This window comes from Lutra lutra, chromosome X (assembly GCF_902655055.1).
Source record: "Lutra lutra chromosome X, mLutLut1.2, whole genome shotgun sequence".
Taxonomy (NCBI): domain Eukaryota; kingdom Metazoa; phylum Chordata; class Mammalia; order Carnivora; family Mustelidae; genus Lutra; species Lutra lutra.
In genome coordinates this window covers 2070415-2140363 of record NC_062296.1, presented here as the reverse complement: position 1 = coordinate 2140363, position 69949 = coordinate 2070415, and the positions used below count along the sequence as shown (strand labels likewise).

Sequence of the window (69949 nt, the reverse complement as noted above, 5' to 3'; positions counted from 1 at the left end):
ACTTGCTGAAATTTTTAAATGAAAGTTGTTGTTTACCATTTTTGCTGCTTATTAAGATGAACTGTGTTGATTAGTTGTGTCACACCCACTTCTGCATTTCCAGAGCGAGCCCTACACAGTCGCAGTGCTGGCATTCCATGGGCCCGGGGCTTCAGCATTGTCACATGCCCTGGGACCCTCACCCTGCACCCCAGGCCACATTCATTGAACCAGAACCAAACACTTGACTCAGGGCAGCAACCAGTCATCAGAGCTGTCTGGAGGTGACAGGCTGGGCCTTTGAGGTTCTCTGTCTGTGAAGTGCAAACAAGAGAAATGAGAGAGAAGTTTCTAGTTGGTGTTAGAAGAAAGTGGGAGCCACACGGTATTTAGAGGAGTTGACCCCATGGGTGGCATCATCTTGAAGATCTGTGGGCTCCTGCCAAGCACTCCAGAGCTGCCTCCACTCCAGCACCCTGCAGGAGTCTGGCCACATGTATTTGGATTTCTGGCAGCTGCCCCCATCAGTTCGTTTGTGTCCCCATCCTAGGCTCCCTTGACCTGAGGCAGCTTGAGTGGGTCTCTGCTTTCTGTCATCCGTCAAGAGTCAGTTGCCTTTGACCACTTGGCTGCTTCCTAAGAATCACGTGGCTGGTTTTCCTCCTGTTCTACCGGCTCGAGTTCCTGGCTCAAGTCCTACCTGACTGTCGTCAACACCTGTTTAAATGTGGTACTGTCTTCTGTTCACTCAGATGGGTAAAAATCTATGCCTTTTGGTCTCAGTGAGTTTGACCAATGCCTTTCTGTCCAGGCATCCGTACAGGATCCTGTTTGTCCCATGAAATGGGTTTAAGTCAACTTCCGGAGAACCTGTCAGATCGGGGATTTGAGAATTTCTCTATTACTAGTATACTTACATTCTGTACTTCTCATTGTATCAGTTTAGGTGTTTACCTTCAAAACTAAAAATGGTCTCTTTTAACTTGGCCTTCAGTGTTCTTTGCGTATCTAAGAATGGTAGCCACGTCTGCCCCAGTCCACATTTCAGTTGTTTGCGCTCTTCTCTCACTCCTGGTCTCCTTAACTTGTCTGTTTTATGGCACTTACTATAATCAGCCTTGCACTAGAGCTTCGCCCTCCCCACCTGCCCCCCTGCCTGTTAGATTGTGAGCTCTTATAAGACAGGGGTGACCCTTCATGTCTGATTCCCCTACCAGATCTAGCACAGTGCCTTGCATCGAGTAGATTTCAATAAATATATGTTAAATGGCATTGGTGTTCCTTGACTTATTTTGTCAAAGTTTTGGTTGACAGCTCTTCCCCTGCTCCTTTCTCTGGGCTCTGAAGTTCTTGCCCCCCCGGTGTTACCTTGTGCCCACCCCCCACCCCCTTACCAGATGCCTGGAGGGGACAGGAGGTGCCCTGATGAGAGAGGGCTGGCTTCCCTGGAAATTTGAGCTGCCCCTTGGCAAAAGAGTCCTGTCCTTCAGCCAAGTACCTTCTCCCACCCTGGCTAGGGCTCTCCCCCGAGTCTGAATTCCAGGTGGGAGCAGAACCAGCCTGCATTCTGGGCTAGGTGAGGGTGGGAGTGGGGAGGTCAGTCCTCTTGGCCAGTGGCTGGTCCTCTTTCTAATGATTGTTTTCTCAAAAAGGCAGGCAGTGAGGACAGATACAAGTGAGGACAGACAGATACAAACGAGGCTCAGCTGCTCATCCAGCTGCCCGGTCCCAGAAGGACAAGCCCAGAGGGTCCCCAGGCGTGTTGGGTTGGGACCCCACAGGCCACGATGTGCTACAACAGCGAGGAACAGGATTTTGGAAAGGCCTGTGTCGTCTTGGCTCCGGGGCCCCATCCTCATCAGTCTGCCTGTTATTTTGCAACCCCAGATGCAGCTTCTAAGCAGGCGGTGTGGGACCGCCCCACGCCACTGCCTGCCCGGCTGCCTGCTCGCAAGCCAGCTATGTGGAAAGAACCATTCGTTGGCTTTGGTGGTTTCATGATGTACTTGTCACTGAGAACTCCGCCCATTTTTCCATAAAACACGTGCAAGCTCTATTCGGGCAAGCTCCGGTTGTGCAAAGCCAAGGCCACGGGTCTGTTTTGACCTCTGATACTGGGCCCAGAGGGGAGGGGACAGCTGAGGGCTTCTCTCTAGGGGCCCTGTGGGCTTCTAGTAGGTGTTTGAAAATGTTCCTTTCTGCCCCTCTCTCTGGAGTCCTGTCGCTTTTCCCCCACCACCCTCCTCTGAGCGCCCCCAAGAAATCTTTTGTGTACCCAGGAGTTGACAGTCTCCAGACCCCCACCTCCCGGGCCAGCGTCTGGGCCTCCCTCATTGCCCTAGCCCAGGCTGCCGCCCACTTCTCTTCAGCTCGTGTCCCAACTGGGTGGGGGGTGGCCACTGACATTTTCCTAGTCTGTTCAGGTTGCTGTGACAACAGACAATACCTCACAGTTACAGAGGCTGGGAAGTCAAAGACGAGATGCTGGCCAAGCCGGCGTCCAGCAAGGACCCGCCTCTTGGTTCAGATGACAGCCAGGTTGCTGTGTCCTCACAGGATGGAAAGCTGAGAGATGTCTGGGGCCTCTTTTTGATAAGGGTGCTAATCCCACCCGTGGGGGCTCTGCCCTCACGACCTAATACCTCCTAAAGGCCCCACATCTTGGTTTCCTCATATTGGGGGTTAGGATTTTAATGTATGAATTTGGGGAGACACAGAGGTGAGGGTACCTGGACCTCTTGTGGATTTGTGCACTTACTAATGGGATTGATACACCAGTGAGCTCTTTGAATTTCTTCCCACAGAGCACTATCATTGCTTTGATTAAAAGATCTGTAAAACAGGGGCGCCTGGGTGGCTCAGTGGGTTAAAGCCTCTGCCTTCGGCTTGGGTCATGGTCCCAGGGTCCTGGGATCGAGCCCCGCGTCGGGCTCTCTGCTCAGCGGGGAGCCTGCTTCCTCCTCTCTCTCTCTCTGCCTGCCTCTCTGCCTGCTTGTGATCTCTGTCTGTCAAATAAATAAATAAAATCTTTGGAAAAAAAAGAAAAAAAAAAGATCTGTAAAACAGATAATAAAAAACACGGTCCCCAGTTTTTCTTTTCAGGAAAGACAGATCAGAAAATCCTTGCACTGCCTCACCCCTTTTCTGACCTTCATTCAACAAACATTTATTGACCACCTGTGTACCAAGCTCCAAAGGCAACTGAAATGCCCCTCACCCTCACGAACAGACACGTAGTCAGAATGTTACAAGTGGGACCTACACTCACCAAGCCGGGCTCCTAGGATCTGCATATTTTCGGGACACAGGTTACACTTCAGTTAAAAAAATGACAAAGCTAAACACACAAGCTCAATATTAGCAAATCAACCCCCTCCCCTGTCTGCAGGTACTGTTGATTTCATACCTCAACCTCCACACCTGCCCCCGCCAAAAGGGAGCTCTCCCTCCTCCCTGGAGCCCCTTGGGCTCTCGGACCCAACCTCACTGCCTGGGAGTGGCCCGCACCCACAAACTGGGAGATACCCCCCCCACCCCGAGGCAGGGTGAGGCAGATCTACACTGGCCCCCAGCCCCCAACCCAGGCCTGGGGCCCAGAGTAGGCCCTTGGTGAAGGGGTCCTAGGAGCAGGCGGGAGGACAAGGCTCTCCAACCCCAGGTCAGACCACACGAGATGTCGCCTCGGCCCTGGCCTCCCCTCGCCTCCCTTCTCCCCACCCAGAAGGAAGCGGTGGAGATGATGGAGCAGATCGCGTGCTGGGTGCGGGAGGACCCGTCGGGGCTGGGCCGTCCGCACCTCCCCGGAGCCCCGGCCTCCGAGTCCATGGCGGTGCCCATGATGCTGCTCAACCTCGTGGACCAGCTCGGGGAGGCGGACGAGGAGCTGGCAGGCAACTACGCGGAGCTGGGGGACTGGTGTGTCCAGAGGATTCTGCAGCACGTCCAGGTGGCGGGCGGGGGGGACGCCCAGGGAAGAGGAGGCTGACCCTCACCTGCCAGATGGGCCCTGGGAGCCGGGGAGTAGGGTGACCCTCACTCCCCAGGCCCTGGGGCACCTCCATAGCCTACACACGCACACTCCCGGCTGGGCCTTGGTGGCCCCCTTTACAGGCGGGAAGACCCGGTGGGGGCGGGGAGCTCGGCTGGGGCCCAGAAGCCCACACCCCTGGGAAAGGTAGAGGGCCCAGGGGAGCCCAGTGGGGCCAAGGGCAGGAGGGAAGGGGCCGGGGGCTCTGGCGTGTTCAAGAGCAGGAGACCCAGGCAGACCCAAGTTCTTCTGGGCCTCTGTGTGTTCCAGGACAGCCACTTGGGTGGTGGTGGTGGGACTCCTGGTTGGAGAGGGCAGGAGATGGCAGGTGCCTAGAGGATGAACTTCAAGAAGTCTCACAGCACCAATCTGGCTACGGAATGATGTGGAAGATGTATTTGCCCAATTCTCACTCTCGGAATGAGCTTCTGAAGTGCAGTAAGAATTCTGAAGTCTCTCCCGATGCACCTGTTAGTATAATTTCCTTATCCACTCTCACCCCCCAGTTTCCAGGGTGCACCCACTGCTGCAGGAGCTACTCGGGTTCCCACACTGTACCTACGATTAACAGTCTGGTCAAATCTAAACAAACAAGCTGCGTTTAGTTGCTCTAGCCATCCTTGTGACAAAGATTTCTTTTAAAATTTTCCCTCAAGCATTTTATAAAGTCGTGTTTGAAGTTTGGTTGAAATCAAATGTTTTAAGAACCTCGCTTTTTCTCTAAAACTTGGTTCTTTTCTTCTGTGTTCACATTTATTATTTCAAGATCAGAGATGACGGACCAAAGACACGCTTGTAAAGTAGCTTGGGAGGTTATCCCGCACGGAGGTTCCGCAAAATGAGATCCGCGCAGGCACTTCCTGCACGTTCGGATCCACACACACTGGAGAGTTTCTCCTACTCCATGTCGATTCTGCAACGGGCTCTCTTCGCATCAGTCAGTGCGCCTGGGGAAGAGGCTTTAATTACAGCTACATTTGCTCCCTGCTTCCTCTCCTTGGTGCGCATCTGGGCGTCCGGCAGGTTTCACTCGAGGAAACAGTACTGCGTGGACACTCTTGCCCCATCACGCAGCCACGAGCCCTGCTGTGGAACGGCGCTGAGTCACGGAGGGGTAGTTGGCTTCGATCAAGAGACCAGCAATAACACAGCCGGTGGCTTAGAGAAGACTGAAGGTCGCTCACAGAAGTCTGAGCTGAGCGTCCAGGCGGAAGGGCCAGCTCCATGCCACACTCACTCAGAGACCCCAGCTCCTCACATCTTGGCTCTCCTCTCTCCCCTAGTGCGGTGCCTCGCACACCGTTTGTGGTGAAAGACCAGTTTATATCCACCCCCCCAATCCATCTCGGACTAAGGCTTTTGCGAAATGCAATAAAGAGATAATTGGTGCCTGGGTGGCTCGGTCAGTTGAGCAACCGACTCTTGATTTTGGCTCAGGTCATGATCTCAGGGTCTTGAGATCAAGACCCCTGGCGGGCTGTGTGCTCTGTGCAGAGTCAGCTTCTCTCCCTCGCCCTCTGCCCCTCCCCCCACTCACACATGCCTCCCCGTGCGTCCCCTCTCTATATATAAAGTGAAGAAATAAATCTTTTTTTTAAAGGTATCGTGGTGACGTTGAATTGCTATACAAGCTTCACAGCTCTTCCTTTGCTTTCTGCATTAGCCTCGTCGTGGACCACTAAGGGCGGCGTGCGGCTGAGCGGTGGTCCAGGAACCATGCCCAGGAGCTCAGCTCGAGGGCATTACCTTGTCTTCAGGGTAAGCTCCCACACAGGCATTTCTGTGCTCTGGGTCCTGTGAAATGCAGGGAGGAGAACGGTGCACACCCGAGGTGAGCACTTGCGTTTTGAGCAGGTGAGGCAGAAGTTGGACCCATCACCACTCTTGCATCCCATTGGTGAACTCTTACTCACATGACCACCACACCTACCTCCCAGGGTAGGCTCGGAAATGGTCTAGCCGAGCCCCCCAGCACCCAAAAAGAACAGCCCTGGGCCAAGACAAAGAACAGTCTCCCCAACAGATACCCAGAAGTGGGTTTGAAGAGTACAGGCATTTAAAAAAATACTGCCAAATTCACTCCAAGAGAGTCTGTACCAAGTAGGTACAAGAGTTCCCGTTGTCCCCCACCCTAGGCAAAACTGATGGGCAAAAATGGTATCTCCTTGTTATCACTAGTATTTTTCATGATTACTGGTGTAGTCAGGTTGAGTATCTTTTCACATTGACACTTCCGCAAACTACTTGTTCTTATTCTTTGCCATTTTTCCTGTTGACTTGTAGGGTGTTTTATATGCTTGACATTAATCCTTCAGCTGTAATACATGTTGTATATGCTTTCTTCCACTTATTTTTAACTTAATTATGGTGATGCAGAAGTTGCATCTTTCCTCTTTATGCTGTAAAATGTATTGTGTTTTTCTTTTATGGTGTATGCATTTTGTGCCTTACTTAATGGCATCTTCTATCTAAACAATAGGAAGATACACTTCTCTAGTTTCCTTTCCATAAATTAGTTTTTATAGTTTATTCTTCATAGCTTTTTTCATGTTTAGATTTTTCTAATCAGTTAAGCCTCTCTTTTCATCTATGATATCTGTTTAAAATCTATCGCTCTCGGGGCGCCTGGGTGGCTCACTGGGTTAAAGCCTCTGCCTTCGGCTCAAGTCATGATCTCAGGGTTCTGGGATCGAGCCCCGCATCGGGCTCTCTGCTCCACAGGGAGCCTGCTTCCTCCTCTCTCTCTGCCTGCCTCTCTGCTTACTTGTAATCTCTCTCTCTGTCAAATAAATAAATAAAATCTTTAAAAAAAATAAAAAATAAAAAAAAATAAAACCTATCGCTCTCTTTTCCTTATGTGGATTGCCAGTTGTCCCAACACCATCCTTTCCCCTATTAACTGAAATGCTAAATTCATTATGTAGAATGTAAACTCCACATTTCCATGAGAACAGAGGCTTTTTTTTTTTAACTCACCCCTGAAACAGTATCTGATGCATCGTAGACAATCACTGTCAAATGAATGAAGGGGTGGATGGATGGATGGATGGATGGTTACTAAATTGCCAAATTTTCTTCAGTGTGTTTCTAGAATTTCTGTTATTCCACCAATTGGTATGCTGATTCTGGCATCAGTACTGTTTCAATTACTATAACATTATAATATATTCTGATATCTAGTGGGTTCTGTCTTTTAATTTTTTTGGCCTATCTTGTGCATTTCTCTTCAGAATGGATTTATAAACTCGCTTGTCAGTCTCCTTTGAAATCTCCTTGGTATTTTTATTGGGATTGTATCAAAGTCATAGATTAATTTCAGGGGAACTGATATCTCTCAAAGTTGAGTCTTTCTCTCCAAGAAGATGATATATGTCATCTTTTATTCAGGCCTGCTTTTATGTCCTATAGTGAGTTTTTATATTGTTCTTCACATTAGTCTTACACATTTTAATAATTTTCTGTCCAAAGCATTCAATAGTGTTGCTCGTCAGATCAGGAATATTTTATATAGCATATTAGTTAATTGCTAATTGTTGGGAAAGTGGAGATTGTGAAAAGCTCCCATATGAGCTCTAATGATTTGTCAGGTCCTTCTTTTAGATTCTCTAGACAAATGAGCATATTGTCTCTAAATAATTAGGGTTTTTTCCTCTTCCAATATATTTATCTTGTACTTCTCTCTTGTTTCACATTGATCAGGATCATCCTGAGTGGGAAGGATAGCGTGAATTGGTGTTGGATTTCATCAAGTGCTGTTCCTGCATCAATTGAGACAATACATTCATGTTTCCTCTTTAACCAGTAATAAGGCGAATTACATTAATAACTGTCAACATTGGGGCACCTGGGTGGCTCAGTCATTAAGCGTCTGCCTTCAGCTCAGGTCATGATCCCAGGGTCCTGGGATCGAGCCCCACATCCGGGTCCCTACTCAGCGGGATGCCTGCTTCTCCTCTTCCACTCTCCCTGCTTGTGTTCCCTCTCCCACTGTGTCTTCTATCAAATAAATTTTTTAAAAAACTATCAAAAAATAACTATCAATATTAATTTATCATTGCATTCTGGGGAAAACCCTATTTCGACATGATAAAGGATATGATTTAGTGTCTTTCTATAAGAAAGATTGGTCTACACAGGGCTTTTACTATGCTATCTTAGTCCAATTTGGTAATCAGGATTATAATAGCCTCAAAAATATGTTTGGATGCTTTCCATATTTTCCAATGCAGAGAACGGTTTGGACAGTATGATTACCTATTTCTTTTTAGGTGTAGTAGAATTTATCCATAAGACCACGTGGGCCTGATGCAGTTTCGAAGGATAGATCTTTGACTACCTTTACATTTCTTCTATGGATATTGGTTTTTATTGATCTTACACCTCTGGGCCAATTATTATGATTTATATTTTCTTTTTTTTTTTTTAAAGATTTTATTTATTTATTTGACAGAGAGAGATCACAAGTAGATGGAGAGGCAGGCAGAGAGAGAGAGAGAGGGAAGCAGGCTCCCTGCTGAGCAGAGAGCCCGATGCAGGGCTCGATCCCAGGACCCTGAGATCATGACCTGAGCCGAAGGCAGCGGCTTAACCCACTGAGCCACCCAGGCGCCCTGATTTATATTTTCCTAGAAAGTTACCAATTTTATCTACGCTTTCCAATGAATTCATACAACGCTGTATGTATATTGTGTTCTCTTACAATTTTTAGAAAAATTGTATCTGCGTCTGAAATTACAACCCACCTTGTTTCTTATGATATTTTTTCATTTTTTCACATTCTTTTCTCTTAACCAAAATTACTATGAGTTCTTGCAATTTTTTTATCCTGGTTATTCAACTATTGTGGGCTTTTTGCTCTTTATTCATTTCATTAGTCATTATTTTCAGTGTCAGGGGCTTTCCTTTGGTTAGTAACTTCTAATTTTAATGTTTCAGACTCAATGAATATGATTTCTGCTTTTGAACTTGTTGGGATTTTCTTTGTGACCAAATACATAATCACTTCTGGATAATGTTTCACACACATCTGAGAAGAAGCTGTATTTTCTGATTGTAAGGCGCAGTTACATGGAGCTCATGACTTGTGTTACTCAAATCCTCCATATTCTTACTTTTCTCTTTGGAAGTTTTTGCTTTGGGTTCTATTTTACATAAGAGTAGTATTGCTCGGGACGCCTGGGTGGCTCAGTTGGTTAAGCAGCTGCCTTCGGCTCAGGTCATGATCCCGGCATCCTGGGATCGAGTCCCACATCGGGCTCCTTGCTTGGCAGGGAGCCTGCTTCTCCCTCTGCCTCTGCCTGCCACTCTGTCTGCCTGTGCTCACTCTCGCTTCTCTCTCTATGACAAATAAATAAATAAAATCTTTAAAAAAAAAAAAGAGTAGTATTGCTCTACCTGCTTTTTTCTGTTAGTATTTTTCTAGCATTTTTCTTATCCATTTATTTTGACCTGTCTCATGATTTCTCTTATACCAAGGCTCTGAGTTTGTTGGGGGTAGCAATGTGCCAGTTTCAAAACTACATTTCCCAGCCTCCCTTGCACATAGGAGTGGCCAATGAAATGAGAGTGGATGTCATTGGGTGAGGCTTCTGGAAAGTTCTTTACAGAGAGCTGAGCTAGTGGGAGCCTCCCCCTTTTGGTCCTCTTCTGCCCCATTTTCTTTCTCCCAGCCTGTAACACATATTTGATGGCTGGAGCTTCAGCAATTATCTTGGTATAGTAAGGAAAATACCAAGAAAATCATAAAGACCTTTCTTTTGACACCTTTCAGCAACTAACCAAAACCAGTCTACTTTCAAACATCTTTGTGTTTAAACAACCATCGTTGCATCTCTGTTACTCCTTCAAACACTCTTCCTATGTTTTAATGCCTTCAGAGGTAACCAGTGTTATCAGTTTCTCGTGTAGCCCCTCCAGAGATATTCTTTTTATTTTTGTTATTCTTAGTATATTTTTTACTTTCTATTATGGAAATTTTCAGACATACACAAAAACAGCAAATAGTATAATTAACTTCTGTGCACCCATCACCCAACTTCAACAACTATCCATCAATATTCTATGCATATACACATACACACAAGTGTGTTGCACACGTTTTCTCTCTCTCTCTCTCTCTCTCTCTCTCTCTCTCTCTCGTTTGACACAAACGCCAGCATACCATTCATTTTCTCCACTGCCTGCCTTTTGAAAATTACCAGTGTATAGTGGAGATGGTTCCATATCAGCAGTTTCTTCATGTTCTTTAATGTCTATCAGTATTTCTTTATCATTTCACATGTGTACAACTGTATCTGTAGGATAAACTCCTAGATGTGGAGGAGCTGGGGCAAAAGGTATATGGATTTGTAATTTTGATAGATGTCACCAAAGTAGCTGTGTGCAAGCTCCGACTCCAATCAGCAATGCAAATGAGTGTATTTTTGCCCAACCTATGCCAATAATGTGTGCTGGCAAACTGTTCTACTTTTGCCAACCTGATAAATGAAAAAATTAAAAAAGGTAACTCATTATGTTTTAATTTTGATTTCTCTTATTTAGAAATCATTTGTATTTCTTTCCATGAACTGTATTCATAGCTTTTGCCCATTTTCCTATTGAGTTGTTGGCATTTTCTTACTCTTTTGTAGGAGCTATTTACATAATAGAAAAATTAGCCCCCCCTTGTCTCTGATATGAGTTGCAGATAATTCTCCTGATTAATCATTTTCCTTGGACTTTGTAACAGTAATTTCTATATCAAAAAACTTTTTGTTTTTAGGTATTAAATAAAATGAGCTTTGCTTTTTTGTCTTCTGAGGTCTAAATCATACTTTAAAAAGTCTTTCCTCCTCCAACATATTTTAAGTCTAACATGGTTTTTTCTAGTATTTTTATAGTTTCATTTTTTTTTAATCTTTAATTCTGGTCCATCTGAAATCTCATGTGCTGTATACTGTGAATAGGGATTCAGCTTTATACTTTTCTCAAGTGGCCACCTATGTGTCCCAATGCCATTTATTGAGAATCCATTTTTCCCCAGTGAACTTAAGGAACATTTTTATCATATGCTAATTTCCTGTTCGGATTTAGCTGTATTTTAGAGTGTTCCATCATTCTCTTCATATACCAGTACCACAGTGCTTTTTAATTATTGTCCTTTTATTATGTTTTAATATCTGATAGGACTAGTGCTTCTCTCATAGTCTTCCTTTAAGAATATCTCTGGCCATTTTCACTCTTTTAGTTTTCTATATTAATGTTACAATAATCTTGAAAAGTTCCAAAAAATTCTATTGTCATAAAGCATTTGATACCGTATACCATACCATATATCAATTTATAGATTGATGTAGATTTTGCTCCTTTATGAAGTCACATTTGCCTGAGAACACAGTAGACCTTTGCATTCATTCAAGTTTTTTAAATATCCCTGAGAAATATTTTAAAAATTCTTTACATACATCTTGCGTATTTCTTAAAATTTATTTCTACATATTTTATTTCTTTTTTTGTTAAATAGATGCTCTTCTTTCATTGTTACTTCTAATTTGTCATTCATCTAAATGATTTTGTACCAGCCGAATTACTGTATTCCTTTACTCCTTGTAACATTTTTAAGAGTAGATTTCTCTTAAATTTTCCAGATATAAGAGGCATATCATCGAAATAGCCCTCATTTTCATTCTGCTTCATAGTGTTTTAACTTTTCAAATTGTGAAGTACAGCACAGATGCAGAGAAAGGTGTAAATCATGTGTTTCACACACATTTCCTGCACTTTCTATAAAAGAACATACTCTTGTAACCATCCTGAGCTCAAGAGCCAGAGCCCCGCTGTCTAGCCCCAGCATGTCTCCCCACCATCAACTCCCAAACTTCTATGGTAATCATCAGAGTTTTGCCACCTAAACATCCATCCATTCATAAATAATATGGTTTGATTTTTCCCGTTTTTAAACTTTATATACATGCAATTCTTGCTTCTGTATCTTGCTTCTTTCACCCAACACTGTGTCTTTAAAATTTATCCATGGTGTACTAGTATATAGAGAATTTTTTCCGGGGAGGAGTCAAGACGGCGGAGAAGTAGCAGCTGAGACGACTTCAGGTAGCGGGAGATCAGCTAGATAGCTTATCTAAAGATTGCAAACACCTACAAATCCAACGGGAGATCGAAGAGATGAAGAACAGCAACTCTAGAAACAGAAAATCAACCACTATCTGAAAGGTAGGACTGGCGGAGAAGTGACTCCAAAGCGACGGGAAGATAGACCGCGGGGGGAGGGGCCGGCTCCCGGCGAGCAGCAGAGCACAAAATCGGGACTTTTATTTTTTTTTTAAAGATTTTATTTATTTATTTGACAGAGAGAGATCACAAGCAGGCAGAGAGGCATGCAGAGAGAGAGGAGGAAGCAGGTTCTCAGCTGAGCAGAGAGCCCAATGCGGGGCTCGATCCCAGGACCCTGAGATCATGACCTGAGCCGAAGGCAGCGGCTTAACCCGCTGAGCCACCCAGGCGCCCCAAATTGGGACTTTTAAAAGTCTGTTCCGCTGAGGGACATCGCTCCAGAGGCTTAACCAGGGTGAAGCCCAGGCGGGGTCAGCATGGCCTCAGGTCCCGCAGGGTCACAGAAGGATCGGGGGTGTCTGAGTCGCAGAGCTTACAGGTATTAGAACGGGGAAGCCGGCTACAGAGAGAGAGCCGAGGAGTGAGCTCTCAGCTCGGGGTTACCTTGAACCGGTCGCAGGCTCAGTCAGCTCGGAGCGTGGCCGGAGGCAGGGTGATGAGAGTAATTGGGCACTGTTCTCTGAGGGCGCACTGAGGAGTGGGGCCCTGGGCTCTCTCTTCATTCCCGCCCTCCGGACTCTACGGAAAGCGCTCAGGGAACAAAAGCTCCCTAAAGTGAACCCGAGCGGATGACTCAGCCCGACCCCGGGTAAGGGCGGTGCAACTCCTCCTGGGGCAAAGACGCTTGAGAATCACTACGACAGGCCCCTCCCCCAGAAGATCAACAAGAAACCCAGCCAGGACCAAGTTCACCTACCAAGGAGTGCAGGTTCAATACCAAGGAGAGCGGTGGAATTCCAAAGGAAGAGAAAGCAAAGCACGGATCTCATGGCTTTCTCCCCATGATTCTTTAGTCTTGCAGTTAATTTAATTTTTTTTTCAATTTTTTTCTTCTTCTGCTAATTTTTTTAACTTTTACCCTTTTCTTTTTTTAACGTTTTTTAACTAGTTTATCTAATATATATATTTTTTCTTTTTTATATTTTTTCTTTATTTGTTTTATTTTTTTAATTGTTTCTTTTTTTTCTGAACCTCTTTTTAATCCCCTTTCTCCCCCCCTCCACAATTTGGGATCTCTTCTGATTTGGTTAAAGCATATTTTCCTGGGGTCGTTGCCACCCTTTTAGTATTTTACTTGCTCCTTCATATACTCTTATCTGGACAAAATGACAAGGCAGAAAAATTCACCACAAAAAAAAGAACAAGAGGCAGTACCAAAGGCTAGGGACCTAATCAATACAGACATGGTAATATGTCAGATCTAGAGTTCAGAATGAAGATTCTCAAGGTTCTAGCTGGGCTCGAAAAAGGCATGGAAGATATTAGAGAAACCCTCTCTGGAGATATAAAAGCCCTTTCTGGAGAAATAAAAGAACTAAAATCTAACCAAGTTGAAATTTAAAAAGCTATTAATGAGGTGCAATCAAAAATGGAGGCTCTCACTGCTAGGATAAATGAGGCAGAAGAAAGAATTAGCGATACAGAAGACCAAATGACAGAGAATAAAGAAGCTGAGCAAAAGAGGGACAAACAGCTACTGGACCATGAGGGGAGAATTCGAGAGATAAGTGACACCATAAGACAAAACCACATTAGAATAATTGGGATTCCAGAAGAAGAAGAAAGAGAGAGGGGAGCAGAAGGTATATTGGAGAAAATTATTGGAGAAAATTTCCCTAATATGGCAAAGGGAACAAGCATCAAAATCCAGGAGGTACAGAGAACCCCCCCTCAAAATCAACAAGAATAGGTCCACACCCCGTCATCTAATAATAAAATTTACAAGTCTTAGTGACAAAGAGAAAATCCTGAAAGCAGCCTGGGAAAAGAAGTCTGTAACATACAATGGTAAAAATATTAGATTGGCAGCAGACTTATCCACAGAGACCTGGCAGGCCAGAAAGAGCTGGCATGATATATTCAGAGCACTAAACGAGAAAAACATGCAGCCAAGAATACTATATCCAGCTAGGCTATCATTGAAAATAGAAGGAGAGATTAAAAGCTTCCAGGACAAACAAAAACTGAATTTGCAAATACCAAACCAGCTCTACAGGAAATATTGAAAGGGGTCCTCTAAGTAAAGAGAGAGCCTAAAAGTAGTAGATCAGAAAGGAACAGAGACAATATACAGTAACAGTCACCTTACAGGCAATACAATGGCACTAAATTCATATCTCTCAATACTTACCCTGAATGTTAATGGGCTAAATGCCCCAATCAAAAGACACAGGGTATCAGAATGGATAAAAAAACAAAACCCATCTATATGTTGCCTACAAGAAACTCATTTTAGACCTGAAGACACCTCCAGATTTAAAGTGAGGGGGTGGAAAACAATTTACCATGCTAATGGACATCAGAAGAAAGCAGGGGTGGCAATCCTTATATCAGATCAATTAGATTTTAAGCCAAAGACTATAAGAGATGAGGAAGGACACTATATCATACTCAAAGGATCTGCCCAACAAGAAGATCTAACAATTTTAAATATCTATGCCCCTAACGTGGGAGCAGCCAACTATATAAACCAATTAATAACAAAATCAAAGAAACACATCGACAATAATACAATAATAGTAGGGGACTTTAACACTCCCCTCACTGAAATGGACAGATCATGCAAGCAAAAGATCAACAAGGAAATAAAGGCCTTAAATGACACACTGGACCAAATGGACATCACAGATATATTCAGAACATTCCATCCCAAAGCAACAGAATACACATTCTTCTCTAGTGCACGTGGAACATTCTCCAGAATAGATCACATCCTCAGTCCTAAATCAGGTCTCAACCGGTATCAAAAGATTAGGATCATTCCCTGCATATTTTCAGACCACAATGCTCTGAAGCCAGAACTCAATCACAAGAGGAAATTTGGAAAGAACCCAAATACATGGAAACTAAACAGCATCCTTCTAAAGAATGAATGGGTCAACCAGGAAATTAAAGATGAATTGAAAAAATTCATGGAAACAAATGATAATGAAAACACAACGGTTCAAAATCTGTGGGACACAACAAAGGCAGTCCTGAGAGGAAAATATATAGCGGTACAAGCCTTTCTCAAGAAACAAGAAAGGTCTCAGGTACACAACCTAACCCTACACCTAAAGGAGCTGGAGAAAGAACAAGAAAGAAACCCTAAACCCAGCAGGAGAAGGGAAATCATAAAGATCAGAGCAGAAATCAACGAAATAGAAACAAACAAACAAACAAAAAAAAACAGTAGAACAAATCAACGAAACTAGGAGCTGGTTCTTTGAAAGAATTAATAAGATTGATAAACCCTTGGCCAGACTTATCAAAAAGAAAAGAGAAAGGACCCAAATAAATAAAATCATGAATGAAAGAGGAGAGATCACAACTAACACCAAAGAAATACAGAGAATTTTTTCCTTTTTATTCTGCTAAAGTATTCCATTCTATAACTTTATCATAGTGTATTTACCCATTCTATCCCAGCTAGATATTTGGATTGTTTTCAGCACACAAATGCTGTGGCAAACCATTGTTTTCTGTGGCTGCCATAACAAAGCACCACAAATTTGGTGGCTTACAACAACAAAAATTCACTGTCTCAGTTCTGGAGGCCAGAAGTCCAAGATCAAAGTATCGGTGGGGCTCTACTTCCTCTGAGAATCTAGGAGAAAAATTTGTCATTGCCTCTCCCAGTTTCTGGTGACTGCGGGGGGTCAGTCCTGGACTTGTGGCCACATTACTCCAATCTCTGCTTCTCTGATCACATGGCCTTCTCCTCTTCTGTCTATCTCAAATACCCCTCTGCCTTTCTGTTATTAAGACATTTGCCACTGGTTTTAGGGCTCATCCAGATGTCCCGGGATAATCTCATCTCAAGAGCTTTAACTTAATCACGACTGCAGATACCCTTTTTTTTAAATAAGGTCACATTAACAAAGGTCTGGGAGTTAAGATGTGCACATATCTTTTGGGGGGCCACTGTTGAACCCATCACAACCATCTACACTGTTTCCTGGTGCCAATGTACCCAAGTTTCTGCAGAATTTGTATACTTGGCAGGAAATGTTAGCTTACAGAGGAAGTATGCCTTTAATTTTTCTACAAAGTGCCCACCAGATTTCCAACACACACTCCCATCAGCAGTATGTGAAACTTTCTATTGCTCCACAGCATTGCCCACTCTTAGAATCATCAGACATTTTTGTTTCCACAAATCTAATGGGTGTGTACTATCTCATGGTGATATCAAGTTCTGTAATGACAAATGAAGTTGAGCACTGTTCATATATTTATAGGCCATTTTGGGTTTCTTTATTGTTAAAAAAAAAAAGTCTGTCCAAGCCTTTGTTCCATTTGTTCTATTGTATTATCTGTATTTTTTTTGTTATTTTATTCCTTCTGTCTTCTATTTATGAGAACATTCTCAGTTACATGTGTTTCCCTTCTGCTTTCCAAATCTTCCATCAAAATCTCTCAAATGGCCCACCTGAACTGAAACCGAAAAGAAGGGGAGTTCTGGGAAATGTAGCTCAGGCTAGCCAAGTTGACGCATTACAGAGCAACCTCAACCCCTTTATGTAACTCTCCTCAAATTACTTAGCTTGCATATGCCATCTACTTCCTGTCAGACCACTCACTGATTCAGATGTGTAGTAGTTTTTTGATCATTCAATAAAATATTTCCTAATTTCCATCATGTTATTGTCTTTGACCATAGGTTATTTAAAAGTGTATTCCTTTTTTTTAAAAGATTTATTTATTTATTTCAAAGAGACTGCATGCATGCATGCGAGTAGGGGTAGGGGCAGAGAGAGAAGGAGGGACAGAGGCAGACTCCCCGTGGAGCATAGAACCCAACACAGGGCTCAACCTCAGGACCCTGAGATCATGACCTGAGCTGAAATCAAGAGTTGGGGGCTTAACCCAATGAGTCACCCAGGTGCCCCTAAATATTTATTTCTTCATTTCTATACATGTGGGAATTTTTCTAGTTATCTTTTTGTTATAAGTCTCAATTCCCTGCTGCCAAAGACACCCAGGAACCCATCAGGAGGTGAACAAGTTAGGCCTATTACTCTTTGCACTGAGGGAGATCACACCATGAGGAGCCATGAGGTGTCTCAAAAAGAACTTACTGTAACATCTGGGCTTTCTCTGGTCTTGGGGAGAGTCCAAGGAGGTAAGTGGTTGCTCTAAATGCTGTCAGAAATCAAGGGAAATTCTGTAATTGAAGATCTCAGTAAATCTCTTCTATAGGGAGAGCAGACTACAGCAAGGCTAAAGCTGGGATCGAGAGAACAGCAGCAGGCACCCATACTAGCCAAGCAAGAGGGAGATGTTTGGTGTTTGTGGGTTGCATATTGACCTTGGCTTTATCTGTGCTTACAAAAATTCATTTAGCAGCCTTGCTTTATCTCTTCTTATCATGGTCTCTGAGTAACCTTGTTTGAGGCTCTGTATTCTGCGAAACTGTTTGTGTCCAGTAAGAGAACATGGCCCAGCTGTGAGTGCTAGGCCAGCGTGCAAATGTTAGAAGCTGCTGTTTTGTTCTTTTTCCCCCACTTTCTCACAGGTTTCTAGCTTAATTACACTGTGGTCAGAGATCATGCTCTGAATAATTTTGATCCTTTGAAACGTGTTAAGACTTGCTTTAGGTTCCAGTATATGGTCAGTGATTTATAAGGTTTCCATGTGTGCCCAAAAGAATGTGAAGTCTTGCAACTGGGGGCAATGCTCTGTGCTTGTTCATTAGATTAAGCTGCCAATGGTTCAAACTCATATCCTTATTGATATTTTGTGTGCTTGATCTGCCAATTACTGAGAGAGGTATGTTAAAGTCTCCCAACTCCATACATGAATTAGTCTTGCAAAAAAAAAAAAAAAAAACAAATCTGATCAGCCTTCTGATTCCCGCTACTAATTTACAGGAAATATCAAGTTCAAAGGAACTTGTTGAACTACCCCACAGAGAAGCAATCATCAACATCCAGGCCATGGGAGCTTTACAGTAGAAACAACACAGTTTTCTCAACAAATAAACTGCAAGAAAAAAATAGAGCTAGAGGAAGAAACTTCATATTAAAAGACACTTAAAAATATATCATTCCACATATGGACACCAACTGGTTCCTGATTCAAACAAACAAGGTAGAAAGAAAGAAAACATGACAGTACACAGGACACAAAATCAGTATACAGAAATCTGTTGCGTTTCTATACACTAATAAGCAGCAGAAAAATAAATTAAGAGAACAATCAATTTATAGTTGTATCAAGCATAATAAAATATGTAGGAATAAGCTTAACGAAGGAGGTAAAAGATCTGTACTCTGAAAAGTGTAAAACATTGGTGAAAGAAATTGAAGACAACACAATGTAATGGAAAGACAGTCCATGCCTATGGATTGGAAGAACAAATATCGTTAAAATGGCTATACTACCCAAAGCAATCTACAGATTTAATGTAATTTCTATCCAAATACAATAGCATTTCTCACAGAACTAGAATAGTCCTTAAATTTGTATGAAACCACAAAAGACCCCGAACAGAAAAAGCAATCTTTAAAAAGAAGAGCAAAGCTGAAAGTATCACAATCTCAGACTTCAAAATATATTACAAAGCTGTAGTAATTAAAAAAATATATATGGTAATGGCACAAAAACAGATGCACAGATCAGTAGAACAGAACAGAGAGCTCAGAGATAAGCCCACGATTATATGGTCATTTAATCTTCAGCTAAGGAGGCAAAAATATGTAATGAGAAAAAGACAGTCTCTTCAACTAATGATGCTGAGGGGTGCCTGGGTGGCTCAGTGGGTTACGTGTCTGCCTTCAGCTCAGGTCATGGTGCCAGGGTCCTGGGATCGAGCCCCGCATCGGGCTCTCTGCTCGGCAGGGAGCGTGCTCCTCCCTCCCCATCTGCAATCTGTCTCCCTTTCTCTCTCTCGAATACATGGATAAAATCTCTTAAGAAAATGGTGTTGGGAAAACTGGACAGCAGCATGCAGCAGAATGAAACTGGACCACTTTCCTACACCACACACAAAAATAAATTCAAAATGGATTAAGGCACTAAATGTGAGACCTGAAACCATAAAAGTCCTAGAAGAGAGCACAGCAGTAATGTCTCTAACATCGGCCATAGCAACATTTTTCTAGATGTGTTTCCTGAGGCAAGGGCATCAAAAGCAAAACTAAACTTTAATTTGTTCATTCATCTTTTTTTTCCATTTATCTCTTTATCATTGGTTTGCACTCACAAGTTTCCATGTTTTTAATGATTTATAATTCATTACTGTCCTGACTTATTTGGTGCTCAAACCGTCCCAGATTTAGCCAGTGTAAGCTCGATGATGCTAGCTTCAGTGTCCTTTTGACACACCACTTCCTTACTCAATACCCCAGTTCTGAGATTTGCCATTATTCTGAGGACCCCTGGTTTCTTTCAGTCAGGAATGGTAATAGGGATCAACATCTGATTGTTGCTAGTGCGCCTTTTCAGTGGAAAGAGCCAAGAAATATATGCATCATCTTAAATGTATACACGCTCACAAGGGCTCCTGGGTGGCTCAGTTGGTTAAGTGTCTGACTCTTGGCTTCGGCTCAGGTAGTAATCTCAGGGTCCTGGGGTTGAGCCTCAGTGAGAACCATGGCCGCAAACAATGACACAGTCACGTGCCCAATCCTATCAGATAATTTTAAAATTGCTTCAAACTTCCCACTACCAAAAACAAACTTACTAAGAGCTTGGGAATCTCTTGCCACTGCAACCTTGCCCAAGACTGAGAGTAAATAGTCAAAAAGCTTTAAAGATCTTCCAGAAATAGTGTTTATGAGTTACTTGGTATTTTGTTTCCCTTTCAATGTGGCTATGGTATACAGTTGATATACAATTAGATTCGTTTTCTTTCAGTTTTAAGCTTTTTCCCTTTCCCATTCTTACTGAATTTTCCTTCTGAATGTGAAGAACATTAATATGATCACAAAAGTCAAAAGTAATGAAAAAGGCCAACTCAGAGAAATACAGCTCCTCCCGTAAGCTTTCTGCTCCACTTCCCCTGCTGCCCAGTGGTTAACCTTGTTTTCTGGGTTATCTTTTTCATGTTTCTTTTTGTAATGATCAGCAGATGCGTGCATTACGTCCCCTTCTTTACCACACAGAAGACATGACCCTCTCTGTCATCTTTTCACTTTCCAGTTTGCACTCAGCAGTAACCCTTGTATCCCACTCTGTGTCAGTGCACGCACAGCTTCATCATTCTCGCACGGCTGCGCCCTCTTCTATTGCGTGCATGTCCCATGGTCGCACCGGCCCCTCATGTGTGTTCAGACGTCTGGGTAGTTTCCAAATTCCAACATTTTTCCCCTATAAATAAAGCTGCAACAGGCAACATTGTGTATGCATTTCCAAAATCCTAAAAGCGCATCTGGAGAGTAGATTCTTAGCAGTGGGATTGCAGCTTTGAAGGATAAACATTATATATATGTTATATAACACAATATAGTATAAATAATATATTATATACCAAATTATATATATGTGTATATATATATATATATATATATATATATATATATATATATATATATCACTGCTTGTCACTGCCCCCTTCTTCATACACTCTTATCTCCCACACCTGCTTCATCTTACCTCTTCGCACTTAGCACTGTCTGGTAAGCTATGCCCGCGGCCACCGTCCGCCTCCTCTCTTTAGTCTAAATGGATCTCTGGGCAACATTTCATCATATAATTACAACATGTCTTCTTGGGCGCCTGGGCGGCTCAGTCATTAAGCGGCTGCCTTCTGCTTGGATCATGATCCCGGGGTCCTGGGATCGAGCCGCACTTCGGGCTCCCTGCTCGGCGGGGAACCTGCTTCTCCCTCTCCTGCTCCCCCTGCTTGTGTTCCCTCTCTCGCTGGGTCTTGCTCCTCCTAATGGATGTTTAGATTGTTTCCAATTTTGCCCTATTACTTAAAACATGTCTCAGGGAAAATCCACGTGTATGTCTCCCTGTAGGCAAGGACAAGACTTTCTCGAGCATGTACCATACAGAGTTGACTCTTACTTTATTTTTTACTGTCAAATTGTTCTGGAGAACAGAATGACTCCATCAGTTTACATCCCCCTTAGAAATGTGAGAGAATACCATTTTCCCGGCACCCTGCCAGCACTTGAAATTTCTTTGGTCAACTTGGTGAATAAAAATGGTAACTTATTGATATTTTAACTTATATTCCCTAATATCTAATCATATCTAATATCTCTTTATACATGTATTGGTCATTTTTATTTCTTCTTCAGTGAATTTTCTGCTTATATCTCAGGCTATTTTTCTGCTGCCTGATTAGTCATTTTCCTCCTAATCTCTAGTAGTTCTTTATTGAAGTCTTGAAATGAATTCCCTGTCTGTTTTATACATTGGTAATATCTTCTGCCCATCTGTCACTTAGTTATATGCCATGTTAATGGTGATTTTCATTAATACAATTTTTAATTTTGATGTAGTGAAATGTGTCTCTTTGTCTTCGTGCTTTTTATGTCTTATTATAGAAAGGTTCAGAAAATTCCTACTGCCAGGCCATTTGTCTTGTATTTTATTTTAATGGTATTTGAATTTTGTTTCTTCACATTTATGTATTTAATTCCTCTGGAAATGATTTTTGAAAATATAGTAAGATAAGAACTTATTTTCTTTTTGTCCACATGGAGCACTGAATTGTCCCATCATCATTTATTAAAGACACTCTTCTTTCCTACTTGCTCATGATCCCTGCTTTGTCATAAACTAGATATACAAAGATCTACTCTTTCAGAGCCAATATCAGTCTGCTTTAATTATTAGCGCTGAAAATTTTCTTGATATCTGATAAGGCAAGTACTCTTCTTCATTCTTTTGAAAACTCTTCTGTACAATCTTTACTCCTCGATATACATTTTAAGATCTGTTTGTCAGGGTCCCACAAAAATATTGAATTTATATTTAATTCAGAGATTAATTTGGGTAAGAATTGTCATATTTGTAATGCCAAGCTTTCTCTTTCATGAGTATAGTATATCTCTTCAAATATTTACTTGGCAGTCTTTTACATTCTTTGCTTAAGTTTGATAATTTTTTCAAAAATTATCATTATCAAAAATTATCAAAAAAGGTGTTGCACATTCTCTGTTAGGTTTACTCACAGATACCTTTTCATTGGTATTGCTCTTGTGAATTGTATCTCCTTTGTCTCTGTCTCACTCTCTACTTGGTGACTGACAGTGTTAAAGAATATTAATAATTAGGTGCCTGGGGGGCTCAGTTGTTCAGTGTCTGCCTTCAGCTCAGGTCATGATCCCGGGGTCCTGGGACCGAGCCCTCCCTGCTTGGTGGGAGGCCTGCTTCTCCCTCTCCCACTCCCCCTGCTTGTGTTCCCTCTCTCGCTGTGTTTCTCTCTGTTGAATCAATAAATAAAATCTTTTTTAAAAAGAATATTAATGATTCATGGGGTTCCTGGGTGGCTCAGTCGGTTAGGCGGCTGCCTTTGGCTCAGGTTGTGGTCCCAGGGTCCTGGGATCAAGCCTCTCATCGGGCTCCCTGCTCGATGGAGAGCCTGCTCTCCCTCTTCCTCTGCCTGCTGCTCCGCCTACTTGTGCTCTCTCTCCATCTCTGTCAAATAAATAAATAAATATCTTTTTTTTAAAGAATACTAATGATTCATATATACAATGGAATATTACCCAGCCATCAGAAAGGATGAAAACCCAACTTTTGCATCAACATGGATGGGACTAGAGGAGATTATGCTGAGTGAAATAAGTTGAGCAGAGAGAGTCAACTATCATATGGTTTCCTTATTTGTGGAACATAAGGAATAGCATGGAGGATATTAGGAGAAGGAAGGGAAAGATGAAGGGGGGAAATCAGAGCAGGAGATGAACCGTGAGAGACTGTGGACTCCGGGAAACAAATGGAGGGTTTTAGAGGGGAGGAGGGCAGGGGATGGATGAGCCTGGTGATGGGTCTTAGGGAGGGCATGGACTGCCTGGAGCACTGGGTGTTGTACAGAAACGATGGATCACGGAACACTGCATCAAAAACTAATGATGTACTGTGTGGTGACTGACATAACACAATAAAAATAAGAATACTAATTATTTATATATGCTGATCTTCTATTTGGCTATGTTGGTGAGGTTTTTGAAATTTTAATAAGTTGCTCATTGATTCCCTTCTTTTTTGTAATATAGAATCCACAATTCAATAATTCTCAAATGCTGACAAGTCTTCTTTTTTTAAAATCCCCATCCTGCTCATTTCTTTCTCTCGTTGCATTGGCTAGTACTTCCAGTGCAAAGGTAAACAGTGGTGGTAACAGGCAGAGGCAATTTTTTCTGTAGGCTGTAGGGTATTTTTTATATTTTATTTATTTATTTATGTATTTGAGACAGAGACAGGGAGAGCACAAGCACGAAGAGGAGCAGAGGGAGAAGCAGACTCCCTGCTGAGCAGGAAGCCAGATGTGGGGGCTCGATGCCAGGACCCCGAGATCATGACCTGAGCCAAAGGCAGACACCTAACTGACTGAGCCACCCAGGCATCCCTGGTGTACGCTTTTGGGTAGCTAATCTTTTTTTTTTTTTTTTAATTTATTTGAGAGAGAAAGAGTTGCAGAGGGAGTGGGAGAAGCAGGCTTCCTGCTGAGCAGGGAGCCCCATACGGGGCTCAATCCCAGAACCCTGCAATCATTACCTGAGTCGAAAGCAGATGCACAACTCACTGAGCCACCCAGGCACCCCTTGGTAGTTAATCTTTATTAGGTTAAGGAAGTTGTCTGTATTCTTAGTTTGATAAGAATTTTCATTAGGTTTAAGTATTGATTTATATCTAATGCCTTTTCTGGATCTATTGAGATGGTTATATGATTTTTCTTTTTTAGTTTGATATGCATTAAATGACAATGATATATTTTTTTTATGTTCAACCATCTTTATGTTCCCAGGATATATCTTACTTACTTGTAATGTGTGTGCATGCATTTAATATACTGTTGGATTCAGTGTTTTTGTAACAACTTTGAGATATAATTCATACACTGCAAAAGTCACCCTTTTAATATACAAACTAGAGGTTTTCATTGCTGAATTCGATTTGCAGATATTTTCTTCAGGATTTCTTTTAGCTCTAACTTCCTATACTTGTCCATTTTTACGTTATACTAGATTCATAAAAATAAATTTTGGTAGATTTTCCTCATTTTCTTATACCCAGAATAGTTTGTATAATTTAGGAAATCCTTGAAATCTTGGTAGAAAAAAAATGTTTTAATGTCTGGAGCCTATTTTTTCTGGGAAATTTCTGAATACTGCTTCAAGTTCTTAAATGGTGATTTTTTAAACTGAGACCTCCTCCCATCCATCTTTGCCTAAGGGCTGCTTCCTGGAGCTCAGAGCCTGCCCATTCAGATGCGAACACAGCCAGCCAGCAGCTGGGTCACAGGCTGGCAGGATCCTGAGCAGAGGAGCAGCTAAGCCCACACTCCTACCTCAGGGAGACTGGGAGATAATAAATGTGTGCTGTCTTAAGCCACTGTTTTTGAAAATTTGTTATACAGCAATAGAAAACCAGTACACCTGTTGTAGATAGTTGAATGGTGGTCCCCCAAAAGACACAGCCACATGGAAGCTGTGCATGTGAGCTTGTTTTCGAAAAGGGTCTTTGCAGATACGATTAAGTGAAGGATCTCAGTATGTGATCACCGTGGACTGGGGGGGGCCCCAAACCCAACGACCGGTGTCCACACAAGGTAAAGAAGACGAGAAAGACACACACAGACACAGAGGAGAAGACCGTGTGATCAGCGGGGCAGAGAGTGGAATGAAATGGCCACAGATCAAAGAATGCTTAGGATTGCCGCGGCTGTCCAAAAACGGAGGAGCAGACTGTCCCTCAGAGTTCTCAGAAGGAACCAACCCCGCCCATGTGTCCATCTCAGACTTCCGGCCTCCAGAGCAGCTGGAAGGGTCAGGGCAAGATGGGACTCACACTAGTCGAGGATCTCTCTGCTCCTGGGTGGCAAACGGCTTGGAGGAGACTGACCTGGAGGCCAGGCAAGCCAGAGGAGGCCATGACAGTGGTCTGGAGGACAGAGGGGAGACGAGTGAACAAAGTGAGTGGAGAGGGTGACACATGGGAAAGTTGAATCCGCCAAATGGCAAGAGAAAAGGAGGTGGGGAAAAGGGCCCTAGGCCTTGAGCTGGGTTACAGAGAACCTGAAGCTGACAGGAGGGACAAAACACAAAGAGCCCTTCTGACGCCAAAGAGGGGCCTCAATTTTTGTGCCAAAGTAAACATTGCTTAACGCTTGCTAATCTAAAGAAGCAGGAAAAGCAACCGCAATGGGAAACAAGGCAGTTGTGCGAGCCCCTGGTACTCCCCAGTGGACTGATCAATTCACCAGCTCCATCCCTGTTACGTGACTGCAGTGGCCGTTCCCTCCATGGGCTGTGATTCCGAGGTCATTGGATTCCAGCTGGGCCACGGCCTTCCCAATCTTCCCCTGTTCACAAATAAGCATAATCAACTTCAAGGTACATGAGACTCAGCTGTGACAGGGATTAAATATTTTAGACCTGTTCCCCAATTCTTACATTCCTTTTGAGTTGTGTTATAAATTTGGGCAGAGAGAATTTTCCAGAGGGAGCAGGCTTTGCTCTGGCTGTGCTCCCAGGCTTCTGTCTCTCCCTGTACTTCTCAGGGCCCATGTGGCCAAGGCCAGTAGACATGTGGTGGCCCCCCACAATGTTCACATTCTAATCCCTGGAACCTGTGAATGTGACCTTATATGGCCAAAGGCACCACAGATGGGATTGAGTTAAGGACTTAAGATGGGGAGGTGATCCTAGATCATCTGGGTGGGCCCAAATTGCAACCATGTGTATCACCTTAGAAGAGGTTGGTCTGAAAGAAGTAAGAAGCAGATAGAGATTGGAAGGTGCTCTGCTGCTGGCTTTGATGGTGGCGGAAGGAGCCACGAGCCAAGGAATGCTGCTCCAGAAGCTGGAAAAGACCAGAAAATGGATTCTGCCCTAGAGCCTTCAGAGGGAACACAGACATGCGGACACATTAACGTTGGCCCGGTGAGACTGAACCCCCCACTCCCACTCCCATCGCTGACTGTATAAGCTCCAGGGTCCTCACTGACACAGGCTCCTTCTCTGGTCCTGAGATGGGCCCTAGCAATTTTGTAATCGTAACCTTGTAGTTATAATTCTACATTCCCTTTATTAAAGAAGGCGCTCCAAATTGTATAAGCTTTAGGCCCCACAAACCATGGATCCAGCCTCCCACTGGCCAACAGAATGAGACCCCCATGAGTGGTTCGCTGGGTCAACAACATTCCAAAACAGCCCTGACAGACTCTCCTGGATCAAACTGTAGGCAGGCTCTTCAGAGCCCTCTTCCCGACTAGGCCTCAACCTTGGCCTATAAAGACTTAAACAAAACACTAACGTAGTTTCTACAGCTCAACTCTGTATCCCTAGGATGACCCTACCCTCTCCTTAAAGTACCTGCCTGAGAAAATTCAAGGTTGCCAAAAGAATTTCCAGCGTTGGTGGTATAGTGGTGAGCATAGCTGCCTTCCAAAAGAATTTCCAGTTTGTTCCAGCCAATGCCAGAAGATAAGACCCTAGTCTGTCAGCCTTTGTGGGAGAGCAGGAGCCTAACTTTGAGGAGCACCCGTCAGCAAACTCAGACAGGTTTCATATGACCCACCACCCCTCCCTGCTTTTTGTGATTTTTCCCTCCCCTTACTCTACTGAGCCCACGAAATGTCTTCCCTGCTCCTTCCTTCATCTTTGAAAATGTCCACTCACCTATGAGTCAAAATTGTATGGGTTCACACTGGGCAGTAGCATATTACTAATGAAGATCTATCTTTGCCACTTTAACTAGGGTCCACTTTGATTTTCTTTGACCTCCCCAACTCTCCGCCGCCTGGTTTATACTCCCTGTGTGATGCTCCAGCTTGAAAATCTATTAGGCAGCCAGGCCCATGGCCCAGTCCCAGGAGCCCTTTATACCTGGATCTAGAAGCCAGAGACAGGGAAGTCAGAGACTCAAATCACGAAAGGGATTCAAGGCGAGGAAAATTCTCCTGCTGGCTTCGAAGATGAAGGGGGCCACATGACCATGAAAGCAGGTGGTGTTTGGAAGCTAAGAGCAGCCCCTGACTATCGGCCAGAAAGAAACAGGAACCTCATTCTTATAGCCACAAACAGGGAAACAGGGCCCATGACCTTCAGGAGCCTTCAGACCCAAGGGCAGCCTGGCAATAGCTTGACTGCGAGACAGTCAAGTGAGCATCCTGAGACCCACCCACGTCATGCCTGGAACTTTCAATCGACAGAACTACAAGCTAATAAATGGGTGTTGGTGATTTGTTATGCAGCAATAGCTAACTTATACACTTGCCAGTCATCATCTGGGCCCTGGCCAGAGAGAGCTGAGCACAGGGCTCCAGCAGGCTAAAGATGGGGGCTTTCTCGTCCTCTTCCCACAGACTATAACACAAGAGTCACTTCTCCGCTCTCCTCCTGGGCTAGATTCGCCTCCGTGACAGTTATCACTATTTGTAACTGAGGGGCTACTTTTCAAGGTCTGGACTATGACATCCATGAGGGCAAAGAGCTGATCGGTCCCAGTCCCAGCTGTATCCCAGCACCTAGCCAAGTCCCTGGCACACAGTTGGCGCTCAGTACATAGGATGAATGAGCGGGCACTTGGGAGGTAAGAATGCTGAGGAGGTAGTCAGAGGGCAGCTCTGGAATCCCAGGTGGCAGTGAAAGGGAGCCTGGAAGGGGCTGGACAAAGGTGGGTGGAGGCAGGGACTGGCACTGTCCCCCATCAAGGTCAAGAGACCGTAGAGGAGCTGGGGTGGTGGGAAGATGGAAGAAGGAGATGTGGGCCCAGAGGAGACACCTCGGGGGTAGAAGAGGTGGAGGCGGGGAGGGCGGCAGGCCCAAGGTATTCCCTTGGCAGCTCAGAAACAAAGCCACTGTGGGAGGAGCGGGGAGACACAAACAGGGATGTTCCAGATGGATTTGACTAGATGAGGTGAGCCTAAAAGGGCCAGAGGAATGCAGCTAAGGAAGTAACACTGTAGGGCAAAGAGGGTGCCGGCGCCCTCCCCGTCTTGCCCCGTGGTATGTGGGGCAAGAGAAGGAGTGCAAGGTGGTAGCTGCTCAGTTGAGGCAGGAGGGAGAGGAGGAGGAGGTACGGGGGCCAAGGGTAACAGGCACAGCAGAAGGCCTGGGGAGGATGAGAGCAAAGGAGACAATGCAGGGCCCACACAGAGAGCGAGTGGGGAAGAGGACGGATGCCCAGCATTTTGTGTCCTCCAGCAAGAGTCAGGGGGTGAGTCTGGTGCAGTCAGCTGGGGCCAAGATTTCCCGATGGACCTCTGCAGTCACCGGCAGACCCAGCTCGGGGTCCAGGTGTAGGCAGCTTCCCTTCTCCCTCACCAAACTCTGAGCAACATGTCTATGCCCCACACTCCTAGCCCAGGGTGGCCAGAGTGGGTGTTCCACGAATGTCAGGGTCTTTGAAGGATCCCTCCTATGTGACCCAGCCTGAGGATGCAAAGGGCTCGGAGCTAGGGGTGCCTTAGGGAGACAGGCATTCCCTGCCCCCACAGAGTTTGTAGTCGCAAAGGGGAAAGGGGCCTCTCTGCAGGAAAGACATGGGGTCCCAAGGTACCGATGCTGGTGGCAGAAGCTCTGAGCAGAGCAGGACTCTGTCACAAAACCCAATGCAGCGGAGCCACTCCCTGGCGGTGCCATCTCGGACACACCATGCAGCAGCGCGGGCCTCAGTTTCCTAACATGGGCCACACTTTGGTCACGTGTACCACACGAGGCTTGTAAAGACGAAATGAGGTAAATTATGGAAAAGGGTTACAAAGTGCTGCTGGTATTTCCTTGAACTGTGAGATCGGAACGGAATGTAGCTTTCAGAAAGCTGGGAACCAAAGCAGCAGAGCCGAGAGCGTTTCCCAGCAGGGCGCCTCTAATCACTTGGCTATGGGAGTGCATAAATCCCACCCCTCCTCCAGCAGGTGCCCAGCCTGCCGCAGGCTCGTGTTCTGTCGTGAACATGTCATGTTTGCTCATGTCCGCGGCCTTCTGTTCTGCCCACGTTCTCTTTCCAGGCTGGGAGGGGGACCCCCTATCGGGGTGGGGACTGGCTCAGGGCATAACCACAGGAGACCATTCTGGGTGATGTTTGTGACTCCACAGCCCCGTGAGCCTCCCCGGGTCCTCCTCGTCCTGCTCCTTCAAGCACACGGCCCACGCGCTGCCTAACGGCCTCAGACTCACACTTACCCGAACAGAGAGGCCGCTACCAAAGAGGGGAAGTGTGAGCTAGGAGGCGACTGACAACTGGCCTTGAGCCCCGAAATTAGGAGCAGGATTAAATCTTAAACCACAAGGTTTTGTTCTAGAACCATTGTCTGTCAGAACTCATTTGCCTAAGACCCACGAAGGGAAGGGCGGGTGCCTTTAGTCCCACCGTGAGCTGGTGGCAGAGTTCCTCAAATGCTTAACTTGGCACGGAACAGCTCGTGGCTGTTTACAAGGGCAAGGTGACGTGTGAGTTTGCAGATGGAACTAAACCCTAAAGCCAGGTCAGGTGGGATGGCTCCTGTGGTGACGGGTTGGTCACCATCGGCGGATTACTGATGTTGAATTTACAAGGGATTCTGTGCCTTTTAAGGATGTGGATTCCAGATTCCACCAGAGTAAAGCCTGAATTGTCATGCCAGAAAGCGAGATCACTCGGCTGGGAGCTAGCACTTTGCAAGTGGTTTTCCTTGAAAATCCCATCATGTCAGATGAGTAGTCTGCCGTTGCCGTGGTGAATTTGTGTTACACTGTGACCTTGATTCTGAGCAGAAGCGTACGTTGCCTTGACCGTGATTACACAAAACACGTTGTCTAGGAAACAGAACAGGAAGGGCTAGATCATTCTTGGCTTTGACTGGAAGCCACACAGACTTATCTTGTACCCAGTGGGGTCTCAGCTTTCCTTGGGGGCCTCTAGGCTTTGTGTGTGTGTGTGTGTGTGTGTGTGTGTGTGTGTAGTACAGACAAAGGCAGCAGCAGAAAGAGAGAGGCCCTAACTTCGCTCCGCACATGCTGGGAAGCTTCAAGCCCAGACAGGCTTCTGCCGCTGCCGTTGGGAAGCAGAGGGGCTTGCAGTGCCCTCTCCCGTCTCTTGCTGAGAGGCTGCTGGAGAAGCGAGCAATAACTCTGACCTTCTGGCCGTTCCCTGTCACCCGGTGCAGCTCCGGAGCTGAGGACGTGTGCTACTGTGGCAGGGCCCCACTGGGCTCTGGAAAGATTTGTTTTCCCATCGAGAGTGCCTGAAGTGTGCTCGCTCACTCTCTCTCTCTCACGCACACGCGCGCACACACTCACACCAAGGTGTAGCTTGTTGACACTCCGGTCTGTTCCTTTCCCCACATAAACGTGCCCTCAGAGCTGGTTTCCCAGGCCAGCCACAAAAGCCACCTCGACCTAGAAAGGCGCCTACAAGGAGGGATCCTATGAGCCTGTGGCCATAGATGCCCGTGTTGTGGCAGAGGTCACTTCCAGCAGGGCACACTGAGTAAGGCATTGTCTGACTTCCGGTCTAATGGCTTCCTGGCCCCACTAGCCCAGGGCCCTTCCGTCCCCCAACCTGAGAACAGCCCAGATTAGGAGTACATCCTTGACTCCTCTCTGTTCCTCAGCCACAAGCTCAAATCCCTCGCCAGTTATCAGGGACTGCTGTTGTCTCAACACCTGGGTAGACTTACAGCCCAGCTGTCTACCCTTCTCCACTCTCCCTAATGCTTACTGTGTCCCAGGCCCTGTCCTCGCTCCATTGCCAACTGCATGTAAAAGGGATACCGTAACTACTTCCCAAATGAATAAGCAAGAGACAGAGATCACCATGAGAGTGGTAGCAAGGAGAGGACACAAGAGGATACACGCACGGCAGAACAAGATAAGTGTTCCAGAAAAGTCCAGAGATGAGTTTGAATCCAACACCCAGAAATCCCCCTCATTTACATTGCCCCGGTGTGCACTGATAGAAAGATGGACAGATGTAGGAATACGTAGGTGAGACAAAACTATTTCCCCCAAAGGATCATCCAGCATCCCCAGTAAGAGGAGCCAGAATCAAAAAGCCACATAGCATATGATTCCATTGATATGAAATGTCCAGAACAGGCAAATCCTTAGCAACAGAAACAGATCAGTAGATGTCAGGGGCTGGGGGAGCAGGGAATGGGGGATGCCTGCTAATGGGCATGGGATTTACTTTTGGAGCAATGGAAATGTCCTGGGAGCCGATGGTCATAACAGCCATATGACTTTGTGAGTATACACAGAATGTATGGTACACATTGTGAGTATGCACTAAAGACACAGAACTGTACACTAAAAAGGTACGTGGATTATGTCTCAGTAAAAATGGCGTCATGACATATGCACTGCGTTTCATCTAAAGTATTACACTCACTCATCTCATTTGTGAACAAAGAAAAAAAAACAGAAAATGAAAATACTGTTGAAATTGTAATAAGTGTTTCTTTACAAGAAGTCCTAGTTCCTAAGAGATCCCACGGAGGTTAAGGAAAGAAACCATGAAAAATGCTAAGCTTTTTGAAATACCTGAAACATTATGCTTAATTTCATGCTCCAACACAGTATCCAATGACTACTCTAACAGCTGAAGAAATCACCCCGTGCTCCTCCTCCCACCCCTCACTTTTCCACCTCTGCTTTGTGTTACATTAGGACTTGTACGTTGTCAAAGTTTCTAAGATTTGCACTGTGCCCTGGAACAGGACAGGTGTGACTGCATAATCTCATGCTTGCCTCATATTAATTCTGCACATACAGGGAATTGGTGTTCGTTCTTCCCCTCCTCTAGTCTTTGCTTAAATTTCTCCTTATCATCCAGGGGTCATTTTGACTTTCTGCTTTTTGACTTGACAGAGAAGTTGGATGGAACTGGTTCTCCTCTTGTTCTCTTTTTCAGGAATACCAACTTTGTATACATATGTATAATTCCCTTTCCTGCCTTCTCTCCAACCCTCTGCTCTCTTACACGTTGTACAAACCTTACAAACATGTCCCCACGTGGCCATGGTGCACGTGTTCTCCTTGATCATGTTTACTCAGAGTGAATTGCTCTTAGTGGGTCTTTCATCTCAGTAATATTTGTATTTCTCTCAATTCTTTTCTGGCTTCTGCCTTTCTTTCATTTCCTTCCGTTTTCTCATCATCTCTTCATTAAACTGTCTTTTCTTTTGGGAAATCATGTTTTCTGGAATTGCTTTACATCCCTGGAGGGTTTTTTGGCTTTGTTTTTGTTTGTTTGTTTGGTTGGTTGGTTGTTTTGTTTTGTTTTGTTTTATCGAGTCTCCCTGTAGTTTTTGTGTAATTTTCCCTTGTGATGTGCTTTCGTCTGTTCGCTTCCATTCCTTTCCTCCTCTTACTATTTGTGTAATTGTTGCTGTTGCCAGTTTGCATGTAGGACCCATGATGCACTGGGAATGTGCTTGATCTTGCCAACATGTCCACATTGTCTCCGGCTTCCGCATGGTCTGACCACGTCTGCACACTGATACGCCACTGCTCCTGTGGCCTGTCCCTAAGTTTCATTAGTCTAACCAGAGATTGGTTTTCTATTTGGCTATGACTTGCCAGACTGTGATCCTTGACTTTGGAGCAGTCTGATTCTTGTTCCATCCGCGAGGAGCCATCGCTGACCCAGTCGGCTCCCCAGCCCCGTGCAGACATAGCAGTGCCAGGCTGGAGCGTCCTCGTTTGCGGCTAGGGGTTGCTGCAATTCCCAATGCCGTTTCTGTCTTTGAAGCTGCCTTTGAAGGAAAGCCAGCCCATCGCTCCTCCGCAAGACTACAGAGGAAAGGAGCCCAAGGCCTTGAAGGACTTTCCTTTCTTGAGTCGGCCTCTTTTACAGGCAGCCGAGACTCCAGCGTGAGCACAGAGCTCCACCCGCCCTTTGGCTGAGCAAGTCACAAGGGAGTCCTGGACTGGCTCTGGCCCCTTTGATGAGCAAGAGAAGGCTTCTTGGGCAGTCCCGAGTCTGAGCTGTTCGTAAACCGTAACCCGGAAGGGTGTTAGTTCGTGGAACTTCTCACTCATTGGGGAGAAGCTAAAGAGAATGTGGCCTGAAGTAACCCCCGAGAGGCAACAGCAATAGGGACTGCATGGCAGGGGTCCCTGGCTGCCAGCAGCTCGAAGACGCCCCAGGAGGGCAGACTGGAGCAAGGGGCAACAAGGAGCCTGTGGCCGTGGGCGGGGGGGTGGGTGGCAGCCAGGGCAGGACAGCCCCAGGCAGGGAGATCTCTGCGGCAGGGTGGAGGAGGGCCTGGTGGGAGCCCAGGCTGTGGTGTGCCTGCCAGCTAAGGTGCCTTCGAAATCAGAACTCACTTCCTAAGGGCTACAGATGTTGTTCCGTGGGGTACAACACCCCCCTCAGTGAGGGGATCTGCTCCTTTGGGGCCTGATCTCAGCAGAGCTGGCATGAAGGAAGTGAAGATGGTGAGAAGCGGGGTGGGGGGTGGTGTAAGATCGAAGTGGAAGCCGCATCTGTATCCCACCACGTCACACCCAGACTAGGCAGATGACCTGCAGGAGATGAGTGTTGCGTCCCACGGAGCCACCCTCACACCTGGCCGAGCACTTGGAGAAGTGGTAGGAGGCGATCCGGAGGCAGCAGCAGGTCAACACCACCGTGCTACACTGACGTTCCAAGCATGTTTGTAAATGACCCTTGCTTCATTTCTCTCTTCCACTTTTTGTGCAAATTCCTCCTGTAGCCAATCCTAACTTGGGACCATAAAGGGCAAGGAATTCTGGAAGAACTAGTTGTAGCTTAGCCCACATCTGGGGGTGCCTCCCTGCTTCCTCCACCCCTCTCTACCACCTATCTACATGGTGGGGGGTCATCCACTTTGTGTTTCAGAAACACACATGCCTTTGGCTCACTGAGCCCCCCACAGCCCTGTGGGCACTTGTCTCTGTGCGTGCTGGTGGGCAGGACTGGGAGACAGGATCACCGAGGGGAAACAGCCCCGGGGCCCAGCCACGTGGAGAGAACATCCTGGAAGTGCTGCCCCTGCAGCAGTGCTGAAGCCCGCTCAAGCTCGAGTTCCTGATGCGACCCCCTTGGCCAGCTTCCCCAGTCCACCACCATCCCAGCACATTTGGAATGCACCAGAATGCACCAGATGACGGAAGCGGGTCCTAATGGGAACAGACTTGCACTGCCTCCCCAGTCCTAAACCTTGGAGAAGATCGAGTTCTGGGGCCCAGAAGGTGGCCACGGGGGCATGGGTTCACCAAATGCTCCCTTGAGGCCACCCTGAGCCCGGATCCCCCACTTACCCAGAAGAAATAAGTTGGCTCCTTGGGGACCTAGCTTCTAGAAGAGTCTCTGGAGCCCTACTCCAGGGGACTTGTCCCCTGAAGCCCTGTGAGGCCATCAGAATGTGTTGGCAGAGCAAGACTCGGGCCCCCACATGAAGCCCCTGTTGGGGAGCGGCTCAAGGCCAGTTCCTGAGTCCCTCCAAGGGGCAGGCAAAAAGATCCCCCCCCACACAGGCAGCCAGCAGGCTTCTCTCTTTTTCATCGTTCAGGGCACTCCATACTGGGGTACTAGTTGTCTTTTGTTGAATACAGTCACCTCCTCTACAGATAGGAAACGGGCTGGGACCGGGATAGGCATGGGGCCAGGTGTGGGTATCAGTCGCATCTGCACTGGGCTTCGGGGAGGGCAGTCCTCACTCTCAACCTCCACCCCGTAGCCATCAGCCCTGGATCCGACCCCACGCACTGGAAACCGTGTTACTGCTGGGGTGGAGCAGCTCTCCACTCCTCAGGGGTCCACCAGCTGCCCCCGGGTACAGGCAAGGACAGAAAGGGGCTGGATGTACGCAGACTTGCACCGTGGCCAGGCAGAGGGCACAGGAAGGAGACCAAGAAGGAAACGTGAACAGTGTTATGGAGGTCTGCCTGCAAGGGTGTCTCTGACCCACCCCATCTGAGACACGAGTAAAGCACCAGAAGCTCTGGGGAACCGGGAACAAGGGCTCCCCCAGCAGCCGGCTCACTTGGCTGGATGGAGTCAACCAGTGTGTTCTTCCAATTCACACGCAAACTTCACTTGGGCCTGGGAAGGGTTTTCAGGCATGCGCCCTGCTGCCGACCCCAGATTGGGGGCTCCCCTCTCTCCACCAGACTGATGCTCCCTCAGACTTCAGCTATAGCACCCGGTTCCAAGATACAAGAGGCAAAGGCCCACCTACAGTGCCCCATACCCCGGGGCCAAAACCTTAGGCTCCCCTGGCCTGCTTTCCCCCAACCTGCCCTGGAGGGCATGGACATGGCCTTCCCAACTCCCAGCCGCCCGGCAGGAGCAGCAGCAGCAATGTCCTTTCCTGTGCGGAGGGTGGGAGCTCTTTCAGCAAGTGTCATTTGCAGGCCCCTGCGCCACGTGTCCTTAACAATCACATCTCATGCCGCTGATGGAAGCTCAAAGGAAATTAGCTAAAGAGTGACAGGTCTCATGGATATTTGGGGAGGGCTGGAGAGCCAGGCTTGGAGGCCTTGCAGATAGGAGCAAGGGTCTGAATCACACTGCCCTGGGCAGGTGCCACGAACTGCTACAGCTCCGTCCCACAACTGGGCACAGACGCTCCAACTTACAGCAGCGATATGAGAGCCACAGCCCAGCTGCTCCTCAGGAAACAAGTCTCGACGCCCCTGCTGTCAGCAGCGCACCCAAGTGCAATCTATGTGGCCCCTGCTAGTTCCCATCTCTGGCCCCAGAGTCATCTGACCGATGGGTGCTGGTCATGTGCCCAGGCCCTAACTTCAGGGGAGGCTGGGAAAATGCCAACCAGGCATTTTCTGCTCCTTCCAGCCTCAGCCTCAAGTGGCAGCTTCCCAGGACAGAGGAAGTGAGCAGTGTCCATTGGGCCCACCTAAGTGGTGCAACCGCTTCCCATTGCCCTTAGTGTGAACCCAACTACCCCCACCCCAAAACATGACCCCTTCAGAGAGCAGACCCTCCCCTCCCCCAGCTATCGTGCATCCCCCTTCATTGTCCATCTAAGTAGCCTCATCTTTTTTTTCCTTGACACCAACCCTGTTAGCAAGTGGAGGCAGTAGGAAAATATGCCCATTCTCCCAGAAACCCAAGTGTCTAGATTTTTTCAGTTGCTCAGTAAGTGTTGGTAATGTTGTTCCATGATGAGTTTCACACTTAGAATAACAAAATACATTCAGGGTTCTTCAAAAACCTATCACTTTTTAATACTGACTTTCTCAACGAGGATGCTATGGGAGTTGGAGCTATGACAGCTCTTTGATGCATGGCCCCACTCCATTCACTGCACACCTTAAGCAATGTACAGTCCCAGGAACTGGATGTCAGCGGCCCCTTTAACTTAGTAAAGAAGAAAACCATGATTACTCCCACTCAGTTTCAAAAGGGAAAGAGGACAGGACCATTCCAAGATGAGGGCCAATGGAACCCCAAAATTTTACAATCCACCTATAAAATAGAAGAAAGGTCCTGATCATATCCTAGTCTTCCCGTCCAAGTGCCTCACATAACCTCTCGCTGGAAAAGTCTCCCATAGGTACTGGACAAAAATCGTCTCTCTGGCTCCCTCCCCCAACCCCAGCAAACCAGCAAACCCTTCCTTATATTGCCCACAGCAGAGGCGAGACTCAGCTGAAACATGCAATGAACTTTATTGAAGAAAACATTTACTGAAACCATCAAAGAGGGAATGACAACAGAGAAAGGAACATCTAACAGCCACTAGAGCCCATAGGTTATGCCCCCCTCCTCTTGGGGTCCCAAACGAGGTGTCTCTGCTTCCTCCAACACTGTGGCCCTCCTGCCTCCCTTCCTGGGGGCCCCACGATCAACCTCTGGCCAGGACAATAGAAACTGGCCACATCCCCTCACCCCAGGGCACCCTCCCCTCTGGCTGACATGCTGGGGCCCGGTGCCACCCTAAGGCCTGCACAGGACAGTCCCAGGAAGGTGGAAAATGCAGCAGGGGACACTCGGCCAAGCCCGGGACACGGAGTCACAAGAAACAACGGGGTGGCACATCAGAGCACGGTTCCCGTGGAGACTCCCGCTGGCCACCTCGGTCCTTGGTCGGTTCCTCCTTCCCGAGGTCATGGGGCGAGCAGCAGCCGTGCCCTCGGGCATCCTTCCGGCCGTCTCCTGGAACTGGGCTGGGGATCTCGGGGCTGGGGCTGGGGACAGCTGCTCAGAGAAGCACACACACACATCTCCACGAGAACAAGCAGCGGCCGGCTTGAATCTACACCGAGAAAGCAGCGGTGGAGCTCACAACACTGGGAGAGAGCAGGCGGAGCCCCGGTCGCCACCGAAGCTCACGGCAGGCCCCCGGCCTGGGGGGTGGCTGCCCCGGTGGGCCAGGACACCCACCGCGGGCTCCTGCACACCTCAAGGCTCTGCACAGGAACGGGACCTAGTGGGGTGGGGGAGTAACGTGACACGTGGGTCATAAGGGCCCTAGAGAGACACAAGTGGGTTTCCCAGAACATGGAGCGACGTGCCCTGGGGGATGTACATGAGGGTCTCCCTCTTGGGCAACCCAAGAGGCTGGCACCCTTGAGGCGGTCCCTAACATCTCCCAGTCCAGTGTAGGTGGCAGATGGCTCTGGGTACCCCTCACCTAGGCTAGGGTCAGCCACTCAGGGGTGCTTCCCAGACTGGCTGCCTGAGTTGGCATGGATTGGGACTGGGGCTGGGGCCAGGTATGGCGCTGCCATGGGTTGGGGGGGGCACCTTTCCCCACCCCATGTGGTGTCAAGTGTGGTCATCTTGGTCACTTGGAAGGGCTCATAGTGGTGGCTAGGGTGCCTTGGGGAGGTGGGGTCCTAGGAATTTGGGCTGAGTGGGCTGCTCGCTCGGCCCTGCCCCCCCACATGGGGTGAGGCTGCTGCCCCGGCATGGCCTCCCCCTGCCTCCAGAGCTCTGCTGCCTGAGAGGAGAGGGGGCCCCTGGGCCTTCTGAGCCTATTAGCCTGAGGAGGACTTGGGGGGGATCGTCTCCCCAGCCCCATCCTCATTTCCCGACTCCTCTGGGATGGGCTCCAGCCCCTCCTCAGGGGGCCCTCTGGCCTCCTGGTCTCCAGCCTGGGCTAGGCCCTCTGGCTCATAGCCAGGACCCCCTGGGCCCACCCTGGGAACTCGGCCCATCTGGGCAGGAATGGGACCCCCAGGGGCCTCTGAGGGTCTTGCCTGACCTAGGCCCACAGAGATGGGAGCATGTTTATCTTCGTGAGTAGCAGGGAAGATCTTGGAGCTCTCCTGGGGGGCAGGGGCAGCCCTATCAGCTTCCACAGTGCCAGGAACTGCCTCACTGGCCACCATGTTGGCTGGGACAGGCTCAGCAGGATCTTCGTTGGCGGGAGGGGCCTCGGTTTCATCTGCACCCGCAGTGGTGCCCTCGGTGACGACTTCAAGAGCCGGGTCAGCCCGGAAAGCATCTTCGTTGGCTGGGGGATCCCCGGTTTCATCTGCACCCAAAGGGGTGCCATCAGTGACGACTTCGAGAGCCGGATCAGCCCGGAAAGCATCATCGTTGGCTGGGGGAGCCCCGGTTTCATCTGCACCCACAGGGGTGCCCTCGGTGACGACTTCAAGAGCCAGGTGAGCCCGGAAAACATCTTCGTTGGCTGGGGGAGCCCCGGTTTCATCTGCACCCACAGGGGTGCCCTCGGTGACGACTTCGAGAGCCGGGTCAGCCCGGAAAGCATCTTCATTGGCTGGGGGATCCCCGGTTTCATCTGCACCCGCAGGGGTGCCCTCGGTGACGACTTCGAGAGCCGGGTCAGCCCGGAAAGCATCTTCGTTGGCTGGAGGGGCCCCGGTTTCATCTGCACCTGCAGGGGTGCCCTTGGTGACGACTTCAAGAGCCAGGTCAGCCCGGAAAGCATCTTCGTTGTCTGGGGGATCCCCGGTTTCATCTGCACCCGCAGGGGTGCCCTCGGTGACGACTTCAAAACCAGGGCAGCCCGGAAAGCATCTTCGTTGGCCAGGGGGGCCTCGGTTTCATCTGCACCCGCAGGGGTGCCCTCGGTGACGACTTCGAGAGCCGGGTCAGCCCGAAAAGCATCTTCGTTGGCTGGGGGGGCCCCGGTTTCATCTGCAGCCGCAGGGGGGCCCTCGGTGACGACTTCAAGAACCAGGGCAGCCCAAAAAGCATCTTCGTTGTCAGGGGGATCCCCGGTTTCATCTGCAGCCGCAGGGGTGCCCTCGGTGATGACTCTAAGAGCCGGGTCAGCCCGGAAAGCATCTTCGTTGGCTGGGGGGGCCCCGGTTTCATCTGCACCCACAGGGGTGCCCTCGGTGATGACTTCGAGAGCCGGGTCAGCCCGAAAAGCATCTTCGTTGGCTGGGGGGGCCCCGGTTTCATCTGCACCCCCAGGGGTACCCTCGGTGACAACTTCGAGAGCCGGGTCAGCCCGGAAAGCATCTTCGTTGGCTGGGGGGGCCCCGGTTTCATCTGCACCTGCAGAGGTGCCCTCGGTGACAACTTCAAGAGCCGGGTCAGCCCGGAAAGCATCTTCATTGGCTGGGGGATCCCCGGTTTCAACTGCACCCCCAGGGGTACCCTCGGTGACAACTTCGAGAACCAGGGCAGCCCAGAAAGCATCTTCGTTGGCTGGGGGATCCCCGGTTTCATCTGCACCCACAGGGGTACCTTCGGTGACAACTTCGAGAGCCGGGTCAGCCCGGAAAGCATCTTCGTTGGCTGGGGGGGCCCCGGTTTCATCTGCACCTGCAGGGGTGCCCTCGGTGACAACTTCAAGAGCCGGGTCAGCCCGGAAAGCATCTTCGTTGGCTGGGGGGGCCTCGGTTTCATCTGCACCTGCAGGGGTGCCCTCGGTGACAACTTCAAGAGCCGGGTCAGCCCGGAAAGCATCTTCGTTGGCTGGGGGATCCCCGGTTTCATCTGCACCCCCAGGGGTACCTTCGGTGACAACTTCGAGAGCCGGGTCAGCCTGGAAAGCATCTTCGTTGGCTGGGGGGGCCCCGGTTTCATCTGCACCCGCAGGGGTGCCCTCGGTGACGACTTCAAGAACCAGGGCAGCCCAAAAAGCATCTTCATTGGCTGGGAGATCCCCGGTTTCATCTGCACCCACAGGGGTACCCTCGGTGACAACTTCGAGAGCCGGGTCAGCCCGGAAAGCATCTTCGTTGGCTGGGGGATCCCCGGTTTCATCTGCACCCACAGGGGTGCCCTCAGTGACGACTTCAAGAGACGGGTCAGCCTGGAAAGCATCTTCGTGGGCTGGGGGATCCCCGGTTTCATCTGCACCCCCAGGGGTACCCTCGATTACAACTTCGAGAGCCGGGTCCGCCCGGAAAGCATCTTCGTTGGCTGGGGGATCCCCGGTTTCATCTGCACCCGCAGGGGTGCCCTCGGTGATGACTTCAAGAACCAGGGCAGCCCAAAAAGCATCTTCATTGGCTGGGAGATCCCCGGTTTCATCTGCACCCCCAGGGGTACCCTCGGTGACAACTTCGAGAGCCGGGTCAGCCCGGAAAGCATCTTCGTTGGCTGGGGGATCCCCGGTTTCATCTGTACCCCCAGGGGTGCCCTCAGTGACGACTTCAAGAGCCAGGTCAGCCCGGAAAGCATCTTTGTTGGCTGGGGGATCTCTGGTTTCATCTGCACCCACAGGGGTGCCCTCGGTGACGACTTCAAGAGCCGGGTCAGCCCGGAAAGCATCTTCGTTGGCTGGGGGGGCCCCGGTTTCATCTGCACCCCCAGGGGTACCTTCGGTGACAACTTCGAGAGCCGGGTCAGCCCGGAAAGCATCTTCGTTGGCTGGGGGGGCCTCGGTTTCATCTGCACCTGCAGGGGTGCCCTCGGTGACAACTTCAAGAGCCGGGTCAGCCCAGAAAGCATCTTCGTTGTCTGGGGGATCCCCGGTTTCATCTGCAGCCGCAGGGGTGCCCTCGGTGATGACTCTAAGAGCCGGGTCAGCCCGGAAAGCATCTTCGTTGGCTGGGGGGGCCCCGGTTTCATCTGCACCCACAGGGGTGCCCTCGGTGATGACTTCGAGAGCCGGGTCAGCCCGAAAAGCATCTTCATTGGCTGGGGGGGCCCCGGTTTCATCTGCACCCCCAGGGGTACCCTCGGTGACAACTTCGAGAGCCGGGTCAGCCCGGAAAGCATCTTCGTTGGCTGGGGGGGCCCCGGTTTCATCTGCACCTGCAGAGGTGCCCTCGGTGACAACTTCAAGAGCCGGGTCAGCCCGGAAAGCATCTTCATTGGCTGGGGGATCCCCGGTTTCATCTGCACCCCCAGGGGTACCCTCGGTGACAACTTCGAGAACCAGGGCAGCCCAGAAAGCATCTTCGTTGGCTGGGGGATCCCCGGTTTCATCTGCACCCACAGGGGTGCCCTCGGTGACAACTTCAAGAGCCGGGTCAGCCTGGAAAGCATCTTCGTTGGCTGGGGGATCCCCGGTTTCATCTGCACCCACAGGGGTACCTTCGGTGACAATTTCGAGAGCCGGGTCAGCCCGGAAAGCATCTTCGTTGGCTGGGGGATCCCCGGTTTCATCTGCACCCCCAGGGGTACCTTCGGTGACAACTTCGAGAGCCGGGTCAGCCCGGAAAGCATCTTCGTTGGCTGGGGGGGCCCCGGTTTCATCTGCACCCGCAGGGGTGCCCTCGGTGACGACTTCAAGAACCAGGGCAGCCCAAAAAGCATCTTCATTGGCTGGGAGATCCCCGGTTTCATCTGCACCCACAGGGGTACCCTCGGTGACAACTTCGAGAGCCGGGTCAGCCCGGAAAGCATCTTCGTTGGCTGGGGGATCCCCGGTTTCATCTGCACCCACAGGGGTGCCCTCAGTGACGACTTCAAGAGCCGGGTCAGCCTGGAAAGCATCTTCGTGGGCTGGGGGATCCCCGGTTTCATCTGCACCCACAGGGGTACCCTCGATTACAACTTCGAGAGCCGGGTCCGCCCGGAAAGCATCTTCGTTGGCTGGGGGATCCCCGGTTTCATCTGCACCCGCAGGGGTGCCCTCGGTGATGACTTCAAGAACCAGGGCAGCCCAAAAAGCATCTTCATTGGCTGGGAGATCCCCGGTTTCATCTGCACCCCCAGGGGTACCCTCGGTGACAACTTCGAGAGCCGGGTCAGCCCGGAAAGCATCTTCGTTGGCTGGGGGATCCCCGGTTTCATCTGTACCCCCAGGGGTGCCCTCAGTGACGACTTCAAGAGCCGGGTCAGCCCGGAAAGCATCTTTGTTGGCTGGGGGATCTCTGGTTTCATCTGCACCCACAGGGGTGCCCTCGGTGACGACTTCAAGAGCCGGGTCAGCCCGGAAAGCATCTTCGTTGGCTGGGGGGGCCCCGGTTTCATCTGCACCCCCAGGGGTACCTTCGGTGACAACTTCGAGAGCCGGGTCAGCCCGGAAAGCATCTTCGTTGGCTGGGGGGGCCTCGGTTTCATCTGCACCTGCAGGGGTGCCCTCGGTGACAACTTCAAGAGCCGGGTCAGCCCAGAAAGCATCTTCGTTGTCTGGGGAATCCCCGGTTTCATCTGCAGCCGCAGGGGTGCCCTCGGTGATGACTCTAAGAGGCGGGTCAGCCCGGAAAGCATCTTCGTTGGCTGGGGGGGCCCCGGTTTCATCTGCACCCGCAGGGGTGCCCTCGGTGATGACTTCGAGAGCCGGGTCAGCCCGGAAAGCATCTTCGTTGGCTGGGGGGGCCCCGGTTTCATCTGCACCCGCAGGGGTGCCCTCGGTGACGACTTCAAGAGCCAGGGCAGCCCGGAAAGCATCTTCATTGGCTGCAGAGGCTTCAGCAACTTCCTCACAGGCAGGGGCAGCCTGGGCAGCAGCCAGCCCTCCACTGTCCACACAGGCCCCTACTTCCGGTTGGAACTGCTCACCGCTAACTGGGATGGCCTCCCATGCTTCAGTCTCCCGAATCAGACGCAACATCCCCAGGAAGCCAGGTGGTCTCCTTTCCAGTCGCATCCTCCTCAGCTTGTTCTGGAGCAGCTCGTTCGGCCGGGCCCGCATCAGCACCTGCCTGGCGCGAACCTGGTCTGTGACGACAGGGTGGAAGGCCCCCTTCTCCACGGCCAACTGCAGCAGGCCCTCCAGACGCATCACATAGGCAAACAAAGTCTCCTGAGGCCGCTGAGCACAAGTCAGGAACTTGAGCCGGGCGGTCACGCAGGAGTCCTTGTCCCCAAACACCTGTACCAGCGCGGCCAGGCAATCCTGCGAGGGCATGTCAGGATTTTCTGCCAGGAGGCTGCCCAGGAGCTCCAGCGCGGGGCCACCCAAGCTTTCCAGCAGCCGCCGCCTCCTCTCCCTTTCGGACACGTAGCGCCACGTGTACAGCATGTCATTGGCATGGTCCAGCCAACTCTCAAAGGACTCTTGCTCTTGGTCTGGCTCTTCCAACCCAGAAAAGGCTCTCAATTCCCCAAAGGCTATATTTTCCAGCACAAGTTGCTGGGCCTGATTCCACTGCTGGGTCCAAGATCCTCCCGCATCTATGGCTCCTGAAACCCCCACAGCTCCTTCCTCCCCGGCAGCTCCCGCCATGCTCACAGATCCTGCCATGCCGGCAATCCCTGTGTCACCTGCCGCTCCCTCCTCATCGGACACCCCCCCTTCATCTTGGGCTCCTGCCACACCGGCAGCTCCTTCCTCACCTGCTACTTCTGCCACACCCCCAGCTGCTGCTGCACCTGCGGCTCCCTCATGGGACACTCCTCCTCCATCTGCAGCTCCTGCCTCCCCTGCAGCTCCCGCCTCACTCGCAGCTTCCTCCCCTGCAGCTCCCGCCTCACTCGCAGCTTCCTCCCCTGCAGCTCCCGCCTCACTCGCAGCTTCCTCCCCTGCAGCTCCCGCCTCACTCGCAGCTTCCTCCCCTGCAGCTCCCGCCTCACTCGCAGCTTCCTCCCCTGCAGCTCCCGCCTCACTCGCAGCTTCCTCCCCTGCAGCTCCCGCCCCACCTGCAGCTCCTGCGCCACTTGCCTGACAAGCTGCTGCTTGACTCTGGGGCTGTGCAGGGAAATCTGGTCTATCCTGTGACTCTGAATCAGGGGCCTGGGGCAGAAAGACCACAGGCCAGGGTCCTCCTTCTCCTGGTATCTGTCGAGGGATCAAACTTCGGTTTAAATACTGAGCAAACTCGACCAAGGCGACCTTGCATCCAAGCTCCTTTCTGAATACTTTGCCCAGCAGTCGGTACCTGCCCAGGGGCCACAGGGCAGCGTGCACAGCCTCCTGGAATTCCTGGTCCCCGCAGTCGTCAGGGATGCCCAGGATGAGCAGGGAACGGTGCGCGTTCACACCCATCCACCTGCACCAGTCAAGCAGCATTGCCAGTGGCATCGCCATTGCTGAGAACCTGAGGGTGGAGAGAAATGACTAGATAGGGGCACACAGACTGTCACGGTGTGAGCCTCAGCCCGCTGGTTTAAAGGGGTGAGAGACATGTTCATACCTACCCTAGCATAGGCTACCCTACCACATAGTCAAAGCCTCACGTCCCTCGCAGTGGTGGCCTGGAGTGCTTCCACTCCGCATTTTGTTTGAGTTTAGAAAAGTTTTGTGATGATACATTAGTTTATTTACCAGACATAGGCCTAGTCCAATTTTCTATTCTTTCTGACATCACTTGAAGGAAGTTGGTTTTTAGGGACACCTGGGGGTCTCAGTCAGTGAAGCATCTGCCTTCGGCTCAGGTCATGATCCCACGGTGCTGGGATCAAGTCCCACATCGTGCTCCTTGCTCAACAGGGAGGCTGCTTCTCTCTCTGCCATCCCCTCTCCCTACTTGCGTGTGTGTGTGCATGCGTGCATCACAAATAAATAAATAAAATCTTAAAAAAATAAGGAAGATCCCCCCCCCAGAAATATGTCGAGTATTCAAATTTTTGGCATAATTTCTTCCAAAATATTCCCTGCATTCTCTTTTTAATGTCTGTCTCATCTGCAACAATAACACTCTTCCATTTCTGATGTTGGTAATAAGTATTCCTTCCGTTTTTTCTTGATTAGTCTCACTAAGGCTTTATCAGTTTTGTTTCTCCTTTAAAAAAAAATGTATGGCTCTGTTAAATATCTACAATTTGCTTTCTATTATTGATTTCTTCTTTTAGCTATAACATTTTTTCAGCCAATTCATTTTGCATTTAGTTCACTATTTTTTTTTAAGTTTCTTCAAATGGACCATTGGGTCACTGATTTTATGCCCTTCTTTTCTAATGTACCTACTTAGGAGTAAAACATTTTCTGCTGATTGTTTCTTTAGCTGCCTCACTAACTTGGATAAGTTGTATTTTTTAAATTAATCAGTTTGAAATATTTTCTGAGTTCCTTCGGGTTTCCTTCTTTGAGCCATGGGTTTCCAAATATTTAAGTTTATGTTATTATTAATTTTATTTTATAAAAGATTCCATCTGAGAGAGGCAGCACGCGCACGAGTGAGCACCAACAGGGGGAGGGGCGGAGAGAGAAGCCAAGTCCCCGCGCAAGGTGCACGCTTAGCCGACCGAGCCACTTAGGCGCTCCTATAATTCTTAATTTTAAATAAAATTCCCTGAGACTGAAGAACTTATTATGCAAAAGCGCAATCCTTTAAAATTTCTGGAGACTGGGCGCCTGGGTGGCTCAGTGGGTTAAGCCGCTGCCTTCGGCTCAGGTCATGATCTCAGGGTCCTGGGATCGAGTCCCGCATCGGGCTCTCTGCTCAGCGGGGAGCCTGCTTCCCTCTCTCTCTCTCTCTGCCTGCCTCTCTGTCTACTTGTGATCTCTTTCTGTCAAATAAATAAATAAAATCTTAAAAAAAAAAAAAACATAATAAAAAAAATTTCTGGAGACTTTTTTATGGCCCAGCATACGGTGTACGTGGGTGGAAGGGAACGAGGCTTTACGTTCTGTGGAGGGCAAGGTTTCGCAACTCCCCCTGCTGGAATCCCTCCGCCATCTCGCGCAGAGGTGGGCGGAGCCCCTTCCCGAGCCATGCACGTGCTCAGCCGCCAGCCCCACGTGCCCGCCCATCCGCCTCCCCTCAGCGAGGCGCCCTGCTGTTTGCGCAGGCGCAGAGCATCCTCGGGCTGCGCCCGAACCGAGCGGTAGAGCCCGCGCCCGCCCAGTCTACGGCAAGCAGGGCGCCCCCACGGTTGAGACTGCAGCCTCCGGCTCCGTGTCCTCGCCACACCCGCGAGCTCTGCCTTCTCCCGCCCCGGCCAGGAAGACTCCCCTCCCACACTCTCCACAGCCGCAGCCCGTCACCCTCCCTGGGCTCCCACCCAAGCGAAGCTCCCTCCCGGGGGGCGCACCCCGCGCCGGCAGCGGCCCGCTCGCTAGCCTCTGGCCTCGCCCCACACGACGCAGTTCCCCCCGCCAGCAGCGCCGGCAGCCGTGGGGGGAGGCCTTCCCAGTCTCCTCCTCCCCCCCCCCCCCCGATTCCTGTCAGGGGCGGTTGGCATCCTCGCCTCCCAGCTCCCACCAGCCGCGTCGCTCCCTCTGGACTCTCCCGCACCCCCACTCTCCGCGGGGGGGCCTCCCCCTCCCCCACAGAGCAGCCGTTAGCCCTCCCGCCGCAACCCGAGCCCTGCGGGGCCCTCGCCTCCCACGCTCCCACACCCGCAGCCGAGGGCCCGCTCCTCAGCCCCCAAAGCCCCCCCCCCCGCGATGGGGACGTATCCCTGCCCTCTCAGCACCCCACCAAGGAGCCGACCCCGCCGCCGCCTCCAGCCGCCCTGAGCCCCCCCCTTCCCACGCCTCACAAAGGCTCAGCCATCAGGACCCCTGAAGCCCCCCCCAACCAGAGTGGCCCCCCCGACCATTCCCCTCACAGCCAGCAGTCCCCCTCTCGGGCCCCCAACACTGGGATGCCGTTCCCTCAGCGGTCGCTCCTTCGGCCCAGAACCGCCCCCCCACCCCGCTCCCACACCACCACACGCGGCGACATTAGTCCTGCCCCCCCACCTCCCCTCACCCCGGAACCCTCCCCACCAGGCCCCCATCGCTAGGAAACTTCCATTCGGGCACCCCCCCACCCCCCAACAGGAGCCCTCTCTTCCACCTCAGCTCCCTGACCGCAGACGGCCCCGGCCCACATTCCTCCATCTACTTACTTCGTCCCACTCAGAACAGCTCCACACGCCCACTCCGAAAGGCCTGAAGAGCTCTCGCCAGCCGCACAGCCAGGAGCCGAGTGGTGCAGCCTCCCGAGCACGCGGTGCGAAGCCCACAAGCGCTTCCGGCCTCTCCCAGAAGCCCCCAGGCGCCGGAGGCAGAAAGTTCTCGGGGCATCTCTCGACCAGGCAAACGATTGGCTGAGGAGGGCACGTGACGAGGCACCGTGTTACTGGAGCGACCTGCCTCGGAGTCTCACGAGACTGATGTTCCGAGATCCGTGTTCCGAGTCGGATGCTCCGAGGCTCGCGAGCCTCCCGAAGCAAAAGCCGAGCCGGCGCTCAACAACCTTCCGCCAATGACACGCCTTACCAACAGGGCAGCGGGGATGGCGGAAACTTGCAGATGGAGAGCTCGTTGCGCAAAAATGCTCGAATTTTTTTCAGAAAGTTTATTTTCTATTCTTGGTAAAGTCATGAAGACATTCTATATTTTTATTGATTTCTTATCTAGCTGTATCAGTCCCTAAGGCAGAAGTGTTAACATCTCTACCTGTAATTATGAAAAAGTCTGTTTCTCTCTTTATTCTGTCAACTTGTGTTTCATATATTTTGAAGCCCTGTGATTGGATACAAGCACATTTATAAATTTCATGTGTTCCTGACTAATTGACCCTGATATCTTTATTACCTTTCAGGTCAGGTAATATGCTTAGTCCTTAAATATATTATGTCTAATATTCATATAGCCATTCCCACTCTCTTAGGCTTACTCTTTGCATGGTATATAATTTGGGATTCTCTTACTATTAACATATCTGAGTCATTATTTTTTTTAAATTGTGTCTCTTGTAGACAGCAAAATCCTTGTGCTTTCTTCATTCTGTCAAATCTCTGTCTTTCAGTCGGAGTGGTTAACCCATTAACATTGAGTATAATTTTTGAATGGTAGGATTTAAGTGTATGCTTTTACTATCTGTCTTAAGGGGCTCATCAGGCTGTTGTAACAAAATACCATAGACCGGGGTGCTTATGAACAACAAACATTTATTCCTCACAGTTCTGGAGGCTAGGAAGTCCAAGGTTAAGGTGCTGGCACATTTTATATCTAGTGAGAACCCACTTCCCAATTAACAGACAGCCACCTTCTCACCATGTCCTCACATGGCAGAAGGGGGTGAGGAACCTTTGTGGAGTTTTCCTTATAAGGGCATTAATCCCATTCATAGACTCCTCCCCATGACGTAATCACCTCCCAAAATCTCTACCTCCTAAACCATTGGGCATGAAGGTTCAGCATGTTAATTTTGGGAAGGACACAAACTCTCAGTCTGTAGCACTATGTTCCCTTTTTCCTGCCAGAGATAATCAATTATTTTAAATTCCATTTTAACTTGTCTGTTGCTTTTTTAAAGATTTTATTTATTTATTTATTTATTTATTTGAGAGAGAGGGAGAGCAGTGGAGTGAAAGGGAGAAGCAGGCTCCCCGCTGAGCAGGAACCCCGATGTGGAGCTTGATCCCAGGACCCCAGGATCATGACCTGAACCAAAGGCAGATGCCTCACGGACTGAGCCACCCAGGCACCCCTTGTCTAATGCTCTTTTAAGTAATTATCATTTTGCATTGATTCGTTGTGGTTGCTCTAGAGACTATAACATATAACCTTAACTGTTCACTTGTCTGCTTGCAGTAAATACTGTACTACTTCACATAAATGTGAGATTTCTACCAGATAGATTCATTCGCCCTCTATCTCATCCCTTGTGATGTAGTTGCCATACGTATTACATCTACATATATTATAAACCCTACAATAGGTTATTATAATTTTTACTTTAAATAGTCATATCTGTTATAAAGAAATTAAGAGCAAACAAGTATTCTTTAATGTTTGCCTACATGTTTACCATTTCTGGTGTTCTTCAGCTCGACCCAAAAATCAAATTTTCCCTCTACTATTGTGTTTCTTTAGATCGAAAGACCTCCTTTATCATTTCTGTCAGCCCAGGTCTACTGATAACTTCTCCTGGCTTTCATTTATCTGAAAAGGTCCTTATTTCACCTTTATATTTGAAGAATCTTTTCCCCAGAGATAGAGAGTTCTGAGTTGAAAGTTGTTTTTTGTTGTTGTTCAGCACTTTAATATGTTGTCCCACTGCCTCCTGATGTTCTGATGAGAACTCGGTGGAGAATCTCCTGAAGGTAGTGCTTCAGCTAATTCTGACTGCTTTCAAGATTTTCTGTTTATCCTTTGTTTTCAGTATTCTTTTTTTAAAGATATTTATTTATTTATGTGACAGAGAGAGATCACAAGTAGGTAGGGAGGCAGGCAGAGAGAGAGAGGAGGAAGCAGGCTCCCTGCTGAGCAGAGACCCGATGTGGAGCTCGATCCCAGGACCCTGGGATCATGACCCGAGCCAAAGGCAGAGGCTTTAACCCAATGACTTTTCTTTGTGTTTGTCCTCCTTGGGCTCCACAGAACTTCTTGAATGTGAAAATTTGTCTATTTCCGAACTGAAAATGTCAGTCACTTTTTCTTTAAGTACTTTCTCTTCCCCCTTCTCTCTCTTCTCTCCTCAGATCCCAAATACACATGTTAAACCTTGTCATGTTGTTCCACAGATCACTGAGGTTCTGTTCTGTTGTTTTCTTTCTTTTTTAAATATTTTTTCTTCTCAGTTTCTCAAAATGGCTCATTTTTGTCGATCTGTTTTCCAACAAGTAATATGAAGCTTCTAGATACTCATAACTATTAACAAACACCAAAGTTAAAAGAAGGATGAAGAAAGAAGTCAATAATGGATTGTGTAAAGACCTGCGAAGCTCTAAGAGCACGTGGCGACCCTGAACCCAGGGCAGGGAGTACCTAACGCAGTGGGAGATCACGCAGCCTCTGCAGAAAACCAGTCCATTGTAGTTCTTAGTTGCACACAACAGAAGCAGACTGGCGGTTGGAAGCACAAAGGGAATTAGCTGAAGGATGACGGATGTCCCGCAGGCGTTTGGGGATGACCAGTGAGCCAGGTTTGGAGGCTTTGCAGAGAGGAGCAAGGGTCTGAATCACACTGCAGGGCTGGGCTAGTGAAGGTACCTCCAAGGATGCCTCCCCCAGCTGGGCGCAGACACTGGTTTGCACTAGTTCGCAGCAATGGAAGATGCACGTGCTGTCACGAGAACCACAGCCACCCCTGCTCCTTGGGAAACAGGTCTTACTGCCTCTGCTGCTGCCTACCCGCCCTTGTGGAGTATGTGTGGCCCCTGCTTCTTCCTATCTCTGGCCCCAGAGTCGGTTGGAAGCAGGTGCCTCTGATTGGTGGGACCAGGTCACGAGCCCATGCACTAGCGCAAGGGAAGCTGAGAGAATGCGGACCTGGCACTTTCCGCTCTTCTTCTGGGAGGGAGGTGGGGTTCACATCAGTTTGGGGAACTGCATGCGTAAAGGTCCTGGGGTTGAAAGGAACACGGTGAGTATCAGACTGAGAGCAGACCAGTGTGGCTGGAGCAGAGGCAAACAGAGAGATGCAGGGTGAGGGGAGCACCATGCACTAAGGCTGGAGAGAAAATACCACGCGGTCTTTATGGTTGGTCTTTACCTAAAAGAGCTGGGAACATTGAAAGGTTCAAAGTCAGAGGTACAAGTGCACTCATGTGTGTGTATGACACGTTCACATTGTATTTCCAGATGCTTTTTCTGGTTTTCTTTTGCAAGAATTAGGAGGGGAGGGGACAAAGTGGATGCAGAAAGCCTACTGAGCAGCAGCTGGGGCTGTCCCAGGAGAGATGATGGTGGCCTGAACCATAGTAGTGGCAGTGTCCTGGAACTGATAGGGCAGATTTAACAGACCTAAAACATGCGGAGAACTAATCCAACACCAGGAATAACTGGAAGAGGAAGGTGAGCAAGGGACACATCCTCGAATTCTGGCCTTTAACATGGGTGTGTGGGGATTCTACCCACTGTGGCTGGGGACTGGGTAGAAAATCCTAAGTTCCGTTTAGGGCATATGAGTTGGAAGCACCCAAGTGGAGAAGTCGAGAATCCACCTGGATATAAGGGGTAGGGAGGAGAGGTCTGGACTAGGGACAGAAGTGGGGCATCATGGAAAGCTCCAAGTGGCCCAAGGATGAACCCACATATAGCTATGCCTCACCTGCTCCCCGTCCCAAGTGTGGGCATAGGCCAGGGGATGGACCACTGGTGGGAACAGACCCTGGGCAGTGGGTGCAGCTGGCTGCAGGCCGGCCTCAGGCTGAGCAGCTGTCCTGGGCTACTGGAAGTTGACCCTCCTCCCTCCCCCTCCACCAGGACGTCTCGGCAAAGCCGGTGATCCTTCTGGCCACAATTCCTGTCACCCAAAGGAATGCCTAGAGACTGGACATGGCTGGCCGCCCTCCCCACAGCCATTTCCCCTTTCTTCTTTTCCGGGAGGACCCCCTTTTGGTTTAAGTGTCTATCCCTCCCCCATGCAGCTCAAGGCATGGTAGCCCCCTGTGCTCAAACCCAGAGGCAGATCTGATTGGTCCAAGGCCAGCTGCACGTGGCATTCCTAGGGCAACTTTAGTGACCTGGGCAGACCATCCCCCAAATGGCCCAGCAGGGTGGAAGGGAAGGCTTCACGTTCTGTCTGAGGAGGGCTTCTCTGTCTTTGGGCAGGATCAAGGAAGCCTGTGGTCCTGATTGCTGCTGACAGACCTTCCCCAGCACGCACAGAGCAGCCTGATGCCACAGCCAAGACTTGACACTAGAAAGAGGCTGGGTCTTGGGGCAGCGTGGCCCCCAGGGACACATGGTGGAGGGAGCATCCACACCGGGAGGGCCAGTGAAGGGAGAGGGTGGCCACACAGGGAGGGACAGTTGAAGGACAGTGGTGGCCACACTGAGGAGGGACAGCAAAGGGACAGTGGTGACTCCCCTCTGGGAAATCCAGGGGCCAGAGCAACAACTGCAATCATCAGGACGTCTCCAGCTGCAGCTGAGCTTCAGGCGCACAAATGTCAAGGTGGCCTATTCAGAAGGGAGCGTTTTGCTCCCTTCCTGCACCCAAGCCCAGCATCGTTGCCCCCACCAGCCTCCCTATGAGGGCCCCCATCAAGCCTCAGAAGCCCTGAGGGTAGGAGGACCAGCCCCATACGTGCCATGACATCCCCGACCACACGAGCCCCCCACTGTTCTGACCCTTGCGCAGAGGTGCAGAGGAGCCCATGTGACCGGGAGCTCCGATTGCCGTGTGCGTTCCCAGCTACTACCCACACTAGGGCCCCTGTCCCCCAGGGCAACACTTTGCACACACACCCCTCCACCCTCAGGCTCCACTCTGTCCATGCAGAGGTGAGCGGACCTGCACAGAAACAGCTTGTCTTGTCCATCTGTCCACAAATAAGCTCCCCTCACACGCTGTCAGGCCTGGGCTCTATCTGTCAACCTCAATGTCTGGGGCCAAGAGAATACCACTCAAGGCTCTGCGCGTTCCCGGACCGCCTCCCTCCAGGAATGCGCTGGCTGAGCGTGGCAGTCATAGCATAGCTGGCGTGGGGGCGGGGACAGCACCCTCCTGCAGGCACTGCCCCAGGCCGCCCCCTGCAAATTTGCCCACCCCTGGCCCAGACCTCTTCCTCCCCAGCGAGAGGCTCACTCACTTCCCACTGACAACGTGGGATGTCCCCGGATTCCTTCTCCAGTCCCCTACCCCACTGGGGTCCCTGGGACCTGCTGCAGAGGGGCCAAATCTGGACTTGCTGCCCTCAAGACACCACCCCTGGTCTCCGGGGTGTGAGGCTGCCTCTGTCAAGGGAGTTTCAGTCTCCTCCCACAGCAAGGAGAGGCAGGTGGGAGGAGGGCTGGGGCAGGACAGCACTGGGCAGGGTCACTGTTGGAGCTGACCCATGCATCCTCGGAATTTACTCTATCTAGGCTTGGCATGTGTTTGAAATTCCTCATAAGAAAAAAAAAATTGAGGGGCGCCTGGGTGGCTCAGTGGGTTAAGCCTCTGCCTTCAGCTCAGGTCATGATCTCAGGGTCCTGGGATCGAGCCCCGCATCAGGCTCTCTGCTCGGCGGGGAGCCTGCTTCTTCCCCTGCCCAACCCTGCCCGCCCGCCTGCCTCTCTGCCTACTTGTGATCTCTGTCTGCCAAATAAATAAATAAATGAAATCTTAAAAAAAAAAGAAAAGAAAAGAAATTGAACAAAATCTAGAAGGGAAATTTTTCTCCTGGTGACAATTACGGGTTTCTCAATTTCTCCTCATAGGTCTCTCACTCTTGCTTTAGGCCTTCAGTTGCTCTGCAGACTCACTGTGGTCATGCTACAGCCACCTTTATGGTAACCCATGACAGCTGAACACAGTTATGTATGGGTTCTCTTTTCTCTATTTTTACGGCCCTACTACAGCACCTCGCTCTCACCCCCCTCCTTCCGTAAAGGTTGAATGCCCAAGGCCGAAGGAGCTACCTTATCCAAGGGAACGCCCTGCCCCCATCCAGTTACTACTAGCTGATGTGGGGCATAAAGGCCTAGCCCTCTTTCCTGAGCTGGCTCAGGGGTGAGGGGGTCCAGCCCCCTCCCTTGTGTATGAGCGTTCTGGAACTGCTGCAATAAATTCCCACAAACCAGGTGGCTTGAAACAATAGGAATGTTTTCTCTCGTGGTTCTGGAGGCCAGAAGCCCAAAGTAAAGGCAGGGTTGCACGCCTTCCAAAGTTGTGGTAGGGAGGGTCTTCCTTGTCTCACTCAGTTTCGTGAGGTCCTAAGCATCCGTGGGCTTGTGGCTGCACCGGCCCGGCCTCTGCCTTTATTGGCATGCAGACTTCCCTCCCTCTATCTCTTTTGTCTCCTAAAGACCCTTGTCATTGGACTTAGGGCACCTAGAGAACCCGAGACGATCTCAAGATTCTTCATCACGCTGGCAAAGACACATTTTCCAAAAAAGGTCACAGTCACAGTTTCCAGGAGTTCGGATGTGACACATATTTTGAGGGGCCACCGTTCACCCAGCTACACCTCAAAAGTCCCAGCTCAGGCCTGCCCAGCCAGTCTCCAGGTGAGAGGACAAGAGTGAACATCAGAGCCCACAGTGAAGGACCACAGGGGACTCCTCTGCCTCTGTTCCAGGGAAGGGCCCCCATAACTGTGCTACCCTTGGCCTCCTAGGACGCCTGCTCCCTGCAGCCAGAAGCACCCTAAGTGAGTGTCCCAGCCCTCTCCCTCCAGCCAGTGGCAAGCAGATGCCCTCCCACAAGCATGGGCATGCCGAAGACCTCTCACTACAGACCAAGGCTCTCCTGGCCAGGGCCTGGGGCCACTGGAAAAAGAGAGAGAGCGAGAGAGAAGCCTGAGCTCTGGTTTTGTAAGGAGGGGTACAGCCCAGAGGCGGAGAGGGTGCCCACCTTGTGCTCAATTCCCACCCACCCCCACTCGGCACTGGATGAGAGGATGACAGACCCAGCAGTAAGCTGGGTCTTCTTGCTCCTTCCCCCCCCCCCGCCCCGTCTGGTGGCCCTTTCCATAGTCCTGACCTCAAGTCACTCATTATCAGTGGAGCACGTGTCCTGAGAAAGCCGTGCGTTTCAGTCCTGGTTTTACCACGTGAATAGTGACCTGTAGGGAAACGAAGAGCCCAAGGCCCGCCCTGTGGACCTGCTCGCAGGTTCCAGGCAGGGCAGGGGCAGCGGAGGGAAGACGGACGCGGCTCTTGGCTTCTTCCCTTCTTGCTATTCTCTTTCCCTCCAACTGCACAAGGCCCTTCCTAAGACCCCCCTCGGCGCACCCCATTTTCTCATCTTCGCCCTGCTGGCTTACTGGGTGCCCTGCAGCGTCCCATGGATCCCAAATGGCTGAACAGAGGACGGGATGGACGTAAAGCCCCGGGGTCTGACCCACGGGAGGCGCTCGGCCAAAGCTGCCCCTCCCCGTCCCAGCGGCGGACGGCGGCGCGCTGACCACCGCTACCCAAGTCCTCGAAGCAGCCCAGATGGGAAGCAGAAGTGCCCCAGGGCGCTCGGGGAGTCAGCCCAGAACCCCAGTGGGACGCGCCGGGACCCGCACGGGGCCCCGCCGCCCTCCCGGCGCGACGCGCATGCTCCATGTCCCCCACCCCCCGCGCCGGGTTCCCACGCCGCCGCCGCCCCGGCCCCGCCCGCTCCCCGCCCGCGTCCCGGCCCAGCTCGTCGGCTCCGGACGGACGACGGACGGCCTCGCAGAACGCGCCTCCCGAGAGCAGCGCCCACAGACCAGGTCGAAACCCGGCCGGGAATCCCGCCATCTCCTGGGACCGCTGTCCCGGAGGGCTTCTCGGAGGCGGCAGCCTTGGCCTCGGGCCTGCCAGAGGCCGGGGGCGGGGGGTGGGGGTGCGGCTGGGGCGGCGGGCGCGGGGACGAGGGGGAGCGACCAACGCGGCGGCCCGCGGAGCCCCAGTAAGCCGGCCTGGCAGGACTGTGGTGGCCCAGAGCGGGGCTCCGTTTGGGCAGGGGGCGAGGGAGCGAGGGAGAGGGTCCCGGGAAAGGCAGCCAGTGTTTCCTAGTTTCACGCCTTTGACTGCGGTTCGCCTCTGACCCTGGGGCTGGCCAGAGAGCACCGGCCACCCGGCGGTAAGTTTGGATTTTTGCGCCTCTGTGTTTGGGAGCGCTGGGCAGACTGGCGCTGTGAGGTCGCGGCGCTCCCGCCTAGGGGCACCTGGCGACCTCAGTAGGCACAGGCCTGGAGCGTCCCAGACGTATTCCCGCGGCTATAAAGGGTGGGCGTTTGTGCCCCCTCGGTGGTGTGAACCCTTGGTGGTGAGGCGCTCAGCAGAAAAACGCCTAAGGAGAGGAAGCCCGCGGTGGCATGGAAGGCCCCCAAGAGCAGGAGAGGGAGTGGGCTGAGCTGAGCAGGGGAACTAGCTCGAGGGGTCCGCCAGTCCACCAGCTCCTCGCTGAGCCACCAGTGTTGACCAGGCTGCTGCAGGCCTGTTAGGGAACAAAACAGCCAAACTCCCCCCAGAGTGGGTCCAGTTCTAGTGGCACCGCACCAACAATAAACAGCAAACATTTTAAATTCAGAATTATAGTGTGTTAAATGGTGCTAAGTGCCATGGGGAAAACAGAGCAGAGGAAGGAAGGTGAGGAGTTGGGTTGCGAGTTTATGTAGTTAGGTGGTGAGGTTTCTGAAAAACTTGAAGGAAATAACAGAGTATTCCACAGAGACGAAACAACCAGTGCAAAGGCCCTGAGGTATGAGTGGTGGCATGGTGTGTGGGAGGGACCGCTCAGAAGACAGTGTGGCAGGAGTAGGGAGCAAACGGGTGGGAGGAGGGGAAGGCCAGGTCAGAAAGAGCCATGTGGGTAAGACAGGAATCCCAGGGAGGGCTGTGAGCAGAGAAGGACAGAATCCCATTAGGAGGTAGCCATCTCTATGACCAGTTCAGCCTGTGTCCCCCACCCCCCAGGGCAAGGGAGACATCCGTTGCGAGGGTGAGGCTCAGAGGGCTTTGCTGGGTCAGGCACCGTGGAGGCCTTGGACTGACCTGTGGCCTCCCTAGGGCCCTGGGTGCTCAGGCCTTTCCACCAGGTGGGTGGCAAGTGACGCAGTCCCCCTGGGGAACACCGCTGGAGCAAGGAGGAGGCGGTTGGGGTCTTAAATTGCCAGACCTCAGAGGAAGTTTCACTGGGGCGGGGGGGGGGGAGCCTGACTGCAGAGACCCTGCGCCACTCCTTGCGGATGAAACAGCCCCAATTCTTGATCCTGCCTGCGTGGATTGCCGACCGCCTTTCCCCTTGTTTGTTTGTTTGCTGTTTCCTTTTTCTGGGAAAACAGCCCCATCTCGTGGTCTTCTGTAGGCATCAGCACGGAAGCCCACTGGCCGCCTCTCCCCTTTCTGAGCCATGATGCGTTTCAGTTGGCAGCCGGGAGCCTCTCCTCCCCCAGGGGGGCGGCCCCACATCCTTGCCTTTACTTGGGCCAGTCAGCAAGCACGGTGGGATTCTGCTACCCTCCTAACCCAGACAGACTGGGCCTTCCTGGGGCGCTGCTGTCTGATGGACCGTCACCTGTCTGCCTAGTGTCGGGTTGCCGGGAGACCTGAGCTTCGGGGCCTGGAATCATCCTTCAGCCTCTCCTTTGCCCTGGTGGCCCACCAGGGTCGTAGGAGAGGCCCCTCCCCAGTTCCACAGTCTCCTGATTCTTCCTTAGGCATATGCCCCATTCCTGCCTGGGCGTTACTCGGGATCAGGGTCTGTGAGAAGAACTTGCCATGTCTCTCTTTGCAGGCTTGAGGGTATGGAAGACTAGGTCTCATGGATGGACACTTGGGTGTGACCACTGCGCATGACTGGCCCCCTGGATGCACCTTGTGGCGTCGAATTTCAGTGTCGGGCTCTGTCTGCAGGCTAACCCTGTCCTGTCCGTAGTGTGTTTTCCTCAGGAAGTCACAGCTCAACAATCTCTTCTCTTTTGGGAGCTTGGAAGGGACCCCAGCAAGTTGTGGGAGGTGGCTTTCAATTTGCGTATTTTCCAAAATGGCTCATGACCCGGCAGGACAGTCATGGTAAGGAAAAAAGAAGTTGGTGCTGTCCTTCAGAACATTCTAGTAGTGGCCTGAGAAGCCTTGTTGCTGTCAGTATTCTTCGCCTGCACACACACCTATAGCTTGTGCCAGTCCCCTGGTGGCTGACAGCGTGTCATCATGAGGCATACATGACCTGTGGACATCAAGATTATTTGACAGTGACACCTTTTGCCCCTCCCCCTCTTTTTTTTTTCGTTGAGACGGGATTCATATAACATAAAACTAGCCACTTCAGAGCCAGTGACTCAGTGGCATGAAGCACATGAAGCAACCATCCCCTCTATCTAGTTACAGAACCTTTTTTTTAAAGATATTTATTTATTTATTTGACAGAGAGATCACAAGTAGGCAGAGAGGCAGGCAGAGAGAGAGGGGGAAGCAGGCTCCCCGCAGAGCAGAGAGCCCGATGCGGGGCTCGATCCCAGGACCCTGGCATCATGACATGAGCCGAAGGCAGAGGCTTAACCCACTGAGCCACCCAGGCGCCCCAGTTCCAGAACCTTTTTATCCCCTAGAGAGAAACCCTTTCCGGGAAGCCAGTGCTCCCAGCACCCTCCCCCTCAGCCGCTGGCCCTCCGGATTTACCTGTGCTGGAGATGTCACACAGTTTGTAACACTTCAAGCTTTCTTGATGGGAAATCACAGGTCAGTGACATTTGGAGTGATCAAAGGCAGACCTCTTTGTTACAGCTCCGAAGGAGAGGAGGCGGCCACGTGGGGCCTTATGGGGCGGGGGGCGGGGGGGTACTGGAGGAGGGGTAGGTAGTTTCTGCAGGGTCCCTGTGCGTTGGCTAATCTGGATGATTTCTCAGGCACTGGGGCATGAGGGCTCCTTAGTTGTCGGGTGCCTGGCTCCAGAGTGTGGGAGCCTGATAAAGGGGGGGAGGGTTGGGGGAGTGTGTTTAGTGGTCCCAGAGAGAGGAGCCCCAATCAGGGAGATACTTGGTGTGGGGGCTTAGCCAACTGGCCAAGAAAGGCCGAGAAAAGAGAACTTTTCAACGTAACTTGGAAACTAGGTCAAGATGGCTCTTGTGAACTACTAGATGACATCACATAGGCGGAATCGCGCAGCATGTGGCCTCTAGTGTCCATGCCTGGCTTCTTCCACGGAGCATGAGGTCTCCAGGGTTCATCCACACCGCAGCACGGAGCAGTACTTCCCTCCTCTTTATAGCCAAACAGCATTCCACCATGGGCACAGGCCCCGGTTTGCTGGGTCCCTGTCTTGGGTTCTTCCGCCCTCTGGCTGCTACCGGTCAGGCTGCAGTTAAACCCAGTGCGTTCATTTTGATGTGAACACCTGTGGTCAGTCCTCAGGAATGTATACTCAGGAGGGCAATTGCTCGGTCACGTGATGGAGGGACCACCAGACGAATCTCCCTTTTCATCTCGTGCGCCACCGCACAGACGGACAAACAGAGCACAGGCGCCCACCTCCCTGGGTTTGCCGGAGGCCTCCAGCTTGCCTTATTGGCGAGTTTCTCTTTCTTTCTGTTCCTCCTTTCCCCTGCCCCTCCCTCCTTCTCTCGGTCTCGCTCTCTCTCTCCCCGTCTCTCTTGCCTTTGTTTTTACGGAAATATTTTAAAGTAAGTTTACATGCCATTTTCTCCGTAAGTGCTTCTCGAAGGACATTTCATTCCATGACCCGCTGCCATTATCCGGCCAACACCTGAGCAGCACCGGCCCCACAGTCACCCCTCCAGGCCCCCAGTGCCTTTGAGTCCTCTGTCCTGCACACCAGCATCTCACCAAGGACTCCCGCTGCACTTGACTGTTGGCCATGTACATCTCTTTTCCTCTAGAACAGTCTCTCTTGCCGGCCTCCTCTTTTTGCCATGACACTGATATGAAGAGGAGACCGGGTACAGCCCACCATCTACACCGGGCTTGTTGCTTCCTTGTGGTCTTCCCTCTGTCCCCAAGATCCTTTATAAACTGGGTGTGGGCTCCCAAAGCTGCATTAGAATCCGGCCAAGCTTTGGAAGAGCCTTGTGCACTCCCCACGGTGCCATCCCCACAGCAGGCATGTCCCAGCTCTGCCCAGGTTAGCTTTCTGTCTTGTGACCAGCAGCAAACAGGGGAAGACATTTTGACATCACGTGGCCATCCACTTTCCCTAGGTCTTTCACCCGGTGGTTTTAGTGTCCATTCTGCTTTAAGGGATTCTTTCCATCTTCATCGGATACATGAGTTTATTAATTCTCAGCCAATGCTGATTGAAAGCTCATCACTGGTGATAAGGGACTCGGCTGCAGTTTAAATGCTGCGCCACCCTGTCCCCTCACCCTCTCTCCTGTAGCAGAAATAAGCCGCGGTTGCCCAGACAGCGTAAGCATTCGCAGCCCACTCCCCGGCCAGCCACCACCTGGTTCCTCTGCTTCCCCACGGGGGATTCCACCTTGTGGCCTCCCGTTGGTGGTGACAACAGCCTTGGAGCAAACCTTCCTTTGCCCCACTGTTTTCCAGTATTGAAAATTGATGTGGCGAAATCTGATTCTGCCGGCTTTGGCAATGACATGCTCTTCCCGCCCTTAGTGTGAGCCCCAGCTCCTGTCTGTCCCCAGAGTGCCCACACGGCCTCACCTTCTGGACACCCCACCCCGCCCCCCATTTCAGCACCATGACCGCTGAGCTTGGACCCGTCTGAGGGCCGGATATGGGCCATGCCGTTAGCCTGCTGCTCTCTCCGCTCACCCCCAGCCTTCAGCTCTCGTCCTGAAGGTCCCTCCTTCAGAGAGCACCCCTCTCCCAGCTAATGTGGGTCCCTCCAAAGTGCATCTCACTATCTGATCTTTCTCTTTTCCTCGAGAGTGGGACTGCTTCAGGCGGAGTGGGGTATGTGTGTGTGTTCTGGAGTTTTTCTGTAAGGACCCCAAGCCGAGAGGAAAAGGAGTCGACACTAGAGCTTCCAGGAACGGCTGGGAAGTTAGGGCAGGGGCGCTGCTTCCATGGGAGGAAGGTTTCATACGCCCTGTCTGGCGGCCCACCACCCCGATGAGGAGAGAGGACAGGAGCCCACAGAGACGTGCGGAAGTCCTGTCCCCCAGTGGCTGTGAACGGGACCTCACTGGGCTGAGGTCATGCTGGAGTAGGGTGGACCTCATCTCATACTTGGCTTTTTCCAACCCCGGTAGCTTCTTTGCACCCCTGCGATGGCAGCCATTCTCTTGAAGGCCAAACCCAAGGTGAGTGGAGCTCCCTGACTTTCCCCATTTGCCACCTCTTCGTGTCTCCCCTTAACTGCTGAGTTCTCTGGGTCTCCCTGCCCCCAGTTTAGTTGCTGCCGGCCCATTCTGAGATTCATGGGGATGAAGTCCCCTGCAGCCACAGGAATGACTTCTTTTAGGGGCCAGTGTCTTTTGAAGATGTGTCCGTGTACTTCACCAAGACAGAATGGAAGCTTCTGGATGTCCAACAAAGGATCCTCTACAAGACAGTGATGCTGGAAAACTATCGTCATTTGGTGTCCCTGGGTAAGGATCGGACACACATATCTAATCCCCCTACTCTGTTTCTGTTTATTTTTAAGTTTCTTTGTTTGTTGGTTACTGTAAGCCCAAGAATAAATGCATTTCCCATCGGAGCAGTAATCTCCTGAAGCCCGGCTTTTGTCTCAGTAGGACAGTTTTTAGCTAAATGGTTTTGACCTGCAAGTGGTAAATGCGCGTGCCCCCATCGAACTTATTTTGCATCTAAAATCACATGTTAAGTAAAAGACACGCATTATCCTTGAATATTTATATGCTGCTGTAGACTTTTTTCATTATCAAGGTGGAATTGTACATTCATTTCATGTTACGGAGTTCAGCTGCTCTTTTTCCTTGTATCAAGGCTAAGACGTGCACTTGGCTCTCCGGCCTACAGAAAGAGAGACTATGGACTCTGAAAAACGATCTGAGAATTCTGAAGGGGTGGGGGGTGGGAGGTTGGGGGCACCAGGTGGTGGGTATTGTAGAGGGCACGGATTGCATGGAGCACTGGGTGTGGTGCAAAAATAATGAATACTGTTATGCTGAAAAAAATAAAAAAAATTAAAAAAAAAAAAAAAGAAACCCGGAAAGGAGCTGGGCAGGACCCCCCCACACACCCACAGACACCGCTGCCGCTGGCTTGCAGGGGTCTGTTTGCTCCATTTCTTTCCTACAGATTTCATCTCCCTCATCTAACCACAGAGGGAGACTAGTTTCTTCCCCTTGGTTCTTTCTGACCCTCACCATGCAGATCCAGGGCTCAAAGGGGAGTTCTGGATTTGTCCGTTGAGTTTGGCATAAAGGGACTGAGCCATCTGTTCTGTTCGATGATGGGAATGGGGCTTCGGCTTTCAAGGCGCAGTGCCTCAGCTCTGTCGGTTCCTGACCCTCCCTGGGGCCCTTGTGTGCCACCTGCCGCGGATCCCTGCCCTTGGTCCCTTGGGATCTTTACACAGATTCCCCCATTTCCCACATGCCTACTGCCCTCCCCGCAGGCCAAATAGTAACATCGTTATGCTCTTGACCCCAGTCCCCATGGACTTTGGACTGCCCGTGGCCACTGGGGGCTCACACGCGTTCAAATTCCTTTGCTTCCGTCAAGAGAATCTGTCCTTGCTCTGGACCTTCGCAGTGGCGCTCTCTTAGAGGCTTCTTTGTTCTCTTTTGCTGACGGTAGGAAGGCTGGGCTGAGTACAGGAATGTCACTGATCTGCTTCATTTCCATGGACAGGATTTTTATCCACCAAGCCCCACCTGGTCTCCTGGCTGGAACAAGGGGAGGGGCCCTGGGCAACAGACGTCTGGAGAACACGGGCCACCGCGGAGATGCAGACAGGTGATTGTGGGGCGCCGGGCTGGCTGCCCTGAGCCAGTCACAAGGAGCAGCCGCCCAAGCAGGGTCTTGTGACCACTTTGGGTGGGAAATTCCCTTTTGTGGCGCACTTAAATCGCCCCGGGAGTCCTCGTTGAGACCCTGGGTGAAGGCAGCACCTCTTGCCGTGTCCCTCCACCGCTTCCAGCTCCCTCCCGCGCCCCGTCACCCTGTCCTGATCCGTTCCTTCTCAGCTTTGGTGTGGGCATGAGGCAGGAGAACGAACCCTAAATAGAGCTGCGGGGAGAGCGCCCCTGGTAGGTGTTCTGTGTCGTTACAGGAGACGGGATACAGACCGGGACGTCGGTTTCCGCACAGAAGCGTGGCCCCGAAGAACTCCCGGGGTCCGCTCGTCGGGCGGGTGACGATCGCCCAGTGGCCGGGCCGCCAGGGGACGCGCCGGAGCAGGGAGTGAGACGGGCTCCCTCTCCGCAGAGGAGGTCCAGCAGGGGTGACCCTCCCCGGGAGAAAGGTCCCGGCGGCCCGTCCGGGGCGGCCGGAGAGACGCCGCGGAGGAGCAGCCCCAGCGTCGGGCAGGAGCGGGTTCCCGGGCGGCAGGGAGCGCGCGGCGCCGAGAAGCGCTACGTGTGCCAGCAGTGCGGCCGCGCGTTCAGCCGCAGCTCCAACCTCATCAAGCACCGGGTCATCCACAGCGGCGAGAAGCCGTACGCGTGCGGCGAGTGCGGGAAGCTCTTCCGGCGGAGCTTCGCGCTGGTGGAGCACAGGCGCACGCACAGCGGCGAGCGGCCGTACGCGTGCGGGGACTGCGGCAAGGCTTTCACGCGCAGCTCCAACCTCATCAAGCACCAGGTCATCCACAGCGGCGAGAAGCCGTACGCGTGCCCGGAGTGCGGGAAGCCGTTCCGGCGCCGCTTCGCGCTGCTGGAGCACCGGCGCACGCACAGCGGCGAGCGGCCCTACGCGTGCGGGGACTGCGGCAAGGCCTTCCGCCGCAGCTCCAACCTCATCGAGCACCAGCGCACGCACCGCGGCGACAAGCCGTACGCGTGCGGCCAGTGCGCCAAGGCCTTCAAGGGCGTGTCGCAGCTCATCCACCACCAGCGCAGCCACAGCGGCGACAGGCCCTTCACGTGCAAGCAGTGCGGCAAGGCGTTCCGCGGCTGCTCAGGGCTCAGCCAGCACCAGCGCGCTCACAGCGGAGAGCGGCCCTACGCGTGTCCCGACTGCGGCCGCGCCTTCAGCCGCCGAGCCAACCTCTGCAAGCACCGGGCGCTGCACCGCCGGGACCGGCCCCGCGCGTGTGCGCGCTGCGGGCGGCGCCCCCGGGAGCCCCGGGCCGCGCAGGGGGCCGAGCCGCGGCGGCCACGCGCTGGGACTGGCCGCTGCGCCGAGTGCGGCCAAGCCCTCCGGGCCCCGCGGCGGCCGGGCCGGCCCCAGAAGCCCCGCGGCGGGAGGAGGCCCGCGGGGAGGAGCGACGGAGGGGCGGAGGGCGAGGCGGCCCCGGGCGACGCGGGCTGTGCGGCGGCCCCCCGCGTGGTGTGACACGGCCGGGCTTCAAAACGGGGCGCTTGGTGCTCCTCTCGGCCCGGCGACGGTGCCTGCGGGCGCTGCAGCGCGTGCTCCCCGGCCCGTGGGCCTCAGGAACCCCTGCGACGGCGGCGGGGGGGGGGGCGGGGGCCGGGGCCACCCTGTGACGAGAGCCCCCGTCCCCGCCCCCAGCCTCCCGCACCGGCGCCTTGGGTTCCTCTTGCGAGACTGTGGGCTTCAGCCCCAGACTGCTTAGTGTTTCCGGGTAGAAGCACTCCGAGCACTTTAATCCTTTAAGCGCCTGTCAGCGGAGGGGACTTGAGGGAACTCTGCGACTGGACTGTGGATGGACTGTGTGACGTAACCGCAGACTCATCAGTTCAGAAATTGTCTGGAAACGGACTTGGGCAAAGACGTTCGTGGCCTGCCCCAGCCGGCTGGTCCTGCCGCAGGAAGTGATGTCTCTGAGCCTGCCGCTGCACGGGAAGGAACAGGACACCCCGCTAGCACGCTGAGCAGGGACCCCTTCCTTTCCCGGGCCACTTGTCCTTGTGCCTGAGAGGCACAGCTGCCCACGGGTTCCACCGGCTGCTTCTCCGAGGAGCCGCAGCACCCAGCTCACATCTTCCCAGAGGCCTGGGGCAGGGCTGCATATGGGGGCACTCTGGTCTCTCACGGGAGGGGACTCCAGGCAAGGCGTGTCTTCCCTGCCCACCAGGCTCACCCTCCTCACTGCCTTCTGCTCCCCCAGACCCCACCAGCGAAGACCACCCTGGCCTCTCCGCCCCACCTCCCCACCCTCAGTGCCTAGAGATTCCCGCAGCACTGCGCTCCGCCAAGGCGCGGTCCTGCGGGAAGGCAACAGGCTGGCTTAGGGATTCGCATAGAGCTGCGGGCGGTGGCTCTCTCGTTGGATCTGCCTTTCATATGACATTTCTTATAATATTGAAGGTTCAGCTGCTTTGAATATTTTCGCATTCAGGAGTAATGTAAGTTAAAGATAGAGATTTTTGCCTCATGATTAAATAAGACTCCCCCACCCTGTGAGAAGACCTCAGGCAAGAGAAAGCCCGGCCTCTCCTCTCCCCCCTCCTCCTCAGCCCCATGGAGACAGGGCGGCTGGCAGTGTCCCCACCGGCTTGCCACCTCCTTCCAGCCCTCTTCACTGGCAGGCAAGTGGTAGGTCCCCACTGGGCCTCCGAGGAGCACGGGCGCCTACCCTGCCACACAGGGGAGGTTCAACTGGACATCAGGACAGTGAGGGGAAACCTGGAGATGCAGAATTCCTTCCGAGCAGGCATCTTGGAGCTCTGATCACTAGGATGACCCCAAAAAACAGAGATACAGGTAGACAGAAACAAAGACATAGAGAAGTTTGATCTAGCTATATCAAAAAGAGTTTGATACTATTTATGGAACGTTCTAGAGTTCTTATATCTTGCTTTTATCTCATAGCCCCTTTCACTGGGTCTGTGTCCCCTTGTCCTTTGATTGTCTTCTTTGTGTCACGTTCATGTTTGCTAGCACTTCAGAAACATGTGAAGTGAATATGGCCCCCTTAGCACTTTACCTCCAGCCCCGTCCGAGGGGGTCGAACGGATCTGCATCTTGGGGTTCTCCAAGGGAAAAAGAAGTATCAGCAACAGTGTCTTTGAAGTCCATGGGCAGGTCATTGGGAAGCATGTGTTTCCCTGAGGCACAGACGATCTTTGAAGGCAGGCAAGGGGTCAGGAAACCAGTCCCCGTGCAGAGCAAGGAACAGAGGCAGGAAGCCACACACGTAGACTCCACTCATTCGGTTCAACTGTGGCCTGACCAAGATTGGGACGACAACCACCACGTGAGGGGAACCAGACAGAGACCAGATCCATGGGCTCCCGTGTCCGTTTCCATCGCTCTCATAAGTGAACAGCATGTGACGTCATCCCATCTGTTCCACTGGACAAGCCAACTTCACTTCTACCGTGAACTCCTTCACTCATGGGACCCATACCCAAAGGTGACTGGCTACAGGGGGTGATGTACAGGTGTTTTCAGCAGAGGGTGCTGGACATTTGTGCTCTGGTTTTGGAGCACCCAAAAGGTTCCAGGGTCCCCAAACGCTTATCCAGATAAATGACATTTAAAATAGCAATGCATCTTTTTGTCAGTTCTCTAATTTTGCTTGTCTTCATGACATTTTCACTGCAGTGTGATTATGAGTGTCATTTTCTCTCCTGTGTGGAATAAAAGCCAGACCACTTGCTCTCTGACACTTTGGACCCTTTGCAAGAGCTGTTTAAAGGCCGTGGCTCTACCCCCATGTAACTGCTATATTGTCCTGACTGAATTCATTTACTTTAGGGGCAAACAAATAAGGAGGCTCTAAGAGTGCTGGCCTTGAACAGAGTCCTCTCGTGCTTTAAAGTGAGCAGATAGCAGTTGGGTTAAAGGTACCAGGAAAGACTCAGTGTGGAACTGCGGGGGCAAGCCGAGAGACTATGTTTGGGTGAAGGTAAGGCAGAAACCTTGGAGGGCGACACACCTGGGAATCAAGGGCAGCCATCCAAGGCCGGTGGGACACCGTGACTCGGAGACCAGGAAGGGCAGAGCAGCACAGCAGCACCATGAGAAAAACAGCTGTGTCTTCCCTTCAGTTGCTTCTGTGTCTTTGGGCAACATGGCAGCACCCACACGCCCTCCAGTGTGGACCCGTGCAGCCCCGCGTGGGTCTGGACACAAGGCGGCTCCACCTTCACCCTTCTGGCTGGCGCTCGGGCAGCATGGGCGCGGCAGGATTGCCTCTGCCACAGACGACTCTCCGACTCCCCAGGAACCACTCGGGACCTTCAAGCCTTTCCCCAGCCTGAGGGACACAGCCGGCCCTCACCCGGGGTGCTGACTGTGTGTCTTGCTAGGTAGCAGAGGTGACGACTACGGTCCTGAGGCCAGAGCAGGGGTGAGTATCAGGGTGGTAGAGGTCAAGGGACTTCGGGCAGAACTGAGGGAAGGAGGGGAGCCCACATGTGGTCAGGAGCCCTGGAAGAGCAGAGGGGTTTCTGCAGGATGGTTGTGGGGTCCCTGGGAGCACAACGCAAGAAAGCCTGGGATGCCGGATGGAGAAGTTTGGTCTCTGGTTCCTGATGAGGAGCAAGTTTTTGTTAGCATGAAAGAATTATTCTCAGATGGAGGAGGGGAAGTTCACATACATTATAACACTGTCATCACCCAGACGGTTCTGATGTCCATTACGTGCAGAGCCATGACGGTCTGGCGCAAGCAGCCACAGCCGACATTCTCAGGCATCCCATTTGCCGTGGCGTTGCCCACTGGTTGCCTCCGACACAACGCTAGGGTGTCTGTGACTTCACAGCATGGGGCACACCCAGGTTGGGAAGTCACGGCTTCCTCATCTCTCTTACATAGAAGTGTAAGTGGCATGTGTACGCCTGCAAAAACGTCAGCACACTGGAGATGGTGACCATAAACACCCAGCACCCCAAAAGTTACCTGCCTCCCTGCACTGCCGCCTCCCTGCCCCTCCTGGCTTCCCATTCCCACAACCACATTGGCGTGTGTGTCGGTCCTTCACTTCATACTGCCAAGCACCGTTCCACTGGGTGGATGGACTACGAGACCTCCTGGACACTGGCTGATGCACTTTCAGGGTGTTGCCCGCGTGGGGCCATGACATTCGTGCACAGGGGTTTGTGGGGATACGTGGAACTCTCATGTCCCTCTGAGCCACCCATATATCTTCTTTGGTAAAGCGCTCAAATCTTTTGCCCATTTGTAATTGATTCGTTTGTCTTTTCATGTGGTTGTAAAGTTCTAGATACAAGTCCTTTGGCATACATGTTTTGCAAATATTTTCTTCCAGACTGAGGCTTGCCTTTCTATTTTCATAACAGTGCTTTTTGAAGAACAGACGTTGTTTTATTTTGCAGAAGCCCAGGAAATGGATTTTTTAATTTTATGGCTTGTACTTTCTGTGCCACAGTTAAGAAGCCTTTGCAAAACTCAAGTCACGACAGTCGGGCCCTCCGTCTTCTTCCGGAAGCCGTGGAGCTTTTGCTCTTACATTTGGGTCTTTGACCTATTTGGACTTCATGTTTGTGTGTGATGCGAGGTGAATTCACAATTTCCTTGTCTTCCGTGCAGGTGTCCAGCTTCTCCAGCTCCGTCCGTGGTGAAGGTGATCTTTGCTACTTGTCCGGCAGACTTCCACTTAGGTCTCAGCTGGAACTAGGTCACATGGCCACACTGCGCTAGAAAAGAGGCTGGGGAAAGCTGGGGACAGGACTGTCATGACCTGTCACCTGAGGCTGAGCCCACTGATGCCTTGAACAAAATTGGGGTCTTATCCCCAGAGGAGAGGCTGGAATGTAAATTGGGTGATGTTATGGATTGGATTATGTCCCCCCAAAAGCCATGTTGAAGTCCTAGCCCCCAGTGACCTCAGAATTTGACCTTATATATAAATAGGGTCTTTGCAGATCTAACTAGTTACGATGAGGCCCTATGCAGGTAAACCTGGATAATGTCATCTCATGATGTTTAATCCACATATCCATATCCACAGAGAACCAATAAGGGCACATTCACACGGTCCAGGGTTTAGGATATGGACAAACCTTTTGGATGCCGCCCCCCTCGGCCCACTATAGACAGGAACATGCTTGGTGTGTCGGAGGCCATGTGACTGGGAAGCCAGTGCTGAGTCCCTTCTCGCTCCCCCCTGGGGCCCAGGACAGAAGAGGCACATGTGCGGGAAAGGTCCGTGACTCCCGGCTCCTTCTCTTTCTCAGCAAGCAGGATTTCCAGGTTCTCGACCGAACATCCCCGGCAGCCAGGTAAACTGCTCCGCACACCCAGGTTGCTGGGGTCAGAGAGCGGAGGTGTTGCTAGCCGTCAACAGCCGGCCCACCTCCTCCTACCACCCTCCTGCCTGGCAGCCCCGGGACCCCTCCCTGCCACCACCACCCCATCATCCTGGGTGGCTGGCCCAGCACTTCCTGCCTTCTCTTCCCTGCCCATGGGTCAGGCCCAGGGCAGCTGTGCAAGCTCTTTCCAAGACTCCTGTGTGTGCCAGGCTAGTGGAAGTGAGAAGAGGTGCAGAGACAGCAGGTAGGGGAGCTGAGTGTGCGGGGGGCTGCCCCCTGCATCCAGCGAAGAACCGTCCTAGTGGGAGTCTAGGCGGTTCTGAGGACACCGAGCGTGCTTCAGGCCTGACGCTCGGCATCGAAGAACCAGCCTGTAGCTCAAATGTGGCAGAATTTTCCCTGATGGAAGGAGACCCTGCTCCTGGCCCTCTCTCAGAGCACTTGCATGAGAAACCGAAATAAGCCTCCTGCCAGCCTCAGAGCCCAGGAAGGTTCTTCGCAAGGGTCCCAGAGGCACCTCTTTGAAACGCACTGTAGAGGAAGGTAGGCCCCTTGGCTCCCGCTCTAGCCTCTGGCCACCTGCCTGCCACAGAGACAAAGCTTTCAGTGTCCTTAGGATAAAGGCAATTCACTAGCCCAGATGGCCACCCTGATTACCAGGCGAACTTGCCATGAACCAGGATGGGCGATCTTGTGATGTACCTGCATGGC

The 69949-nt window shown here is 51.2% G+C and overlaps 3 protein-coding genes across 12 annotated transcripts in view; 2 read left to right on the top strand and 1 right to left on the bottom strand.

The window, feature by feature from the left end:
• Positions 1-1251, top strand: part of ZNF275 (zinc finger protein 275) — a 16618-nt gene extending 15367 nt beyond the window's left edge. For all 9 annotated transcript variants that reach the window (XM_047715711.1, XM_047715708.1, XM_047715704.1 and 6 more), the window contains one exon: positions 1-1251. This exon is cut by the window's left edge and continues 4870 nt beyond it. The gene's annotated coding sequence lies outside the window, so the exon portion shown is untranslated.
• Positions 1252-37063: 35812 nt separating this feature from the next.
• Positions 37064-47624, bottom strand: LOC125092372 (mesocentin-like). The gene is made up of 7 exons (XM_047716808.1): positions 47507-47624; positions 43193-44769; positions 42360-42562; positions 41777-42269; positions 40067-41596; positions 39707-39886; positions 37064-39257 (listed from the first exon to the last, which is right to left on the bottom strand). The coding sequence occupies exons 2-7, from the start codon at positions 44757-44759 to the stop codon at positions 38392-38394; spliced, it is 4839 nt and encodes a 1612-aa protein (XP_047572764.1). The 5' UTR covers positions 44760-44769; positions 47507-47624; the 3' UTR covers positions 37064-38391.
• Positions 47625-55667: 8043 nt separating this feature from the next.
• ZFP92 (ZFP92 zinc finger protein) lies at positions 55668-67034 on the top strand. 2 transcript variants are annotated; one of them, XM_047715606.1, is made up of 5 exons: positions 55668-55738; positions 61181-61231; positions 61393-61519; positions 62748-62852; positions 63169-67034. In XM_047715606.1, the coding sequence occupies exons 2-5, from the start codon at positions 61199-61201 to the stop codon at positions 64389-64391; spliced, it is 1488 nt and encodes a 495-aa protein (XP_047571562.1). In that variant the 5' UTR covers positions 55668-55738; positions 61181-61198; the 3' UTR covers positions 64392-67034. The 2 variants fall into 2 exon arrangements, with proteins under 2 accessions (XP_047571562.1, XP_047571563.1); XM_047715607.1 differs by lacking the exon at positions 55668-55738 and adding an exon at positions 55908-56091.
• The last annotated feature ends 2915 nt before the right edge of the window (positions 67035-69949 follow it).

Coding starts and splice junctions, on each gene's coding strand:
- LOC125092372 (XM_047716808.1), bottom strand. CDS start 44,759: ATGGCGATGCCACTGGCAATGCTGCTTGACTGGTGCAGGTGGATGGGT. Junction 41,597..41,776: donor CACCGAGGGCACCCCTGTGG/GTGCAGATGAAA, acceptor GCACCTCTGCAG/GTGCAGATGAAACCGGGGCC. Junction 39,258..39,706: donor CACCGAGGGCACCCCTGTGG/GTGCAGATGAAA, acceptor GCACCCCTGCAG/GTGCAGATGAAACCGGGGCC.
- ZFP92 (XM_047715606.1), top strand. CDS start 61,199: ATGGCAGCCATTCTCTTGAAGGCCAAACCCAAG. Junction 61,232..61,392: donor TCTTGAAGGCCAAACCCAAG/GTGAGTGGAGCT, acceptor GACTTCTTTTAG/GGGCCAGTGTCTTTTGAAGA. Junction 62,853..63,168: donor CACCGCGGAGATGCAGACAG/GTGATTGTGGGG, acceptor GTGTCGTTACAG/GAGACGGGATACAGACCGGG.